Below are 72,089 nucleotides of genomic sequence, written 5' to 3'. Positions count from 1 at the left end.
CAGAGAGAGACCTGGAGAGGGACCTGGAGAGGGAGACCTGGAGAGAGAGACCTGGAGAGGGAGACCTGGAGAGGGACATGGAGAGGGAGACCTGGAGAGGGAGACCTGGAGAGGGACATGGAGAGGGACATGGAGAGGGAGACCTGGAGAGGGAGACATGGAGAGGGAGACCGGGAGAGGGAGACCTGGAAAAGGAGACCTGCAGAGAGAGACCTGGAGAGGGACCTGGAGAGGGAGACCTGGAAAAGGAGACCTGCAGAGAGAGACCTGGAGAGGGACCTGGAGAGGGAGACCTGGAGAGAGAGACCTGGAGAGGGAGACCTGGAGAGGGACATGGAGAGGGAGACCTGGAGAGGGAGACCTGGAGAGGGACATGGAGAGGGACATGGAGAGGGAGACCTGGAGAGGGAGACCTGGAGAGGGAGAACTGGAGAGAGAGACCTGGAGAGGGACCTGGAGAGGGAGACCTGGAGAGGGAGACCTGGAGATGGAGACCTGGAGAGGGAGACCGGAAGAGGGAGACCTGGAGAGGGAGACATGGAGAGGGACATGGAGAGGGAGACCTGGAGAGGGAGACCTGGAGAGGGAGAACTGGAGAGAGAGACCTGGAGAGGGACCTGGAGAGGGAGACCTGGAGAGAGAGACCTGGAGAGGGAGACCTGGAGAGGGACCTGGAGAGGGAGACCTGGAGAGGGAGACCTGGAGAGGGAGACCTGGAGAGGGAGACCGGAAGAAGGACCTGGAGAGGGACATGGAGAGGGAGACCTGGAGAGGGAGACCTGGAGAGGGAGACCGGGAGAGGGAGACCTGGAGAGAGAGACCTGGAGAGGGAGACCTGGAGAGGGAGACCTGGAGATGGAGACCTGGAGAGGGACATTGAGAGGGAGACCGGGAGAGGGAGACCTGGAAAGGGAGACCTGGAGAGAGAGACCTGGAGAGGGACCTGGAGAGAGAGACCTGGAGAGGGACCTGGAGAGGGACATGGAGAGGGAGACCTGGAGAAGGAGACCTGGAGAGGGAGACCTGGAGAGGGACCTGGAGAGGGAGACCTGGAGAGGGACCTGGAGAGGGAGACCTGGAGAGGGAGACCTGGAGAGGGAGACCTGGAGAGGGAGACCGGAAGAGGGACCTGGAGAGGGACCTTGAGAGGGACCTGGAGAGGGACATGGAGAGGGAGACCTGGAGAAGGAGACCTGGAGAGGGACCTGGAGAGGGAGACCTGGAAAGGGAGACCTGGAGAGAGAGACCTGGAGAGGGACCTGGAGAGAGAGACCTGGAGAGGGACCTGGAGAGGGAGACCGGGAGAGGGAGACCTGGAAAGGGAGACCTGGAGAGAGAGACCTGGAGAGGGACCTGGAGAGAGAGACCTGGAGAGGGACCTGGAGAGGGACCTGGAGAGGGACATGGAGAGGGAGACCTGGAGAAGGAGACCTGGAGAGGGACCTGGAGAGGGAGACCTGGAGAGGGACCTGGAGAGGGAGACCTGGAGAGGGAGACATGGAGAGAGAGACCTGGAGAGGGACCTGGAGAGAGAGACCTGGAGAGGGACCTGGAGAGGGACATGGAGAGGGAGACCTGGAGAAGGAGAACTGGAGAGGGAGACCTGGAGAGGGACCTGGAGAGGGAGACCTGGAGGGGGACCTGGAGAGGGAGACCTGGAGAGGGAGACCTGGAGAGGGAGACCTGGAGAGGGACATTGAGAGGGGGACCGGGAGAGGGAGACCTGGAAAGGGAGACCTGGAGAGAGAGACCTGGAGAGGGACCTGGAGAGAGAGACCTGGAGAGGGACCTGGAGAGGGACCTGGAGAGGGACATGGAGAGGGACATGGAGAGGGAGACCTGGAGAGGGAGACCTGGAGAGGGAGACCTGGAGAGGGAGACCTGGAGAGAGACCTGGGGAGGGACCTGGAGAGGGAGACCTGGAGAGGGACCTGGAGAGGGAGACCTGGAGAGGGAGACCTGGAGAGAGAGACCGGGAGAGGGACCTGGAGAGGGACATGGAGAGGGACATGGAGAGGGACATGGAGAGGGAGACCTGGAGAGGGACATGGAGAGGGAGACCTGGAGAGGGAGACCTGGAGAGGGAGAACTGGAGAGAGAGACCTGGAGAGGGAGACCTGGAGAGGGAGACCTGGAGAGGGAGACCGGGAGAGAGAGACCGGGAGAGGGACCTGGAGAGGGACATGGAGAGGGACATGGAGAGGGAGACCTGGAGAGGGAGACCTGGAGAGGGACCTGGAGAGGGACATGGAGAGGGAGACCTGGAGAGGGAGACCTGGAGAGAGAGACCGGGAGAGGGACCTGGAGAGGGAGACCTGGGGAGGGACATGGAGAGGGAGACCTGGAGAGGGAGACCTGGAGAGAGAGACCGGGAGAGGGACCTGGAGAGGGACATGGAGAGGGACATGGAGAGGGACATGGAGAGGGAGACCTGGAGAGGGACATGGAGAGGGAGACCTGGAGAGGGAGACCTGGAGAGGGAGAACTGGAGAGAGAGACCTGGAGAGGGAGACCTGGAGAGGGAGACCTGGAGAGGGAGACCGGGAGAGAGAGACCGGGAGAGGGACATGGAGAGGGACATGGAGAGGGAGACCTGGAGAGGGAGACCTGGAGAGGGACCTGGAGAGGGACATGGAGAGGGACATGGAGAGGGAGACCTGGAGAGGGAGACCTGGAGAGAGAGACCGGGAGAGGGACCTGGAGAGGGACATGGAGAGGGACATGGAGAGGGACATGGAGAGGGAGACCTGGGGAGGGACATGGAGAGGGAGACCTGGAGAGGGAGAACTGGAGAGAGAGACCTGGAGAGGGAGACCTGGAGAGGGAGACCTGGAGAGGGAGACCTGGAGAGGGAGACCTGGGGAGGGACCTGGAGAGGGAGACCTGGAGAGGGACATGGAGAGGGAGACCTGGAGAGGGAGAACTGGAGAGAGAGACCTGGAGAGGGAGACCTGGAGAGGGAGACCTGGAGAGGGAGACCTGGAGAGGGAGACCTGGGGAGGGACCTGGAGAGGGAGACCTGGAGAGGGACCTGGAGAGGGAGACCTGGAGAGGGAGACCTGGAGAGAGAGACCGGGAGAGGGACCTGGAGAGGGACATGGAGAGGGACATGGAGAGGGACATGGAGAGGGAGACCTGGAGAGGGACATGGAGAGGGAGACCTGGAGAGGGAGACCTGGAGAGGGAGAACTGGAGAGAGAGACCTGGAGAGGGAGACCTGGAGAGGGAGACCTGGAGAGGGAGACCGGGAGAGAGAGACCTGGAGAGGGACCTGGAGAGGGACATGGAGAGGGACATGGAGAGGGAGACCTGGAGAGGGAGACCTGGAGAGGGACCTGGAGAGGGACATGGAGAGGGAGACCTGGAGAGGGAGACCTGGAGAGAGAGACCGGGAGAGGGACCTGGAGAGGGACATGGAGAGGGACATGGAGAGGGACATGGAGAGGGAGACCTGGAGAGGGAGACCTGGAGAGGGAGACCTGGAGAGGGACCTGGAGAGGGAGACCTGGAGAGGGAGACCTGGAGAGGGACATGGAGAGGGAGACCTGGAGAGTGAGACCTGGAGAGGGAGACCTGTAGATGGAGACCGGGAGAGGGACCTGGAGAGGGAGACCTGGAGAGGGAGACCTGGAGAGAGAGAGACCTGGAGAGAGGGAGACCTGGAGAGGGAGACCGGGAGAGAGAGAGACCTGGAGAGAGGGACATGGAGAGGGAGACCTGGAGAGAGAGAGACCTGGAGAGAGAGACCTGGAGAGGGAGACCTGGAGAGGGAGAGACCTGGAGAGAGAGAGACCTGGAGAGAGAGACCTGGAGAGAGAGAGACCTGGAGAGGGAGACCTGGAGAGAGAGACCTGGAGAGGGAGAGACCTGGAGAGGGAGACCTGGAGAGAGAGAGACCAGGAGAGAGAGAGACCTGGAGAGAGAGAGACCTGGAGAGGGAGACCTGGAGAGAGAGAGACCTGGAGAGGGAGAGACCTGGAGAGGGAGAGACCTGGAGAGAGAGAGACCTGGAGAGAGAGAGACCTGGAGAGGGAGACCTGGAGAGAGAGAGACCTGGAGAGGGAGAGACCTGGAGAGGGAGAGACCTGGAGAGGGGGAGACCTGGAGAGAGAGAGACCTGGAGAGGGAGACCTGGAGAGAGAGAGACCTGGAGAGGGAGAGACCTGGAGAGGGAGAGACCTGGAGAGGGGGAGACCTGGAGAGAGAGAGACCTGGAGAGAGAGAGACCTGGAGAGGGAGACCTGGAGAGAGAGAGACCTGGAGATGGAGACCTGGAGAGAGAGAGACCTGGAGAGGGAGACCTGGAGAGAGAGAGACCTGGAGAGGGAGAGACCTGGAGAGAGAGAGACCTGGAGAGAGAGAGACCTGGAGAGGGAGACCTGGAGAGAGAGAGACCTGGAGAGGGAGAGACCTGGAGAGGGAGAGACCTGGAGAGGGGGAGACCTGGAGAGAGAGAGACCTGGAGAGAGAGAGACCTGGAGAGGGCATTGTTGCCTTAAAGAGCAAATCAACCTTCTGAAATGTGTATTTCCCCTCAAGGGACCTTTTAACAAACATAAGAGGAGCCCAATCTTAACTGTCGTTGCAGAAAGTTTTTTATTGGTGAAAGTAATCTATAATTCATTATTGTGAGTGGATCAAAGTGACATATTGCATCCCGGCGATGTTTCTTTAATTGCCTGTATTTGATTATCTTGGCCATGAATATTATCCCCTGAGGATAATCACAGACACGTGTTGCAACAAGCCTCAAAACTCCTAGATAACCTTGATTAATGATGGACATAAAGTAGTATCACATGCTTATTGACTCTGAAGCTGCTACATCAGGAGCACTTCACGATCTCTAATTAAACATCGTTTACAGCAATTAGCATTGATGGAGGGAATGTTGCAGAAAGGAGGGATAGAGCCGTGGTTTCAAGGACATCTGGTCATTTGGTTATAAAATATGTACTTCAATTGGAACTATGTGGATTGTTATACTTATATTAGCAAATGCAATGACAGGAGAGTATTGTACTGTGTGCACTTCACTGTATCCCATGCATTTAAAACATGTACTTCATTTTTTTTAATTTGTTGTTTTCTCTGTTTGTTGTCGTAGGTAGGTGGTGGAGGTAGGCTATATGCTTCAGACTGTCTGCAATATGAATGTCCTCATTTGTATACAGCCAGAAAGGAGTACAGGGCTCAAGCAACATGGGAAATGTAGGAAAGAACAGGAAACTACACAAATAATTACCCTCATTAATCAAAGATGATTAGTACTGTATAGGCTTCACTAGACTGCAGATCTGGGCTCTCCAACCTTGTTCCTGGAGAGATACCATCCTATAGGCTTTAACTCCAACCTTGTTCCTGGAGAGACCATCCTATAGGCTTTAACTTCAACCCTGTTCCTGGAGAGATACCATCATGTAGGCTTTAACTCCAACCTTGTTCCTGGAGAGATACCATCCTATAGGCTTTAACTCCAACCTTGTTCCTGGAGATACCATCCTATAGGCTTTAACTCCAACCCTGTTCCTGGAGAGATACCATCATGTAGGCTTTAACTCCAACCCTGTTCCTGGAGAGATACCATCATGTAGGCTTTAACTCCAACCCTGTTCCTGGAGAGATACCATCATGTAGGCTTTAACTCCAACCCTGTTCCTGGAGAGATACCATCATGTAGGCTTTAACTCCAACCCTGTTGGGACAGCCGAAGAACCCTTTTTTAATAAGAGTGTACATTAGTAAACAATAATTATTACCTAAACCCACATTTCACCACAATCTGTAGGGCAGTATTCTTTAAAATACATCTGTTAAAAAAAAGTACATTAATCTTGTGTTTCTTGTGGACAAGAGAAATCAATGAATGAGGAGAACCAGAAGCACAAGGTTGAATCTGTCCAGTTGGCAAAACCACATACGTTATAGTCAGCCAAAGGGTCAGAGAGATGGATGGATAGATGGATGGATGAGCAGAGAGGGATTGAGAGTATGTGAGGAGATCAGACAGTGAAGGAGAGGGATGTCCATTACTGGGCTGGTCTCTCTTCATTCACCACGGCTCTCTAAGGATGCATCGGTTAATCATTGGTCCTAATTATAAATGAGGCATCTCGCTCTCTATTTCTTCTCTCTCTCTCTATCCCCCTTCTCTCTCTCTATCCCCCCTTCTCTCTCTATCCCTCCTTCTCTCTCTATCCCTCTTCTCTCTCTCTATCCCCACTCTCTCTCTATCCCCCCTTCTCTCTCTCTATCCCCCCTTCTCTCTTTATCCCCCCTTCTCTCTCTCTATCCCCGCTCTCTCTCTCTCTCTTTCTCTAATAAATTGGGGGATTAAAGATACTGAAGAAGTATAGGTGGGAGTCCTCAGAGTAGATCAGCTCTACCGTCCATTGCACCTTACAGTAGCAAATGCTAGTTATTTCATTCTAAAAGTCCTTCATTAAATGGTTAACTATTTTCTATAGTCAGAGCAGGGTCTAATAATAATATTTTTAACACCAATTCATCTGTACGACATTGAGGAAATGCTTCCATTGGATTATCTGAACACAGGCAGATGATCAACTGGTGTTTTTGTACGTGAGTGTTAGCATGTACATCTTGATATTTTTTAACATGAATCTGTGTGAAGTCATACAGTGACTGACGTGATTAGAGTTCCACCCCCATACTGTGACTGACATGATTAGAGTTCTCCCCCCATACAGTGACTGACGTGATTAGAGTTCCACCCCCATACAGTGACTGACGTGATTAGAGTTCCACCCCCCTACAGTGACTGATGTGATTAGAGTTCCACCCCCATACAGTGACTGACGTGATTAGAGTTCCACCCCCATACAGTGACTGACGTGATTAGAGTTCCACCCCCATACAGTGACTGACGTGATTAGAGTTCCACCCCCATACAGTGACTGACGTGATTAGAGTTCCACCCCCATACAGTGACTGACGTGATTAGAGTTCCACCCCCATACTGTGACTGACGTGATTAGAGTTCCACCCCCATACAGTGACTGACGTGATTAGAGTTCCACCCCCATACAGTGACTGGCGTGATTAGAGTTCCACCCCCATACAGTGACTGACGTGATTAGAGATCCACCCCCATACAGTGACTGACGTGATTAGAGTTCCACCCCCATACAGTGACTGACGTGATTAGAGTTCCACCCCCATACAGTGACTGACGTGATTAGAGTTCCACCCCCATACAGTGACTGACGTGATTAGAGTTCCACCCCCATACAGTGACTGACGTGATTAGAGTTCTACCCCCATACAGTGACTGACGTGATTAGAGTTCCACCCCCCTACAGTGACTGACGTGATTAGAGTTCCACCCCCATACAGTGACTGACGTGATTAGAGTTCCACCCCCATACAGTGACTGGCGTGATTAGAGTTCCACCCCCATACTGTGACTGACGTGATTAGAGTTCCACCCCCATACTGTGACTGACGTGATTAGAGTTCCACCCCCATACAGTGACTGACGTGATTAGAGTTCCACCCCCCTACAGTGACTGACGTGATTAGAGTTCCACCCCCCTACAGTGACTGACGTGATTAGAGTTCCACCCCCATACAGTGACTGACGTGATTAGAGTTCCACCCCCATACAGTGACTGACGTGATTAGAGTTCCACCCCCATACAGTGACTGGCGTGATTAGAGTTCCACCCCCATACAGTGACTGACGTGATTAGAGTTCCACCCCCATACTGTGACTGACGTGATTAGAGTTCCACCCCCTACAGTGACTGACGTGATTAGAGTTCCACCCCCTACAGTGACTGACGTGATTAGAGTTCCACCCCCATACAGTGACTGACGTGATTAGAGTTCCACCCCCATACAGTGACTGACGTGATTAGAGTTCCACCCCCATACAGTGACTGACGTGATTAGAGTTCCACCCCCATACAGTGACTGACGTGATTAGAGTTCCACCCCCATACAGTGACTGACGTGATTAGAGTTCCACCCCATACAGTGACTGACGTGATTAGAGTTCCACCCCATACAGTGACTGACGTGATTAGAGTTCCACCCCCATACAGTGACTGACGTGATTAGAGTTCCACCCCCATACAGTGACTGACGTGATTAGAGTTCCACCCCCATACAGTGACTGACGTGATTAGAGTTCCACCCCCCTACGGGGCCTTCAGCCAGTATTCATACCTCTTGACTTATTTAAAAAAAAAAAAAAAAAAAAAAAAAAAAAAAAAAAAAAAAAAAAAATGGGTGAAATATATTTTTTTCTCTCAGCCATTTACACACGGTACCCTATAATGAGAAAGTGAAAACATATTTTGAGAAGTATTTGCAAATGAAATACAGAAATACATTCACACCCTGAGTGAATACATGTTAGAATCACCTTTGGCAGTGATTACAGCTGTGAGTCCTTAAGTCTCTTAAAATGTTGCACACCTGGATTGTATGATATTTGCATATGTATATTTGGCCTTGTATTTTAGGTTATTGTCCTGCTGAAGGGTGAATTTGTCTCCCAGTGTCTTGTGGAAAGCAGACTGAACCAGGTTTTCCTCTAGGATTTTGTCTGTCCTTAGCTCTATTCTTTGCAGATAACAAGCATACCCATAACATGATGCAGCCACCACTATGCTTGCAAATATGAGGAGTGGTACTCTGGGATGTGTTGTGTTGGATTTGCCCCAAACATAACGATTTTATTCAGGACATAAAGTCTATTTCTTTGCCACATTTTTTCCAGTTTCACTTTGGTGCCTTATTGCAGACAGGATGCATGTTTTGGAATATTTGTATTCTGTACAGGCTTTCTTATTTTCATTCTGTCAGTTAGGTTAGTATTGTGGAGTAACTACAATGTTGTTGATCCATCCTCAGTTTTCTCCTATCACAGCCATTAAACTCTATAACTGTTTTAAAGTCACCATTGGCCTCATGGCGAAATCCCTGAGCGTTTTCCTTCCTCTCTGGCAACTGAGTCAGGAAGGACGCTTGTATCTTTGTAGTGACTGGGTGTGTTGATACACCATCCAAAGTGTTGTTAATAACTTCACCGTGCTCAAAGGGATATTCAATGTCTGCCTTTTTAGTTTTTACCCATCTACCAATAGGTGCCCTTCTTTGCGAGGCTTTGGAAAACCTCCTTGGTCTTTGTGGTTAATTGCGTAATTGTATCTGTGAGGTGAGGTAGTCATTCAAAATCATGTTAAACACTATTATTGCACACAGAGGGTGTCTATGCAACTTTTATATAACTTGTTAAACACATTTTTAGTTAGGCTTGTCGTAACAAAGGGGTTGAATACTTATTGACTCAAGACATTTCAGCTTTTAATTTTTATTAGTCATTTTTTTTCAACAAAAAAACATGATTCCACTTTGACATTATGGGGTATTGTGTGTCGGCCAGTGACACAAAATCTCAATCAAATGTAGGCTGTAACACAACAAAATGTGGACAAAGTGTGAATACTGTCTGAAAGCACTGTATGTGAATAAATCACTGCTCGTGATGACTTTAATTAAATCATGGCAGTGACCAACGTCCAGTCCCTCTCTTTCAATTAATTCACATCACTTCTTCCAGATTCACGTCAGCTACTTTGTGAATTAGAAATATTACCCCCTTTATTAGAGAGAGAGACAGGGATGATCTATTGCTTATTAATAAAACACTTTGACACTGATAAATATATAACATGACCATGAAACCCAGAAATTAATCTCCATTTCAGAATCGTCCTGTGTTCATTAATCTATTTTACCTCGGAATTGGGAATATTCATGACTTGCTATATAATAGATAATACTGCATGTGACGACAATGCCATTGCTCTTAGTTCCTGATGAATGTTGCACATGATCATGGATATCACTCTGGATAGACGATAAACAGACTGCAGGGTTACTGGTCATTGACTTACATGGAAAAACGTGTTGCTTTTTGTCACCATGCCTCCTCGCCTCCTGTGTTTTACACGCTTAGACAAAACGCTTCCAAAAGGTGTCTGAGGCTGTCCCCATAGGATAACCTTTTTTTGGTTCCAGGTAGAACTCTTTTTGGTTCTAGGTAGAACCCTTTTTGGTGTTAGGTAGATGCCATTTTTGGTTCCAGGTAGAACTCTTTTTGGTTCCAGGTAGAACCCTTTTTGGATCTAGGTAGAACTCTTTTTGGTTCCAGGTAGAACCCTTTTTGGTTCCAGGTAGAACTCTTTTTGGTTCTAGGTAGAACCCTTTTTGGTTCCAGCTAGAACTCTTTTTGGTTCTAGTTGGAACTATTTTTGGCTTTAGGTAGAACTCTTTTTGGTTCCAGGTAGAACTCTTTTTGGTTCCAGGTAGAACTATTTTTGGCTTTAGGTAGAACTCTTTTTGGTTCCAGGTAGAACTATTTTTGGCTTTAGGTAGAACTCTTTTTGGTTCTTGGTAGAAACCTTTTTGGTTCCAGGTAGAACTCTTTTTGGTTCTCGTTAGAACTCTTTTTGGCTCTAGGTAGAACTCTTTTTGGTTCCAGGTAAAACTCTTTTTGGTTCTAGGTAGAACCCTTTTTGGTTCTATGTAGAACTCTTTTGGGTTCCATGTAGAACCCTCTGTGGAAAGGGCTACACATGAAACCCCAAATAGTTCTACCTAGAACCAAAAGGGTTCTAACTTTTTCTAAGAGTGTATACTGTATGTCTGCATATCACGCCTTGTCACATTGCAAAACTCAAAAGCTTGCTTCTGGTATTGAATAAAAAAATGTGTCATAGTGTGTGGGAAATGTGATGATGATGATTATTATTCGATGGAAGAACAGTGACGTGATTAGAGTTTCACCCCCTGACGTGATTAGAGTTGCACCCCCTGACGTGATTAGTGTTGCACCTCCTGACCTGATTAGAGTTGCACCCCCTGACGTGATTAGTGTTGCACCCCCTGACGTGATTAGTGTTGCACCCCCTGACGTGATTAGTGTTGCACCCCCTGACGTGATTAGAGTTGCACCCCCTGCTTCATTAGAAAGCCTGTTTTGAGGCCTCCCGGGTGGCGCAGTGGTTAAGGGCGCTGTACTGCAGCGCCAGCTGTGCCACCAGAGACCCTGGGTTCGCACCCAGGCTCTGTTGTAACCGGCCGCGACCGGGAGGTCCGTGGGGCGACGCACAATTGGCCTAGCGTCGTCCGGGTTAGGGAGGGCTTGGCCGGTAGCGATGTCCTTGTCTCATCGTGCACCAGCGACTCCTGTGGCGGGCCGGGCGCAGTGCACGCTAACCAAGGTTGCCAGGTGCACAGTGTTTCCTCCGACACATTGGTGCGGCTGGCTTCCGGGTTGGATGCGCACTGTGTTAAGAAGCAGTGCGGCTTGGTTGGGTTGTGTATGAGCGATGAGACAAGATAGTAGCTACTAAAACAATTGGACAACACGAAATTGGGGAGAAAAAGGGGTAAAAAAAATGTCAAAGAAAGAAAAACAAAAAGAAAGCCTGTTTGAAACCAAAGTTATTTTTGTCAAGGTTGGAGTGGTTATTTTCATCTCGACGACAGGGCCATTTGCTGCTCAGTCGCTGTTATTGAACTCCATCAGAATTCCAGACGAGATACTTTGACACATGCAATTAGTATTTTTTTTTTTTTGTCCCAAATGGAACCATGTTCCCTACATAGTGCACCACTTTTGACCAGGCCCAATAGGGGAATATGGTGCTATTTGGGACGCACCCTTAGAGTAAACTCTTCAGAGTGACATGTTACTGGAACAGGATGTGGCTGGATATAAAGGAAGTAACATATTTCCCCTGACAGCACATGATACACAGACGGGTACTTCAGAGCGGCCATATTGTCTGCACCAAAAAAACAAACAGATTAACTATCATAATTATGGTGCCCAGGTAATTTTTTTTCTTGACAAACTCCTTTGCCCCAGTTGTCAATACCTGCTGTGCTGCTGAATTGAGGTCCATGTGGCATTGACCCTATAACCTATTCGGAATGCGGCTTCACGCACGCACACACACATCCACGCACACACAACCGCTACCAGATAAATTCACTGCCAATGTTAACCTATGTACAGTATCTAGAGTAGAGCTACAGATGGAAAAGTAATGTTAATTAAGTACAATTTCTATGCAGGTTGTATGATACAATGATAATTGTGTCTGAGCTCCATCATTAGCTTGATATAAAAGCCTTTTATTTACATGCGAAACATAAGGGGATAGACATTGATGGGGAGTTGAAAGATCTCTGAATATGTGCTACTGTACTACCATGTAGTGCTCTCAACACTTTCATCCTCGCCGTAGAAAAACCTTTCATCAGACGTCTCGCTCAATATGACCGTCTCTCTTTAGCACTTCAATCTGAGGCTTTTAGTTTTGTCTTAATAGCGACACCCCTGAGAGTCTTCCCTGTTGACTGCTGACTCAAGGCTTAGTCTGGTTTCACTGCTTTATGGGTTGTAGATGGAGGGCTTACGCCACACGTGTCAAACTCATTCCACGGAGGGCTGAGTATCTGCGGGTTTATGCTACTCCCTTGTACTTGATTGATGAATTAAGGTCACTAATTCCCTCACCTGGTTGTCTAGGTCTTAATTGAAAGGAAAAAACAAAAAACCTGCAGACACTCAGCCCTCGGTGGAATGAGTTTGACACCCCTTGGTTTATGTGAAGGGAAGGGATATCTATGAAGCACACTTATAGTTCCCATCTCTACATTGATATGAATGGACTTTATCTGTTAGTTTTTCTAGAATCATCTCAGGGAGAGATATTTGATGGGCTTTAGTGTGGGAAGATGAGTCACCCACCTGAGTGAGACACCGTTAGCTAATCTCTGCTTCCATAATCAGACTCAACACTGACCTCATTTTGCCAGATTAAAATACCAATTTCCTCCCTCATATAGAATAAAAACATGCTCCAAGATATGGGCTTTCATTGCAGGTTTAGAAAGTGTTGTACAATTGAATGGATCTAATACCAGTTTTTTTTTGTCAAAGGTCAGAAAGTGGAACACACTGCAATGATTGAAAGATATCCTGCTGAGATTGAGGAAGTCCTAATATGGATGTCGTACTCACAACATATTGTTTTTAATTTATTTGCGGAGACATGAAAGTGAATGCTTGAACAGCAGTAACAATTGCCATGTGGAAAAGAGATGGTACCGCAAACAAATGTAGAAATTAGCTAGAATACAATTTGTTGTGGTCGACAGATTTAACTGTAAACACTACAGTAATCCGATACAGTGCATGTAATCAAGTGGTCCCTGCCATGACACAACAGATAGGATATGTAGTCATGGAAACACTGCCATTTTACATTGCTGCATGTTCGCAGAAACATATCTATTAGCTAGTTCCAACAGGAGACCATATAGCCTACCTTTAGATTTAATAGGAGACCATATAACTAGTTCTAATAGGAGACCATATAGCCTAACTGTAGCTTTAATAGGAGACCATTCAGCAAGTTCTAATAGGAGACCATTTAGCTAGTTCTAATAGGAGACCATTTAGCTAGTTCTAATAGGAGGCCATTTAGCTAGTTCTAATAGGAGGCCATTTAGCTAGTTCTAATAGGAGACCATTTAGCTAGTTCTAATAGGAGGCCATTTAGCTAGTTCTAATAGGAGGCCATTTAGCTAGTTCTAATAGGAGACCATATAGCCTAACTGTAGTTCTAATAGGAGACCATATAGCCTAACTGTAGATGTAATAGGAGACCATATAGCCTAACTGTAGTTTTAATAGGAGACCATTTAGCGAGTTCTAATAGGAGACCATATAGCCAAACTATAGTTTTAATAGGAGACCATATAGCCTAACTGTAGTTGTAATAGGAGACCATATAGCCTAACTGTAGTTCTAATAGGAGACCATATAGCCAAACTATAGTTTTAATAGGAGACCATATAGCCTAACTGTAGTTGTAATAGGAGACCATATAGCCTAACTGTAGTTGTAATAGGAGACCGTATAGCCTAACTGTAGTTTTAATAGGAGACCATATAGCCTACCTTTAGATTTAATAGGAGACCATATAGCCTAACTGTAGTTTTAATAGGAGACCATATAGCCAAACTATAGTTTTAATAGGAGACCATATAGCCTAACTGTAGTTGTAATAGGAGACCATATAGCCTAACTGTAGTTGTAATAGGAGACCGAATAGCCTAAATGTAGTTGTAATAGGAGACCATATAGCCAAACTATAGTTTTAATAGGAGACCATATAGCCTAACTGTAGTTGTAATAGGAGACCATATAGCCTAACTGTAGTTGTAATAGGAGACCGTATAGCCTAACTGTAGTTTTAATAGGAGACCGTATAGCCAAACTATAGTTTTAATAGGAGACCATATAGCCTAACTGTAGTTGTAATAGGAGACCATATAGCCTAACTGTAGTTGTAATAGGAGACCGTATAGCCTAACTGTAGTTTTAATAGGAGACCATATAGCCTACCTTTAGATTTAATAGGAGACCATATAGCCTAACTGTAGTTTTAATAGGAGACCATTCAGCAAGTTCTAATAGGAGACCATTTAGCTAGTTCTAATAGGAGACCATTTAGCTAGTTCTAATAGGAGGCCATTTAGCTAGTTCTAATAGGAGGCCATTTAGCTAGTTCTAATAGGAGACCATTCAGCTAGTTCTAATAGGAGACCATTCAGCAAGTTCTAATAGGAGACCATTTAGCTAGTTCTAATAGGAGGCCATTTCGCTGGTTCTAATAGGAGGCCATTTAGCTAGTTCTAATAGGAGACCATTTAGCTAGTTCTAATAGGAGACCATTTAGCTAGTTCTAATAGGAGGCCATTTAGCTAGTTCTAATAGGAGGCCATTTAGCTAGTTCTAATAAGAGACCATATAGCCTAACTGTAGTTCTAATAGGAGACCATATAGCCTAACTGTAGATGTAATAGGAGACCATATAGCCTAACTGTAGTTTTAATAGGAGACCATTTAGCGAGTTCTAATAGGAGACCATATAGCCTAACTGTAGTTCTAATAGGAGACCATATAGCCTAACTGTAGTTGTAATAGGAGACCATATAGCCTAACTGTAGTTGTAATAGGAGACCGTATAGCCTAAATGTAGTTGTAATAGGAGACCATATAGCCAAACTATAGTTTTAATAGGAGACCATATAGCCTAACTGTAGTTGTAATAGGAGACCATATAGCCTAACTGTAGTTGTAATAGGAGACCGTATAGCCTAACTGTAGTTGTAATAGGAGACCATATAGCCAAACTATAGTTTTAATAGGAGACCATATAGCCTAACTGTAGTTGTAATAGGAGACCATATAGCCTAACTGTAGTTGTAATAGGAGACCGTATAGCCTAACTGTAGTTGTAATAGGAGACCATATAGCCTAACTGTAGTTTTAATAGGAGACCGTATAGCCAAACTATAGTTTTAATAGGAGACCATATAGCCTAACTGTAGTTGTAATAGGAGACCATATAGCCTAACTGTAGTTGTAATAGGAGACCGTATAGCCTAACTGTAGTTTTAATAGGAGACCATATAGCCTACCTTTAGATTTAATAGGAGACCATATAGCCTAACTGTAGTTTTAATAGGAGACCATTCAGCAAGTTCTAATAGGAGACCATTTAGCTAGTTCTAATAGGAGACCATTTAGCTAGTTCTAATAGGAGGCCATTTAGCTAGTTCTAATAGGAGGCCATTTAGCTAGTTCTAATAGGAGACCATTCAGCTAGTTCTAATAGGAGACCATTCAGCAAGTTCTAATAGGAGACCATTTAGCTAGTTCTAATAGGAGGCCATTTCGCTGGTTCTAATAGGAGGCCATTTAGCTAGTTCTAATAGGAGACCATTTAGCTAGTTCTAATAGGAGACCATTTAGCTAGTTCTAATAGGAGGCCATTTAGCTAGTTCTAATAGGAGGCCATTTAGCTAGTTCTAATAAGAGACCATATAGCCTAACTGTAGTTCTAATAGGAGACCATATAGCCTAACTGTAGATGTAATAGGAGACCATATAGCCTAACTGTAGTTTTAATAGGAGACCATTTAGCGAGTTCTAATAGGAGACCATATAGCCTAACTGTAGTTCTAATAGGAGACCATATAGCCTAACTGTAGTTGTAATAGGAGACCATATAGCCTAACTGTAGTTGTAATAGGAGACCGTATAGCCTAAATGTAGTTGTAATAGGAGACCATATAGCCAAACTATAGTTTTAATAGGAGACCATATAGCCTAACTGTAGTTGTAATAGGAGACCATATAGCCTAACTGTAGTTGTAATAGGAGACCGTATAGCCTAACTGTAGTTGTAATAGGAGACCATATAGCCTAACTGTAGTTTTAATAGGAGACCGTATAGCCAAACTATAGTTTTAATAGGAGACCATATAGCCTACCTTTAGATTTAATAGGAGACCATATAGCCTAACTGTAGTTTTAATAGGAGACCATTCAGCAAGTTCTAATAGGAGACCATTTAGCTAGTTCTAATAGGAGACCATTTAGCTAGTTCTAATAGGAGGCCATTTAGCTAGTTCTAATAGGAGGCCATTTAGCTAGTTCTAATAGGAGACCATTCAGCTAGTTCTAATAGGAGACCATTCAGCAAGTTCTAATAGGAGACCATTTAGCTAGTTCTAATAGGAGGCCATTTCGCTGGTTCTAATAGGAGGCCATTTAGCTAGTTCTAATAGGAGACCATTTAGCTAGTTCTAATAGGAGACCATTTAGCTAGTTCTAATAGGAGGCCATTTAGCTAGTTCTAATAGGAGGCCATTTAGCTAGTTCTAATAAGAGACCATATAGCCTAACTGTAGTTCTAATAGGAGACCATATAGCCTAACTGTAGATGTAATAGGAGACCATATAGCCTAACTGTAGTTTTAATAGGAGACCATTTAGCGAGTTCTAATAGGAGACCATATAGCCTAACTGTAGTTCTAATAGGAGACCATATAGCCTAACTGTAGTTGTAATAGGAGACCATATAGCCTAACTGTAGTTGTAATAGGAGACCGTATAGCCTAACTGTAGTTGTAATAGGAGACCATATAGCCAAACTATAGTTTTAATAGGAGACCATATAGCCTAACTGTAGTTGTAATAGGAGACCATATAGCCTAACTGTAGTTGTAATAGGAGACCGTATAGCCTAACTGTAGTTGTAATAGGAGACCATATAGCCTAACTGTAGTTTTAATAGGAGACCGTATAGCCAAACTATAGTTTTAATAGGAGACCATATAGCCTAACTGTAGTTGTAATAGGAGACCATATAGCCTAACTGTAGTTGTAATAGGAGACCGTATAGCCTAACTGTAGTTTTAATAGGAGACCATATAGCCTACCTTTAGATTTAATAGGAGACCATATAGCCTAACTGTAGTTTTAATAGGAGACCATTCAGCAAGTTCTAATAGGAGACCATTTAGCTAGTTCTAATAGGAGACCATTTAGCTAGTTCTAATAGGAGGCCATTTAGCTAGTTCTAATAGGAGGCCATTTAGCTAGTTCTAATAGGAGACCATTCAGCTAGTTCTAATAGGAGACCATTCAGCAAGTTCTAATAGGAGACCATTTAGCTAGTTCTAATAGGAGGCCATTTCGCTGGTTCTAATAGGAGGCCATTTAGCTAGTTCTAATAGGAGACCATTTAGCTAGTTCTAATAGGAGACCATTTAGCTAGTTCTAATAGGAGGCCATTTAGCTAGTTCTAATAGGAGGCCATTTAGCTAGTTCTAATAAGAGACCATATAGCCTAACTGTAGTTCTAATAGGAGACCATATAGCCTAACTGTAGATGTAATAGGAGACCATATAGCCTAACTGTAGTTTTAATAGGAGACCATTTAGCGAGTTCTAATAGGAGACCATATAGCCTAACTGTAGTTCTAATAGGAGACCATATAGCCTAACTGTAGTTGTAATAGGAGACCATATAGCCTAACTGTAGTTGTAATAGGAGACCGTATAGCCTAAATGTAGTTGTAATAGGAGACCATATAGCCAAACTATAGTTTTAATAGGAGACCATATAGCCTAACTGTAGTTGTAATAGGAGACCATATAGCCTAACTGTAGTTGTAATAGGAGACCGTATAGCCTAACTGTAGTTGTAATAGGAGACCATATAGCCTAACTTTAGATTTAATAGGAGACCATATAGCCTAACTGTAGTTTTAATAGGAGACCATTCAGCAAGTTCTAATAGGAGACCATTTAGCTAGTTCTAATAGGAGACCATTTAGCTAGTTCTAATAGGAGGCCATTTAGCTAGTTCTAATAGGAGGCCATTTAGCTAGTTCTAATAGGAGACCATTCAGCTAGTTCTAAATTTAGACCATTCAGCAAGTTCTAATAGGAGACCATTTAGCAAGTTCTAATAGGAGGCCATTTCGCTGGTTCTAATAGGAGGCCATTTAGCTAGTTCTAATAGGAGACCATTTAGCTAGTTCTAATAGGAGACCATTTAGCTAGTTCTAATAGGAGGCCATTTAGCTAGTTCTAATAGGAGGCCATTTAGCTAGTTCTAATAAGAGACCATATAGCCTAACTGTAGTTCTAATAGGAGACCATATAGCCTAACTGTAGATGTAATAGGAGACCATATAGCCTAACTGTAGTTTTAATAGGAGACCATTTAGCGAGTTCTAATAGGAGACCATATAGCCTAACTGTAGTTCTAATAGGAGACCATATAGCCTAACTGTAGTTGTAATAGGAGACCATATAGCCTAACTGTAGTTGTAATAGGAGACCGTATAGCCTAAATGTAGTTGTAATAGGAGACCATATAGCCAAACTATAGTTTTAATAGGAGACCATATAGCCTAACTGTAGTTGTAATAGGAGACCATATAGCCTAACTGTAGTTGTAATAGGAGACCGTATAGCCTAACTGTAGTTGTAATAGGAGACCATATAGCCTAACTGTAGTTTTAATAGGAGACCGTATAGCCAAACTATAGTTTTAATAGGAGACCATATAGCCTACCTTTAGATTTAATAGGAGACCATATAGCCTAACTGTAGTTTTAATAGGAGACCATTCAGCAAGTTCTAATAGGAGACCATTTAGCTAGTTCTAATAGGAGACCATTTAGCTAGTTCTAATAGGAGGCCATTTAGCTAGTTCTAATAGGAGGCCATTTAGCTAGTTCTAATAGGAGACCATTCAGCTAGTTCTAATAGGAGACCATTCAGCAAGTTCTAATAGGAGACCATTTAGCTAGTTCTAATAGGAGGCCATTTCGCTGGTTCTAATAGGAGGCCATTTAGCTAGTTCTAATAGGAGACCATTTAGCTAGTTCTAATAGGAGACCATTTAGCTAGTTCTAATAGGAGGCCATTTAGCTAGTTCTAATAGGAGGCCATTTAGCTAGTTCTAATAAGAGACCATATAGCCTAACTGTAGTTCTAATAGGAGACCATATAGCCTAACTGTAGATGTAATAGGAGACCATATAGCCTAACTGTAGTTTTAATAGGAGACCATTTAGCGAGTTCTAATAGGAGACCATATAGCCTAACTGTAGTTCTAATAGGAGACCATATAGCCTAACTGTAGTTGTAATAGGAGACCATATAGCCTAACTGTAGTTGTAATAGGAGACCGTATAGCCTAAATGTAGTTGTAATAGGAGACCATATAGCCAAACTATAGTTTTAATAGGAGACCATATAGCCTAACTGTAGTTGTAATAGGAGACCATATAGCCTAACTGTAGTTGTAATAGGAGACCGTATAGCCTAACTGTAGTTGTAATAGGAGACCATATAGCCAAACTATAGTTTTAATAGGAGACCATATAGCCTAACTGTAGTTGTAATAGGAGACCATATAGCCTAACTGTAGTTGTAATAGGAGACCGTATAGCCTAACTGTAGTTGTAATAGGAGACCATATAGCCTAACTGTAGTTTTAATAGGAGACCGTATAGCCAAACTATAGTTTTAATAGGAGACCATATAGCCTAACTGTAGTTGTAATAGGAGACCATATAGCCTAACTGTAGTTGTAATAGGAGACCGTATAGCCTAACTGTAGTTTTAATAGGAGACCATATAGCCTACCTTTAGATTTAATAGGAGACCATATAGCCTAACTGTAGTTTTAATAGGAGACCATTCAGCAAGTTCTAATAGGAGACCATTTAGCTAGTTCTAATAGGAGACCATTTAGCTAGTTCTAATAGGAGGCCATTTAGCTAGTTCTAATAGGAGGCCATTTAGCTAGTTCTAATAGGAGACCATTCAGCTAGTTCTAATAGGAGACCATTCAGCAAGTTCTAATAGGAGACCATTTAGCTAGTTCTAATAGGAGGCCATTTCGCTGGTTCTAATAGGAGGCCATTTAGCTAGTTCTAATAGGAGACCATTTAGCTAGTTCTAATAGGAGACCATTTAGCTAGTTCTAATAGGAGGCCATTTAGCGAGTTCTAATAGGAGACCATTTAGCGAGTTCTAATAGGAGACCATATAGCCTAACTGTAGTTGTAATAGGAGACCATATAGCCTAACTATAGTTTTAATAGGAGACCATATAGCCTACCTTTAGATTTAATAGGAGACCATATAGCCTAACTGTAGTTTTAATAGGAGACCATATAGCCTACTTTTAGATTTAATAGGAGACCATATAGCCTAACTGTAGTTTTAATAGGAGACCATTCAGCAAGTTCTAATAGGAGACCATTTAGCTAGTTCTAATAGGAGACCATTTAGCGAGTTCTAATAGGAGACCATATTGCCTAACTGTAGTTTTAATAGGAGACCATTCAGCAAGTTCTAATAGGAGACCATTTAGCTAGTTCTAATAGGAGACCATGTAGCTAGTTCTAATAGGAGACCATGTAGCTAGTTCTAATAGGAGACCATTCAGCTAGTTCTAATAGGCCATTCAGCTAGTTCTAATAGGAGACCATTCAGCTAGTTCTAATAGGAGACCATTCAGCTAGTTCTAATAGGAGGCCATATAACTAGTTTTAATAGGAGACATATCAGCGAGTTCTATTAGGAGGCCATTCAGCTAGTTCTAATAGGAGGCCATTTAGCTAGTTCTAATAGGAGACCATATATCTAGTTCTAATTGGAAACCATTTAGCTAGTTTTATTTATTTATTTATTTCACCTTTATTTAACCAGGTAGGCAAGTTGAGAAGAAGTTCTCAGTTACAATTGCGACCTGGCCAAGATAAAGCAAAGCAGTTCGACACATACAACGACACAGAGTTACACATGGAGCAAAACAAACATACAGTCAATAATACAGTATAAACAAGTCTATATACGATGTGAGCAAATTAGGTGAGATAAGGGAGGTAAAGGCAAACAAAGGCCATGGTGGCAAAGTAAATACAATATAGCAAGTAAAACACTGGAATGGTAGATTTGCAATGGAAGAATGTGCAAAGTAGAAATAAAAATAATGGGGTGCAAAGGAGCAAAATAAATAAATTAAATACAGTAGGGAAAGAGGTAGTTGTTTGGGCTAAAATATAGGTGGGCTATGTACAGGTGTAGTAATCTGTGAGCTGCTCTGACAGTTGGTGCTTAAAGCTAGTGAGGGAGATAAGTGTTTCCAGTTTCAGTGCTTTTTGTAGTTCGTTCCAGTCATTGGCAGCAGAGAACTGGAAGGAGAGGCGGCCAAAGAAAGAATTGTTTTTGGGGGTGACTAGAGAGATATACCTGCTGGAGCGTGTGCTACAGGTGGGAGATGCTATGGTGACCAGCGAGCTGAGATAAGGGGGGACTTTACCTAGCAGGGTCTTGTAGATGACATGGAGCCAGTGGGTTTTGCGACGAGTATGAAGCGAGGGCCAGCCAACGAGAGCGTACAGGTCGCAATGGTGGGTAGTATATGGGGCTTTGGTGACAAAACGGATTGCACTGTGATAGACTGCATCCAATTTGTTGAGTAGGGTATTGGAGGCTATTTTGTAAATGACATCGCCAAAGTCGAGGATTGGTAGGATGGTCAGTTTTACAAGGGTATGTTTGGCAGCATGTGTGAAGGATGCTTTGTTGCGAAATAGGAAGCCAATTCTAGATTTAACTTTGGATTGGAAATATTTGATATGGGTCTGGAAGGAGAGTTTACAGTCTAACCAGACACCTAAGTATTTGTAGTTGTCCACGTATTCTAAATCAGAGCCGTCCAGAGTAGTGATGTTGGACAGGCGGGTAGGAGCAGGTAGCAATCGGTTGAAGAGCATGCATTTAGTTTTACTTGTATTTAAGAGCAATTGGAGGCCATGGAAGGAGAGTTGTATGGCATTGAAGCTTGCCTGGAGGGTTGTTAACACAGTGTCCAAAGAAGGGCCAGAAGTATACAGAATGGTGTCGTCTGCGTAGAGGTGGATCAGAGACTCACCAGCAGCAAGAGCGACCTCATTGATGTATACAGAGAAGAGAGTCGGTCCAAGAATTGAACCCTGTGGCACCCCCATAGAGACTGCCAGAGGTCCGGACAGCAGACCCTCCGATTTGACACACTGAACTTTATCAGAGAAGTAGTTGGTGAACCAGGCGAGGCAATCATTTGAGAAACCAAGGCTGTCGAGTCTGCCGATGAGGATGTGATGATTGACAGAGTCGAAAGCCTTGGCCAGATCAATGAACACGGCTGCACAGTAATGTTTCTTATCGATGGCGGTTAAGATATCGTTCAGTACCTTGAGCGTGGCTGAGGTGCACCCATGACCAGCTCTGAAACCAGATTGCACAGCAGAAAAGGTATGGTGAGATTCGAAATGGTCGGTAATCTATTTGTAGACTTGGCTTTCGAAGACCTTAGAAAGGCATGGTAGGATAGATATAGGTCTGTAGCAGTTTGGGTCAAGAGTGTCCCCCCCTTTGAAGAGGGGGATGACCGCAGCTGCTTTCCAATCTTTGGGGATCTCAGATGACACGAAAGAGAGGTTGAACAGGCTAGTAATAGGGGTGGCAACAATTTCGGCAGATAATTTTAGAAGGAAAGGGTCCAGATTGTTATAATAGGATACCATGTAACTAGTTCTAATAGGAGGCCATTCAGCTAGTTCTAATAGGAGACCATATAGCTAGTATCAATAGGAGGCCATATAACTAGTACCAATAGGAGACCATTCAGCTGGTTCTAATAGGAGGCCATTTAGCTGGTTCTAATAGGAGACCATTCAGCTAGTTCTAATAGGAGACCATTCAGCTAGTTCTAAAAGGAGACCATTCAGCTAGTTCTAAAAGGAGACCATTCAGCTAGTTCTAATAGGAGGCCATTTAGCTAGTTCTAATAGGAGACCGTTTAGCTAGTTCTAATAGGAGACCATATAACTAGTTCCAATAGGAGACTATTTAGCTAGTTCTAATAGGATACCATATAACTAGTTCTAATAGGAGACCATATAACTAGTTCCAATAGAAGACCATGTAACTAGTATCAATAGGAGACCATTCAGCTGGTACTAATCGGAGGCCATTCAGCTAGTTCTTATAGGAGGCAATTCAGCTAGTTCTAATAGGAGACAATATAACTAGTTCAAATAGGAGGCCATTTAGCTAGTTCTAATAGGAGACCATATAACTAGTTCTAATAGGAGACCATTCAGCTAGTTCTAATAGGAGACCATATAACTAGTTCTAATAGGAGACCATATAACTAGTTCTAATAGGAGGCCATTTAGCTAGTTCTAATAGGACACCATATAACTAGTTCTAATAGGAGACCATTCAGCTGGTTCTAATAGGAGGCAATTTAGCTGGTTCTAATAGGAGACCATTCAGCTAGTTCTAATAGGACACCATATAACTAGTTCTATTAGGAGACCATTTAGCTAGTTCTAATAGGAGACCATATAACTAGTTCTAATAGGAGACCATTCAGCTAGTTCTAATAGGAGACCATATAACTAGTTCTAATAGGAGACCATATAACTAGTTCCAATAGAAGACCATGTAACTAGTATCAATAGGAGACCATTCAGCTAGTACTAATCGGAGGCCATTCAGCTAGTTCTAATAGGAGGCAATTCAGCTAGTTCTAATAGGAGACAATATAACTAGTTCAAATAGGAGGCCATTTAGCTAGTTCTAATAGGAGACCATATAACTAGTTCTAATAGGAGACCATATAACTAGTTCTAATAGGAGGCCATTTAGCTAGTTCTAATAGGACACCATATAACTAGTTCTAATAGGAGACCATTCAGCTAGTTCTAATAGGAGGCCATTTAGCTAGTTCTAATAGGATACCATATAACTAGTTCCAATAGGAGACCATTCAGCTGGTTCTAATAGGAGGCAATTTAGCTGGTTCTAATAGGAGACCATTCAGCTAGTTCTAATAGGACACCATATAACTAGTTCTATTAGGAGACCATTTAGCTAGTTCTAATAGGAGACCATATAACTAGTTCTATTAGGAGACCATTTAGCTAGTTCTAATAGGAGACCATATAACTAGTTCTAATAGGAGACCATTCAGCTAGTTCTAATAGGACACCATATAACTAGTTCTATTAGGAGACCATTTAGCTAGTTCTAATAGGAGACCATATAACTAGTTCTAATAGGAGACCATTCAGCTAGTTCTAATAGGAGGCCATTTAGCTAGTTCTAATAGGATACCATATAACTAGTTCCAATAGGAGACCATTCAGCTGGTTCTAATAGGAGGCAATTTAGCTGGTTCTAATAGGAGACCATTCAGCTAGTTCTAATAGGACACCATATAACTAGTTCTATTAGGAGACCATTTAGCTAGTTCTAATAGGAGACCATATAACTCGTTCTATTAGGAGACCATTTAGCTAGTTCTAATAGGAGACCATATAACTAGTTCTAATAGGAGACCATTCAGCTAGTTCTAATAGGACACCATATAACTAGTTCTATTAGGAGACCATTTAGCTAGTTCTAATAGGAGACCATATAACTAGTTCTAATAGGAGACCATTCAGCTAGTTCTAATAGGATACCATATAACTAGTTCTAATAGGAGGCCATATAACTAGTTCCAATAGGAGACCATTTAGCTAGTTCTAATAGGAGGCCATACAACTAGTTCTAATAGGAGACCATTCAGCTAGTTCTAATAGGACACCATATAACTAGTTATATTAGGAGACCATTTAGCTAGTTCTAATAGGAGACCATATAACTAGTTCTAATAGGAGACCATTCAGCTAGTTCTAATAGGAGGCCATATAACTAGTTCTAATAGGAGACCATATAACTAGTTCCAATAGGAGACCATTTAGCTAGTTCTAATAGGAGACCATTCAGCTAGTTCCAATAGGAGACCATTTAGCTAGTTCTAATAGGATACCATATAACTAGTTCCAATAGGAGACCATTCAGGAGACCATTAGGAGGAGGAGACCAATAGGAGACCATTAGCTGGTTCTAATAGGAGACCATTCAGCTAGTTCTAATAGGAGTCCATTCAGCTAGTTCTAATAGGAGTCCATTCAGCTAGTTCTAATAGGAGACCATTCAGCTAGTTCTAATAGGAGGCCATTTAGCTAGTTCTAATAGGAGACCATATAACTAGTTCCAATTGGAAACCATTTAGCTAGTTATAAAAGGATACCATGTAACTAGTTCTAATAGGAGGCCATTCAGCTAGTTCTAATAGGAGACCATATAACTAGTTCTAATAGGAGACCATACAACTAGTTCTAATAGGAGACCGTTTAGCTAGTTCTAATAGGAGACCATATAACTAGTTCCAATAGGAGACTATTTAGCTAGTTCTAATAGGATACCATATAACTAGTTCCAATAGAAGACCATGTAACTAGTACCAATAGGAGACCATTCAGCTGGTTCTAATCGGAGGCCATTCAGCTAGTTCTAATAGGAGGCCATTCAGCTCGTTCTAATAGGAGACAATATAACTAGTTCAAATAGGAGGCCATTTAGCTAGTTCTAATAGGAGACCATTCAGCTAGTTCTAATAGGAGACCATTCAGCTAGTTCTAATAGGAGACCATTCAGCTAGTTCTAATAGGAGACCTTATATCTAGTTCCAATAGGAGACTATTTAGCTAGTTCTAATAGGAGGCCATTCAGCTCTTTCTAATAGGAGACCGTATATCTAGTTCCAATAGGAGACTATTTAGCTAGTTCTAATAGGAGGCCATTTAGCTAGTTCTAATAGGAGACCATATATCTAGTTCTAATAGGAGACCATATAACTAGTTCTAATAGGAGGCCATTCAGCTAGTTCTAATAGGAGACCATATAACTAGTTCTAATAGGAGGCCATTCAGCTAGTTCTAATAGGAGACCATATAACTTGTTCCAATAGGAGACCATATAACCAGTTCTAATAGGAGACCATTCAGCTAGTTCTAATAGTAGACCATTCAGCTTGTTCTAATTCGAGACCACTCAACTAGTTCTAATAGGAGACCATTCAGCTAGTTCTAATAGTAGACCATTCAGCTTGTTCTAATTCGAGACCACTCAGCTAGTTCTAATAGGAGACCATTCAGCTTGTTCTAATTCGAGACCACTCAGCTAGTTCTAATAGGAGACCATTCAGCTCGTTCTAATAGGAGACCATACAACTAGTTCCAATAGGAGACCTTATAACTAGTTCCAATAGGATATCATATAACCAGTTCTAATAGGAGACCATTCAGCTTGTTCTAATTCGAGACCACTCAGCTAGTTCTAATAGTAGACCATTCAGCTTGTTCTAATAGGAGACCATTCAGCTTGTTCTAATTCGAGACCACTCAGCTAGTTCTAATAGGAGACCATTTAGCTAGTTCTAATAGGAGACCATTTAGCTAGTTCTATAATTTTGTAGCACTTTTCTTTCAGCATCTTACTTGATCTTTATTTAACAAGGCAAGTCAGTTTATGGACACATTCTGAAATTCTATGATGGCCTAGGAACAGTGGGTTAACTGGCCTAGGAACAGTGGGTTAACTGGCCTTGGAACAGTGGGTTAACTGGCCTTGGAACAGTGGGTTAACTGGCCTAGGAACAGTGGGTTAACTGACCTAGGAACAGTGGGTTAACTGACCTAGGAACAGTGGGTTAACTGGCCTAGGAACAGTGGGTTAACTGGTCTCGGAACAGTGGGTTAACTGGCCTAGGTACAGTGGGTTAACTGGCCTAGGTACAGTGGGTTAACTGGCCTAGGAACAGTGGGTTAACTGGCCTAGGAACAGTGGGTTAACTGGCCTAGGAACAGTGGGTTAACTGGCCTAGGAACAGTGGGTTAACTGGCCTAGGAACAGTGGGTTAACTGGCCTAGGAACAGTGGGTTAACTGGCCTTGGAACAGTGGGTTAACTGGCCTTGGAACAGTGGGTTAACTGGCCTTGGAACAGTGGGTTAACTGGCCTTGGAACAGTGGGTTAACTGGCCTTGGAACAGTGGGTTAACTGGTCTCGGAACAGTGGGTTAACGGCCTTGTACAGGTGTAGAACGGAACGACATATTTTTTACCTTGTCAGTTAAGGGATTTGATCTTGCAACCTTTCGGTTACTAGTCCAACGCTCTAACCATTAGGATATCTGCTGCCCCTTGCAGTAATAAAGCTTTCTAACTTGTTATAACATTGTATGACCCCAGCTAAATGGCTGGTATTTTGTCAGGGTCATAACTGCAGGCTTTGTGTTAATTCAAATGAAACACATATAATCTTATAGGAGAACCTCTAGGAGGGAAACCAGGCTATTATAATAGGACTGGGGAAACTTCCAGACACAAAAATGACTCATTGTGTGTCTGAGTTTTTTCTTCTTCAAGTTATTTTGGTTTGAAGTGTAAATAATTAATTTCCCTATTTAAAGAACGTTGTGTTAGATTTATAATACCAAAAGGCCAGAGGAGGTGAGCATGTGGAAGTGACGCTCTCTTTACAAAGTTTAGAAGAATATTTTAACAAAGACTCACAAAAGGTCTTGAATTCACAATTAGCAATATGCTTGTTTAAGACGTCTGCCCAAGTCTGGCTCCCAGGTCTATTTGTGATGTCTTGCCAACACCTCCATTGTGTTCGGCATGACAGTGTGAAACAAGGAGTTGGCAAGACAACACAAACAGATCTGGGGCCCATGCTAGGTCTACACTGCTTGGTAATGGTTATTGGGCTCCCCATTAACCAACGCCAATGGCGACAGCTGTCTTCCTGGGGTCCGACACATAACGAAAAATACATTACAGACATTTAAAAACATAGATATTTTTTTACTTGGCAAGTCAGTTAAGAACAATCTCTTTTTTTCAATGACAGCCTTAGAGCAGTGGGTTAACTGCCTGTTCAGGGGCAGAACAACAGATTTGTTCATTGGCAGCTCGGGGATTTGAACTTGAAACCTTCCGGTTACTAGTTCAACACTCTAACCACTAGGCTACCCTGCCGCCCCAAACTCACACGCATACATACATTACTGCATATACATACAGTATGCCTTAACTAGTTTAATTAAGTCAGATAGAGGACAGGTGTTGTTTTATTTGTTTTTTAACTGTTTGCTTGAGTAATCTGAGATGGGATGGAGTTCCATGTGATCATGGCTCTGTGTAATACTGTGTATTGCCTTGAATTTGTTCTGGGTTTGGTGACTGTGAAGAGACTCCTGTCAGAGCTATTCTTCAGCAACTACTTAGGCATTTCTATTTATGTGGATTTTATGTTTAAAAAACATGTAGATGAGCTGGTTAAGAAGTTAAGATTTAAAGTTGCCTTTTTCTACAGAAATAGATTGTGGCAGTAAGAAGCATACTATTCAATCAATCTTTTTATCTGTTCTTGATTAGGGTGATATTATTTATCAAATTTCAGCTGCTACTAAATATATTATGTTTATTCTTCATTTATTCGGTCAGGCCAGGGTGTGACATGGGTTATTGTGGTGTTTTTTTTGTCTTGGGGTTTTGTGGGATGTCTAGCGTTAGTCTATGGCTGCCTGAGGCGGTTCTCAATCAGAGTCAGGTGATTATCGTTGTCTCTGATTGGGAACCATATTTAGGCAGCCATATTCTTTGTGTGTTTCGTGGGTGATTGTCCTTAGTGTCCTTGTTCCTGTCTCTATGTTAGTTTACACTAGTATAGGCTGTTTCGGTTTTCGTTACGTTCTTTTTGTTTTGTAGTATTTGTATTGATTCGTGTTTTACGTTTTTTCATTAAACATGGATCGCAATCTACACGCTGCATTTTGGTCCGACTCTCCTTCGTCTACAGAAAACCGTTACAGAATCACCCACCGCAAACGGACCAAGCAGCGTGTTAACAGGCAGGTGCAGCGAAAGGAGGAATGGACATGGGAAGACGTTTTGGATGGCAAAGGTTGTTACACTTGGGAGGAGATACTGGCTGGAAGAGATCGCCTCCCATGGGAACAGGTGGAGGCACTTAGGAGAGCAGAGGCATCCGGAGAGAGGAGCCGGCGATATGAGGGAACACGGTTGGCAAGGAAGCCCGAGAGTCAGCCCCAAAAATTTCTTGGGAGGGCTCACAGGGAGTAGGGCTACGCCAGGTAGGAGACCTGTGCAAACTCCCTGTGCTTACCGGGGGGCTAGAGAGACCGGGCAGGCACCGTGTTATGCAGTGGTGCGCACGGTGTCCCCAGTGCAGGTGCATAGCCCGGTGCGGTATATTCCAGCTCCTTGTATCGGCCGGGCTAGAGTGGGCATCGAGCCAGGTAAGGTTGGGCAGGCTCGGTGCTCAAGAGCTCCAGTGTGCCTGCACGGTCCGGTCTACCCAGTACCACCTCCACACCCCAGCCCTCCGGTGGCAGCTCCCCGCACCAGGCTTCCTGTGCGTGTCCTCGGCCCAGTACCACCAGTGCCAGCACCACGCATCAGACCTACTGTGCGCCTCGCCTGTTCAGCGCAGCCATAGCCTTCCCCTCCTGCGCTGCTGGAGTCTCCCGTCTGTTTAGCGCAGCCAGAGCCTTCCTCCTCTCCTGCGCTGCCGGAGCCTCCCGCCTGTTCAGCGCTATCGGAGCCTTTCTCCTCTCCAGCGCTGACGGAGTCTCCCGCCTGTTTAGCGCAGCAGGAGCTGTCAGTCTGCATGGAGCTGCCAGTCTGCATGGAGCAGCCAGAGCTGACAGTCTACATGGAGCAGCCAGAGCTGTCAGTCTACATGGAGCTGCCAGAGCTGTCCGTCTACATGGAGCAGCCAGAGCTGTCCGTCTACATGGAGCAGCCAGAGCTGTCCGTCTACATGGAGCAGCCAGAGCTGTCCGTCTTCATGGAGCAGCCAGAGCTGTCAGTCTGCATGGAGCAGCCGGAGATGCCAGTCTGCATGGAGCTGTCAGTCTGCAAGGAGCTGTCAGTCTGCAAGGAGCTGTCAGTCTGCATGGAGCTGCCAGTCTGCATGGAGCAGCCTGAGCTGTCAGTCTGCAAGAAGCCGCCAGAGCTGTCAGTCTACATGGAGCAGCCAGAGCCGTCAGTCTACATGGAGCAGCCAGAGCCGCCAGTCAGCATGGAGCAGCCAGATCTGCCAGTCAGCCAGACTCTTCCCGATCTGCCAGTCAGCCAGACTCTTCCAGATCTGCCAGTCAGCCAGACTCTTCCAGATCCGCCAGTCAGCCAGACTCTTCCAGATCCGCCAGTCAGCCAGACTCTTCCAGATCCGCCAGTCAGCCAGACTCTTCCAGATCCGCCAGTCAGCCAGACTCTGCCAGTCAGCCAGACTCTTCCGGATCTGCCAGTCAGCCAGACTCTTCCGGATCTGCCAGTCAGCCAGACTCTTCCGGATCTGCCAGCCAGCCAGACTCTTCCGGATCTGCCAGTCAGCCAGACTCTTCCGGATCTGCCAGTCAGCCAGACTCTTCCGGATCTGCCAGTCAGCCAGACTCTTCCGGATCTGCCAGTCAGCCAGACTCTTCCGGATCTGCCAGTCAGCCAGACTCTTCCGGATCTGCCAGTCAGCCAGACTCTTCCGGATCTGCCAGTCAGCCAGACTCTTCCGGATCTGCCAGTCAGCCAGACTCTTCCGGATCCGCCAGTCAGCCAGACTCTTCCGGATCCGCCAGTCAGCCAGACTCTTCCAGATCTGAAAGTCAAACAGATTCTTCCAGATCTGCCAGTCAACCAGACTCTTCCAGATCTGCCAGTCAGCCAGGATCTGCCAGAACCGTCAACCAGCCAGGATCTGCCGGATCCAACTACCTGGCTGAGCTTCCTCTCAGTGCTGGGCTTCCTCTCAGTCCCGGGCTTCCTCTCAGTCCCGAGCTTCCCCTCAGTCCCGAGCTTCCCCTCAGTCCCGAGCTTCCCCTCAGTCCCGAGCTTCCCCTCAGTCCCGGGCTGCCCCCCTGTCCCTGGCTGCCCCTCTGTCCCGGGCTGCCCCTCTGTCCCGGGCTGCCCCTCTGTCCAGTGGGGTTCTGGGTGAGGACTACTAGGCCATGGTCGGCGGCGAAGGTGGACTATCCTAGGACGCGAGGAGGGGGGACTAAGACATTTATTGAGTGTGTTCCACGTCCCGCGCCGGAGCCTGAGCCGCCACCATGGACAGACGCCCACCCGGACCCTCCCTATTGTTTTGATGTGCGTCCGGGAGTCCGCACCTTAGGGGGGTTCTGTCACGCCCTGGTCAAAATATATTATGTTTATTCTTCATTTATTCGGTCAGGCCAGGGTGTGACATGGGTTATTGTGATGTGTTTTTGTCTTGGGGTTTTGTGGGATGTCTAGCGTTAGTCTATTGCTGCCTGAGGCGGTTCTCAATCAGAGTCAGGTGATTATCGTTGTCTCTGATTGGGAACCATATTTAGGCAGCCATATTCTTTGTGTGTTTCGTGGGTGATTGTCCTTAGTGTCCTTGTTCCTGTCTCTATGTTAGTTTACACTAGTATAGGCTGTTTCGGTTTTTGTTACGTTCTTTTTGTTTTGTAGTATTTGTATTGATTCGTGTTTTACGTTTTTTCATTAAACATGGATCGCAATCTACACGCTGCATTTTGGTCCGACTCTCCTTCGCCTACAGAAAACCGTTACAATACCAAGCATTTATGTAAGGACATCTCTCTCAGCAGACAAAACACTACCAACATCTAGCAGCAAAGTAGATTGGTCACGAAAGTCAGAAAAGCAATAAAATGAATCGCTTACCTTTGACGATCTTCAGATGTTTGCACTCACGAGACTCCCAGTTACACAATAAATGTTCCTTTTGTTCAATAAAGATGATTTTTATATCCAAAATACCTCCATTTGGTTGCCGCGTTATGTTCAGAAATCCACAGGCTCGAGCGGTCACGACGGGTCAGACGAAAATTCCAAATAGTATCCGTAAAGTTCGTAGAAACATGTCAAACATTTTTTATAATCAATCCTCAGGTTGTTTTTACAATATATAATCAATACTATTTCAACCGGACCTTAGCTTTTTCAATAGAAGTGAGAGAGAAAATGTCTGCTCCACTTGGTTGCCGCATGCAAAACGCTGCTGGCACCCAGCCATCCATTGACGCGATGTGATCTTTCTCGCTAACTTTTCAGAATAAAAGCCTGAAACTATGTCTAAAGACTGTTCAGACCATGTGGAAGCCATAGGAAAAGGAATCTGGTTGATATCCCTTGAAATGGAGGGAAGGCATGCAATGGAACAGGGAGCTTTCAAAATACAAGGCACTTCCTTGTTGGATTTTCCTCAGGTTTTCACCTGCAATATCAGTTCTGTTATACTCACAGACAATATTTTGACAATTTTGGAAACTTTAGAGTGTTTTCTATCCTAAACTGACAATTATATGCATATTCTAGCTTCTGGGCCTGAGAAATTATTTAATTTGGGTACGTTTTTTCATCCAAACATCAAAATACTGCCCCCCTACACTCAACAGGATAATGTGTATATTTATGTTGAATTATACAGGGCATATTTTAAAAAGAGACCTAGATATCAATATGTAAATTGATTATACAGACAATTTGGAGTTTTCAACACGTTAATATTTCTTGAAAAAATAAGATTTGAAAATAAGAATCTCTCCTCTACTTTGATCCAAGAGAGACTGACATGCATAGTGTTTACATTCGCTCTCTGTGTACATGGAAGGTCAAGACGTGCTGCTCTGTTCTAGACCATCTGCAGCTTATCTAGGTCCTTATGTGCAGCACTTGACCATATCATCAGGAAATAGTGAAGATTTGATTAAACTAGAGCCTGCAGGACTTGTTTGGTGATTTAAAAAAAAATGCTGAGCATCTCTTTGCGACAGACAGACCTCTCCCCATCTTTACAACAGTTGAATCAACACGCCTTGACCATTACAATTTACAGTCTAAGGTGACACCAAGAAGTTTAGTCTTCTCAATTTGCTCAACAGCCACAGATGTGTATCAGTAGATCCCTGTGTGATACAGAAATTATCCACTTGTCAAATAACAAGAACACATGTCTTGTCACATAGTAACATGTGAACATGAGGCACAGACAACATTAGAGGGGGGTGGGGGGTGATAGGCTACATCCCCAAGGGACGTGTGTGTGGGGTCAATGGTCACATGTATACAACACCTAGCCGTCACTATCTATCACGTCATTAGTGCTGGAACCCTGTAGACGTGTCACCTCCATCACCCGGCGCAGCGTGCAGGCCTGATGCTAGCAGACAGAGAGAGGATGGGATTGACACTTGAACAGAAAGTCAGCAAGACAGCGCATCCCTCTGCTTGAGCTCTGTGATGCCCGAGCCACATCCATCACAATAATGATCTCTTTAGGTTACTGTCACCGCTGAAGCACCTGGGTGTAAATATCCTTATTGTCTTTGACCGTCACTAGACTGACAGACAACTTCATACAGGACTTAAAACCAGGACTTATTAATTAGGAAGCATGATAGGATTTCTATCTGTTAGTTGATTGGAATTGAGACGTGTAAAGTACATTATATCAAAATGATCAAGATGGATCATCTCTGAACCAAGGGGACAATACACATTCATGGTGTCCCTATTAGGACAGGCTCAATCTCAGCAGGACTTTTTTCAATCTTTTGTTTTCTATCTCAAAATAAAATGAACAGTGTGGTTTCAATCATTCGTGTATTTATCAATGAGCAAAGGGGTCAGATACATGAGTGATTGAAACTTTCTATTTGGAGAGCTATCCATTTTCTTCTTTACATGGATTACTGGTGAAGATCCAGCAGCCAACACATTTTTGACAGTTGTTTAGGCATATTATTTCATACAATCACATATAGTAGCCTATACATTATTCATCCATATATGATTTGGGTACAACCAAGAAAGTTGCAGCTCAATGATTTCCCCAAACTGTTCAGCTGGGCCTGGCACTCCGTCCTCATCAAGCTGCCAACGAAGCCCACGCTCTCCAAGAGTGAGAACAGAGAGGGTCACAACAGAGTGAAGGTCAACTCTGATCTCTCTCTGCAAAAGATTCAGTATGCATCCCAAACTGTACCCTATTCCCTATTTAGTGCACTACTTTAGACCAGAACCCTATTCCCTATTTAGTGCACTACTTTAGACCAGAACCCTATTCCCTATTTAGTGCACTACTGACTGAGGCCCATAGAGGCAACGGTCACAACTACTGCACTATATGGAGTAGGGAGCCATTTGAGATGTACCCTGCGCCTTCATTTCTATTTCATTTCTCTTTCTTTCATTTTTCCTATTTTCCACTGTTGTGAATATGAAACACAGCCCCGGTATGTGAAAAACTGTTGACCTGTCTGTTGACAAGGACACAGACGTTCAGCTGTCCTGAAACACTGAGGACATGTCAGCCGTCACACAGCTAGCTAGCGCTGTAAGATCCATCATCGCCGCCTAAATCACCACCAGACAATAACAAACAGCCTTTCATTGTGGCAACGGGGAGGTAGAGAAAAGGAAAAGGGAGGGGAAGTTAGAATGCGTTTGGGGGCTGGCGGTGGGGTGGGGCAGTGGTTTGAGAATGATTAAAGCCACCCCCCCCCCCACACTCCATGCTCTATTCCTTTTCCTTATCTGTGGCGGTGCAGGCATGTGGGCCGCCTGTGGTGAGGGTCCCGCGAGGCCCAGCTCCCACGCTGGTTTCCGACTGACCCTGCAGGGGTGATAAACTGTTGTTACAACACACCGTTTTGCTACAGAAGTGAACTACAGAAGGTTCTGCCAGTGAACACGTGCATGGCAAGCCACTGAAGGTTAATTAGGAAGCTTGTCATTGTTGGTGGGTGAGAGAATGTTGCTTGATTCACTCATCTGGGAGGGGCCGTTTCAAAGGCCAAGCTCGGTTTGCAGAGCCGGTGTCAACTGGCACAGCCAAGGTTAAAGCTTAGGAAGAAATCCAGACTTGGGTTCAAACAGTATTTGAAATCTTTCAAATACTTTGAGCTTTTGCTCAAGTCTGCCTGGAGTGATAGATGGGCAGGGTACACAGTTTTAAGACTATTATATTGGTTCATTAAGCCATGCAAGCTCAATCAAGTACAGATAAATACAATATTTCAAATAGTATTTGAACCCAGGTCTGAAGACAGCGTGAAAAGGATGACTTCGTCATAGACGCAGACAATCAAAGGATTCCCAGAATTCTGTCAAAAACTATTGAATTCGAACTGGGAAATCATATGGAAGATCATGTTCATGGAATAAAATGTTACAACAACAACGACAACAAAATGTTTGCAGTTTTTAAGGCAAGCCTTCAGTCATTATTGGGAATCCTAAATGGATGTGATGTGTTGTGTTCATTTGTGACAGAGTTATGAGCTGTATACTGTAGTTATTATAATGTCCAGGACTATTGCAGTGCATAACAATCAACTTCTCTATCCGACAAGAGTTGATAGGCATCCCATATGGTAAGTGCAATCATTAACTAACATAGTTACTATTTATTTTCCCCAGGTGGGTAGCAGGCAATCTCCTGATTGCCGACCACTTGTGGACTCGTAAAGTCAAATATGTTAATAAGGACATTGTTAACAAACGTTTTCTCTCTGCTTGTCTGCAAGATACAAAGGGAGAGAGAGCAAAAGAGAGAATGAGAGAGAGATGTTTCTCAGCCAGTCAAGGTGAAAAGAGATGAGGGCTATTGGAACTTGTCTCCGTAACCTTTGCTCCTCCAAATGGTGTGTTCACCAAAACCTGTGGGAACACCCATTCTAGCCAATTCACGGTGTGGCTTATCTGTTTCTCCTAAATATCTTTTCACAGCTATTTGGAACAGCAGACAATTTGATTACTGAAAGGTAAACATGCTTTTCTCTGATGCAGGGCTACATGCAACATTAGCATTCTGCAGGACCAAGTAAACATTCCCTCCCTCTCTCATTTCCCCTTCTCTCTCCCTATCCCTCTCTCTCTCCATCTCCCTCTCTCTACCCTCTCCCTCTCTTTCTCTCCCTGTCTCGCTCCCTCTCTCTCCCTCTCTCTCTCCCTATCCCTCTCTCTCTCCCTCGCTCTACCCTCTCCCTCTCTCCCTCTCCCTGTCTCTCTCCCTCTCTCTCCCTCTCTCTCCATCTCCCTCTCTCTACCCTCTCCCTCTCTCTACCCTCTCCCTGTCTCGCTCCCTCTCTCTCCCTCTCCCTATCCCTCTCGCTCTAATCCCCCAGCAAGCAGGGAGACAACTCAGCGTGTGGTGCCAACTCTGCCTCCTTGCCAAACCTAATGGACTCATTACAGCCCAGAAACTGAAATGAGGTCAGACAAGCTCATCACTCATTGATACTCAGTGATTCACCCTCACCCTAGTTATATATTTATATGCCTATCAGGAAAGAGTACATGAGAAATGGGCAAAGAGACATTTGCACCCACATTATTGTCACTATGTGTCTGTATTTCTTCTTTTTTTTGTGACACAGGAAGTGCTGTATCATATCCCTTCAGTCGGTTCTGTCACTAATATTTTCCAGAATGGCACATTAAATCCATCAGGATGCTGATTGGGTGCTAATAATGAACCAGAACAAAGGAGTCGTAGGAATGCTGATTAATGTTGATCTTTACCTTTTTGCACGATCCCAATCAGGAAACACAATGCATTCTCCTCCCTTTGAGGGTCTGGAAGTAAGGAATTATAGTGTTTATCAGAAACCAGGGGTTAAAAGGTATCGTGGATGATGTGCTTTGTGCCCCAGGAGGTTAAATGAGCCTTAGCTGGCTAATCATCTTTGTGGCCTTAATACGTTCTTAGCGGAGCGGCTAAAGGGTTAAATAGTTGATTAGAAACACTTTTCAGACCTTCCTAATCTTTCTGTGGAATCCACTCCTATAGGCTTTCTGAAGTGCCACTCAAAATCCTGTCAGGTTACGGTAAGTGAATTTAGAATCAAACGAAAGATGGGGATATGACACCAAAAAGACGGCCATGCCTTAAACACAATATACCATTCATGATCACTTTTGTGATGTCAAAATATCAATTTGGGAGCAGTGCCAGGACAGGGACAGGATCCGGCCATAGTTGGTTGTGACAACAGCAATTGGAATGTGTGGTACAGTGGCTCTGTCCTGGTCTCCTCAGCCTAGTGCCTCTTTATTGGTCTCCACAGCCTAGTGCCTCTTTATTGGTCTCCACAGCCTAGTGCCTCTTTATTGGTCTCCTCAGCCTAGTGCCTCTTTATTGGTCTCCACAGCCTAATGTCTCTTTATTGGTCTCCTCAGCCTAGTGCCTCTTTATTGGTCTCCTCAGCCTAGTGCCTCTTTATTGGTCTCCACAGCCTAGTGTCTCTTTATTGGTCTCCTCAGCCTAGTGCCTCTTTATTGGTCTCCTCAGCCTAATGTCTCTTTATTGGTCTCCTCAGCCTAATGTCTCTTTATTGGTCTCCTCAGCCTAGTGCCTCTTTATTGGTCTCCTCAGCCTAGTGCCTCTTTATTGGTCTCCTGAGCCTAGTGCCTCTTTATTGGTCTCCTCAGCCTAGTGCCTCTTTATTGGTCTCCACAGCCTAGTGTCTCTTTATTGGTCTCCTCAGCCTAGTGCCTCTTTATTGGTCTCCTCAGCCTAGTGCCTCTTTATTGGTCTCCTCAGCCTAGTGCCTCTTTATTGGTCTCCACAGCCTAGTGCCTCTTTATTGGTCTCCACAGCCTAGTGTCTCTTTATTGGTCTCCTGAGCCTAGTGCCTCTTTATTGGTCTTCTCAGCCTAGTGTCTCTTTATTGGTCTCCTCAGCCTAGTGTCTCTTTATTGGTCTCCTCAGCCTAGTGTCTCTTTATTGGTCTCCTCAGCCTAGTGCGTCTTTATTGGTCTCCTCAGCCTAGTGCCTCTTTATTGGTCTTCTCAGCCTAGTGTCTCTTTATTGGTCTCCTCAGCCTAGTGTCTCTTTATTGGTCTCCTGAGCCTAGTGCCTCTTTATTGGTCTCCTCAGCCTAGTGTCTCTTTATTGGTCTCCTGAGCCTAGTGCCTCTTTATTGGTCTCCTCAGCCTAGTGTCTCTTTATTGGTCTCCTCAGCCTAGTGCCTCTTTATTGGTCTCCTCAGCCTAGTGCCTCTTTATTGGTCTCCTCAGCCTAGTGCCTCTTTATTGGTCTCCTCAGCCTAGTGTCTCTTTATTGGTCTCCTCAGCCTAGTGTCTCTTTATTGGTCTCCTCAGCCTAGTGTCTCTTTATTGGTCTCCTCGGCCTAGTGCCTCTTTATTGTTCTCCTCAGCCTAGTGTCTCTTTATTGGTCTCCTCGGCCTAGTGCCTCTTTATTGGTCTCCTCAGCCTAGTGCCTCTTTATTGGTCTCCTCAGCCTAATGTCTCTTTATTGGTCTCCACAGCCTAATGTCTCTTTATTGGTCTCCTCAGCCTAATGTCTCTTTATTGGTGTCCTCAGCCTAATGTCTCTTTATTGGTGTCCACAGCCTATTGTCTCTTTATTGGTCTCCTCAGCCTAGTATCTCTTTATTGGTGTCCACAGCCTAGTGTCTCTTTATTGGTCTCCTCAGCCTATTATCTCTTTATTGGTGTCCACAGCCTATTATCTCTTTATTGGTCTCCTCAGCCTATTATCTCTTTATTGGTCTCCTCAGCCTAGTGTCTCTTTATTGGTCTTCTCAGCCTAGTGTCTCTTTATTGGTCTCCTCAGCCTAGTGCCTCTTTATTGGTCTCCTCAGCCTAGTGCCTCTTTATTGGTGTCCACAGCCTAGTGTCTCTTTATTGGTCTCCTCAGCCTATTGTCTCTTTATTGGTCTCCTCAGCCTAGTATCTCTTTATTGGTGTCCACAGCCTAGTGTCTCTTTATTGGTCTCCTCAGCCTATTATCTCTTTATTGGTGTCCACAGCCTAGTGTCTCTTTATTGGTCTTCTCAGCCTAGTGTCTCTTTATTGGTCTCCTCAGCCTAGTGTCTCTTTATTGGTCTCCTCAGCCTAGTATCTCTTTATTGGTGTCCACAGCCTAGTGTCTCTTTATTGGTCTCCTCAGCCTAGTATCTCTTTATTGGTGTCCACAGCCTAGTGTCTCTTTATTGGTCTTCTCAGCCTAGTGCCTCTTTATTGGTCTCCTCAGCCTAGTGCCTCTTTATTGGTCTACTCAGCCTAGTGCCTCTTTATTCGTCTCCTCAGCCTAGTGTCTCTTTATTGGTCTCCTCAGCCTAGTGTCTCTTTATTGGTCTCCTCAGCCTAATGTCTCTTTATTGGTCTCCTCAGCCTAATGTCTCTTTATTGGTCTCCTCAGCCTAATGTCTCTTTATTGGTCTCCTCAGCCTAGTGTCTCTTTATTGGTCTCCTCAGCCTAGTGCCTCTTTATTGGTCTCCTCAGCCTAGTGTCTCTTTATTGGTCTCCTCAGCCTAGTGCCTTTTATTGGTCTCCTCAGCCTAGTGTCTCTTTATTGGTCTCCTCAGCCTAGTGTCTCTTTATTGGTCTCCTCAGCCTAGTGCCTCTTTATTGGTCTCCTCAGCCTAGTGTCTCTTTATCGGTCTCCTCAGCCTAGTGTCTCTTTATTGGTCTCCTCAGCCTAGTGTCTCTTTATTGGTCTCCTCAGCCTAGTGTCTCTTTATTGGTCTCCTCAGCCTAGGGTCTCTTTATTGGTCTCCTCAGCCTAGTGCCTCTTTATTGTTCTCCTCAGCCTAGTGTCTCTTTATTGGTCTCCTCAGCCTAGTGTCTCTTTATTGGTCTCCTCAGCCTAGGGTCTCTTTATTGGTCTCCTCAGTCTAGTGTCTCTTTATTGGTCTCCTCAGCCTATTATCTCTTTATTCGTCTCCTCAGTCTAGTGTCTCTTTATTGGTCTCCTCAGCCTATTATCTCTTTATTGGTCTCCTCAGCCTAGTGTCTCTTTATTGGTGTCCACAGCCTAGTGTCTCTTTATTGGTCTTCTCAGCCTAGTGTCTCTTTATTGGTCTCCTCAGCCTAGTGTCTCTTTATTGGTCTCCTCAGCCTAGTGTCTCTTTATTGGTCTCCTCAGCCTAGTATCTCTTTATTGGTGTCCACAGCCTAGTGTCTCTTTATTGGTGTCCACAGCCTAGTGTCTCTTTATTGGTCTCCTCAGCCTAGTGCCTCTTTATTGGTCTCCTCAGCCTATTGTCTCTTTATTGGTCTCCTCAGCCTAGTATCTCTTTATTGGTGTCCACAGCCTAGTGTCTCTTTATTGGTCTCCTCAGCCTATTATCTCTTTATTGGTGTCCACAGCCTAGTGTCTCTTTATTGGTCTTCTCAGCCTAGTGTCTCTTTATTGGTCTCCTCAGCCTAGTGTCTCTTTATTGGTCTCCTCAGCCTAGTATCTCTTTATTGGTGTCCACAGCCTAGTGTCTCTTTATTGGTCTCCTCAGCCTAGTATCTCTTTATTGGTGTCCACAGCCTAGTGTCTCTTTATTGGTCTCCTCAGCCTAGTATCTCTTTATTGGTGTCCACAGCCTAGTGTCTCTTTATTGGTCTTCTCAGCCTAGTGTCTCTTTATTGGTCTCCTCAGCCTAGTGCCTCTTTATTGGTCTACTCAGCCTAGTGCCTCTTTATTGGTCTCCACAGCCTAGTGCCTCTTTATTGGTCTCCTCAGCCTAGTGTCTCTTTATTGGTCTCCTCAGCCTAATGTCTCTTTATTGGTCTCCTCAGCCTAATGTCTCTTTATTGGTCTCCTCAGCCTAGTGCCTCTTTATTGGTCTCCTCAGCCTAGTGCCTCTTTATTGGTCTCCTCAGCCTAGTGCCTCTTTATTGGTCTCCTCAGCCTAGTGCCTCTTTATTGGTCTCCACAGCCTAGTGCCTCTTTATTGGTCTCCACAGCCTAGTGTCTCTTTATTGGTCTCCTCAGCCTAGTGCCTCTTTATTGGTCTCCTCAGCCTAGTGTCTCTTTATTGGTCTCCTCAGCCTAGTGTCTCTTTATTGGTGTCCACAGCCTAGTGTCTCTTTATTGGTGTCCACAGCCTAGTGTCTCTTTATTGGTCTCCTCAGCCTAGTGCCTATTTATTGGTCTCCTCAGCCTAGTGCCTCTTTATTGGTCTCCTCAGCCTAGTGTCTCTTTATTGGTCTCCTCAGCCTAGTGCCTCTTTATTGGTCTCCACAGCCAAGTGCCTCTTTATTGGTCTCCTCAGCCTAGTGTCTCTTTATTGGTCTACTCAGCCTAGTGTCTCTTTATTGGTCTCCTCAGCCTAGTGCCTCTTTATTGGTCTCCTCAGCCTAGTGTCTCTTTATTGGTCTCCTCAGCCTAGTGCCTCTTTATTGGTCTCCACAGCCTAGTGCCTCTTTATTGGTCTCCTCATCCTAGTGTCTCTTTATTGGTCTCCTCAGCCTAGTGTCTCTTTATTGGTCTCCTCAGCCTAGTGTCTCTTTATTGGTCTCCTCAGCCTAGTGCCTCTTTATTGGTCTCCTCAGCCTAGTGCCTTTTATTGGTCTCCTCAGCCTAGTGCCTCTTTATTGGTCTCCTCAGCCTAGTGCCTCTTTATTGGTCTCCTCAGCCTAGTGCCTCTTTATTGGTCTCCTCAGCCTAGTGCCTCTTTATTGGTCTCCACAGCCTAGTCCCTCTTTATTGGTCTCCTCAGCCTAGTGCCTCTTTATTGGTCTCCTCAGCCTAGTGTCTCTTTATTGGTCTCCACAGCCAAGTGCCTCTTTATTGGTCTCCTCAGCCTAGTGTCTCTTTATTGGTCTCCTCAGCCTAGTGTCTCTTTATTGGTCTCCTCAGCCTAGTGCCTCTTTATTGGTTTCCTCAGCCTAGGGATTGACCTCATATGAGATTATCCTCTTCCTGGTCACCTGGATCTCTACACTGACCCACCGTACTTAGACACTCCCAGCTGCCTCTCAGGAGCCATCCAGGTGGCTGCAAGGTGACCTCATGCTCCTCCATGGTCATGTCTCTGAGAGGTGCTGTTTGCTCAGTGTGTTCGAGCACCCACTCACTGAGTCGCCAGCTGTCTGGGGGGGGGGGGCAGACACATACACATTCTGGTGAGGTCAGGTTGAGCTTGGCTTATTGTAGGGATTTGGCTTTTATTGATGGACTAAGACAGTGATCACAAGCCTTTGGAAGATCGGACCACTGGCTGAGGAGACATTTTACAGCTCTTTAATAAGTGGGAAAGGGGAAGTGAAAGGGGGATACCTCATCAGTTGTACAACTGAATGCATTCAACTGAAATGTGTCTTCTGCATTTAACCCGACCCCTCTAAATCAGAGAGGGGATGGGGGCTTCCTAGCCTAGACAAATGAGCTTGATACTGGCCAGCACTTTAGAGGCTTTGACATGAAAGCTGGTTAGTGGAATTCATAGTGGACTGGTGGAGTGAGATGTCAGCCTCTGTTTCAAGGTGCATTACTACAGTAGGTGTAGGGTGGTTGCTCCTAGATGCTGATCTGGGGTTAGTTTAGCAGTTTCCCCACTATTGGTTAAGGATACACACCCAGGGATGTATTGGAGATGTTGAAATGCTGTGATGGAAGTAACCCCTCGAAACCCCCAAGGAATATGAATCTGACCATAAACCAATAAAATTGCTTAAAAGGAAGAGGACAAGAGTCACAGACGTGCATATGGCAATTTCATATAGTCCACATGCCTTGACACAAACCAGAGGTTATAAGTAAGTCCTATTTCTCATGTTGACTATTCACATCAAGTTGTGTTACCCTTGCGAATCTTAGCTCATCCATTGGAATCATTATACTATCTATTTTACTGAAGCTTCATACACATCGGCCCACGGTGAGAGAACAGACAGCACGGTTTCATACTCTATCTTGTGAGATGTGCTGGCCTTACCTATAGAATTCATAATGTCAGTGAGTACTGACTCACTATAAATCCCCTTTACATTAAACATCTTCTGGTCAGAGTCAAAAGTTACAGCTTATTCACCAGCCAGACCTGCTGAGTGAATCACCATGGTGATACAACAGCGGAAGGAACTATTTTTTTTCTCTCTCTCTCAGCTAATCGAGAAGCACCATGTAGAGAATTCGGCCACCAGCTGATATGAGGCTCTTTTGTAGTGTCATTTCTATTTTCTTTCCCCCCCGTTATTTTAATTAAAAGTCGGGGAAGAGTACAAGGCTTAGCCTTCTGACAACCAAAGCAGGTCTGATAATCCTAATGGTAATTACTGCACAATACTCTCTCAGTGTGACCTTTGAGTCATACCTGTCAATACTGGGGGGGTTAGGGGCTTGCTCCCATTGTCTATGGTGGGAAACAGCTGTAAGATGAACACACACACAAAAAACGGCAAAAAGTGGCAATTTAAATTACCATTGGTGCTGTAGGACTATGGACTCTAAAAAGTTAAACTCTGGATTATGCTGGCATTGCCAGAATTATATTCTGGGAGTCTTCTGAGCTACTACTACTATTGCTTTGGAAATGTAATTATAATTGGCTTATTTACAAAGGTCTAGCTGTTTTCATACCATCTCAAGTTAAAGAGCTCATTCAGTCTCTAGGTTTGGGTGAGGAATTCACCTCATTGTCATTTGCCATTGTGGATCAATATACCACTGTTAGTGTCACTCATAACAGTGGTTGTGTCCCAAATGGCACCCGATTCCCTTTATAGTGCACTACTTTTGACCAGGGCTCATAGAGTGCCATTTGGGATGCAGAAGGTGTCTTCACATATCTGTTCCCCCCACTGTCACTCTCTTGAGCTGTCAGGGACAGCAATTACGTCATGTTCAGTGTAAACAAGTCTTAAATGTAAATTCACCACCCCATCTCCGTCTTTCTAATTCATGATTCAGATAATTAAATGTGTGTGTGTGTGTGTGTGTGTGATTGTGTGCGTGCGTGTGATTGTGTGATTGTGTGATTGTGTGTGTGATTGTGTGATTGTGTGTGTGTGTGCGTGATTGTGTGTGTGTGTGCATGATTGTGTGTGTGTGTGCATGATTGTGTGTGTGTGTGTGTGTGTGTGTGCATGATTGTGTGTGTGTGTGTGTGTGTGCGTGCGTGATTGTGTGTGTGTGTGATTGTGTGTGTGTGTGATTGTGTGTGTGTGATTGTGTGTGTGTGATTGTGTGTGTGTGTGTGTGATTGTGTGTGTGTGTGTGTGATTGTGTGATTGTGTGATTGTTTGTGTGATTGTGTGTGTGTGTGATTGTGTGTGTGTGTGTGTGTGTGTGTGTGATTGTGTGTGTGTGTGATTGTGTGTGTGTGATTGTGTGTGTGTGTGTGAGATTGTGTGTGTGTGTGTGAGTGTGTGTGTGTGTGTGTGTGTGTGTGTGTGATTGTGTGTGTGTGTGTGATTGTGTGTGTGTGTGATTGTGTGTGTGTGTGTGATTGTGTGTGTGTGTGTGATTGTGTGTGTGTGTGATTGTGTGTGTGTGTGTGATTGTGTGTGTGTGTGTGATTGTGTGTGTGTGTGTGATTGTGTGTGTGTGTGTGTGTGATTGTGTGTGTGTGTGTGTGTGTGTGTGTGTGTGTGTGTGTGTGTGTGTGTGTGTGATTGTGTGTGTGTGATTGTGTGTGTGTGATTGTGTGTGTGTGATTGTGTGATTGTGTGTGTGTGTGTGATTGTGTGTGTGATTGTGTGTGTGTGTGTGATTGTGTGTGTGTGTGTGTGTGTGTGTGTGTGTGTGTGTGTGTGTGTGTGTGTGTGTGTGTGTGTGATTGTGTGTGTGTGTTGTGTGTGTGTGATTGTGTGTGTGTGTGTGTGTGTGTTGTGTGTGTGTGTGTGTGTGATTGTGTGTGTGTGTGTGTGTGTGTGTGTGTGTGTGTGTGTGTGTGTGTGTGTGTGTGTGTGTGTGTGTGTGATTGTGTGTGTGTGTGTGTGTGTTTGTGTGTGTGTGTGTGTGTGTGTGATTGTGTGACTGTGTGTGTGTGTGTGTGATTGTGTGTGTGTGTGTGTGTGATTGTGTGACTGTGTGTGTGTGTGTGTGTGATTGTGTGATTGTGTGTGTGTGATTGTGTGTGTGTGTGTGTGTGATTGTGTGTGTGTGTGTGTGATGTGTGTGTGTGTGTGATTGTGTGATTGTGTGTGTGATTGTGTGTGTGTGTGTGATTGTGTGTGTGATTGTGTGTGTGTGTGTGATTGTGTGTGTGTGTGTGTGTGATTGTGTGATTGTGTGTGTGATTGTGTGTGTGTGTGTGATTGTGTGTGTGATTGTGTGTGTGTGTGTGATTGTGTGTGTGTGTGTGTGTGTGTGTGTGTGTGTGTGTGTGTGTGTGTGTGATTGTGTGTGTGTGTGTGATTGTGTGTGTGTGTGTGTGTGTGTGATTGTGTGTGTGTGATTGTGTGTGTGTGATTGTGTGATTGTGTGTGTGTGATTGTGTGTGTGATTGTGTGATTGTGTGTGTGTGTGATTGTGTGTGTGATTGTGTGTGTGTGTGTGATTGTGTGTGTGTGTGTGTGTGTGTGTGATTGTGTGTGTGTGTGTGTGTGTGTGATTGTGTGTGTGTGTGTGTGTGTGTGTGATTGTGTGTGTGTGATTGTGTGTGTGTGATTGTGTGTGTGTGTGTGTGTGATTGTGTGTGTGATTGTGTGTGTGTGTGTGTGATTGTGTGTGTGTGTGTGTGTGTGTGTGATTGTGTGTGTGTGTGTGTGTGTGTGTGTGATTGTGTGTGTGTGTGTGTGTGTGTGATTGTGTGACTGTGTGTGTGTGTGTGTGATTGTGTGTGTGTGTGTGTGTGATTGTGTGACTGTGTGTGTGTGTGTGTGATTGTGTGATTGTGTGTGTGTGATTGTGTGTGTGTGTGTGTGTGTGTGATTGTGTGTGTGTGTGTGTGATTGTGTGTGTGTGTGTGTGATTGTGTGATTGTGTGTGTGATTGTGTGTGTGTGTGTGATTGTGTGTGTGATTGTGTGTGTGTGTGTGATTGTGTGTGTGTGTGTGTGTGTGTGTGTGTGTGTGTGTGTGTGATTGTGTGTGTGTGTGTGTGTGATTGTGTGTGTGTGTGTGTGTGTGTGATTGTGTGTGTGTGTGTGTGTGTGTGTGTGTGTGTGTGTGTGTGTGTGATTGTGTGATTGTGTGATTGTGTGTGTGTGTGTGTGTGATTGTGTGTGTGTGATTGTGTGTGTGTGATTGTGTGATTGTGTGTGTGTGTGATTGTGTGTGTGATTGTGTGTGTGTGATTGTGCAAAATTATAGCACACCCAACAACCTCATTTCCATATTATTACTAACCCCAGTATCTCTACTTGCACATCATCATCTGCACACCTATCACCCCAGTATTAATACGAAATTGTAATTATTTTGCATTTATTGCCTACCCCCCTACTCTTCTACATTTGCACACACTGTACATAGATTTTTCTATTTTTCTTTTCTATTGTGTTATTGACTGTACGTTTGTTCATGTGTAACTCTGTGTTGTTGTTTTTGTCACACTGATTTGCTTCATCTTGGCCAGGTTTCAGTTGTAAATGAGAACTTTTTCTCAACTGGCCTACTTGGTTAAATAAATGTGAAATAAATAAAAAATGAAAAAATAAACAAGATAGAGTTTTTGTCACAACCCGGCTCATGGGAAGTGACAAAGAGCTCTTATAGGACCAGGGCACAAATAATAATAATCAATAATTTTGCTCTTTATTTAACCATCTTACATATAAAACCATATAAAAAATTGTGAATATCTTGTTATATCTATGTTTGAAGGGATGCACATAACTCTGCTATATTGTGTTGGAGAGAGTCTCAGTCTTAAATCATTTTCCACACATAGTCTGTGCCTGAATCTTGTTTCCATGCTAGTGATGGCCGAGAATCCACTCTCACATAGGTACGTGGTTGTAAAGGCCATCAGTGTCTTAACAGCGCGATTTGCCAAGGCAGGATACTCTGAACGCAGCCCAATCCAGAAATCCGGCGCTGGCTTCTGATTCACTTACATTTTCACAGAACCGCTTGTTGCAATTTCTATGAGTCTCTCTTGTTCAGATATCGGTAAGTGGACTGGAGGCAGGGAATGAAAAGGATAACGAACCCAACTCACTCAGGTGATATTTGATATTGTCAGTAAGCTTGAGTTCATTTGCACACAAAAAAGCATACAATGATGGAAAGACCTGTGTGTTGTCCTTGTTAATGCAGATAGAGAAGAGCTCCAACTTCTTAATCAAAGCCTCAATTTTGTCCCGCACATTGAATATAGTTGCGGAGAGTCCCTGTTTTCCTAGATTCAGATCATTCAGGCGAGACAAAACATCACCCAGATTGACCAGTCGTGTGAGATACTCATCATCATGCAAGTGATCAGACAAGTGAAAATGATGGTCAGTAAAGAAAACTTTAAGCTTGTCTCTCAATAAAAAATAAACTTGTCAATAATTTTCCCCTTGATAACCAGCACACTTCTGTATGTTGTAAAAGTGTTACATGGTCGCTGCCCATATCATTACATAGTGCAGAAAATACACAAGAGTTCAGGGGCCCTGTTTAACAAAGTTAACCATTTTCACTGTAGTGTCCAAAAAGTATTTCAAGCTGTCAGGCATTCCCTTGGCAGCAAGAGCCTCTCGGTGGATGCTGCAATGTACCCAAGTGATGTTGGGAGCATCTGCTCGCACGCGCGTTACCCCTCCACGATGTCTCCCAGTCATGGCCTTTGGCGCCATCAGTACAGATACCAACATGAGCAGCAGCTACATTTGGCTCCATACGGACCGTTAGTGGAATTCCCGCGAGAGAGTAACGGTTAATGTGATTGGATGTTAGTTATTTGACTAGGCTACCGGTTTTTGATATTGTGTTGTTATTTCTCTGAACACTATATATTTTCAGTTTGTTTTTGTCAGTGAAACAAGGCTACTGGGGCGGCAGGGAAGCCTAGTGGTTAGAGCATTGGACTAGTAACCGAAAGGTTGCAAGTTTGAATCCCCGAGCTGACAAGGTACAAATCTGTCGTTCTGCCCCTGAACAGGCAGTTAACCCACTGTTCCTAGGCCGTCATTGAAAATAAGAATTTGTTCTTAACTGACTTGCCTAGTAAAATAAAGGTAAAATAAAAAATAAAATACTCAGGTGTGGGGAAAAAACTCACTCAAATATATATCCTGAAGGTTGGTTGGCAGTTGATAGAATGTAGCCAGTGTTGTGTTCAAGTTACATTGTATAATCACTGTTACACCATCTACTTTGTGTTTACTGTAACCCTGTTTACTCAGGTGAATACGTTGTTCACCCATGTCTCGTAATGTACGTTGAAACGTTTTAATTATGGTTGTCATTATTTTTGTCACAATGTTTTATTCTCTGCGGCCACAGAATAACTCTGAGAGATTCATCTGTGGCATCGCTTTCACACTACCAAATGCTTTGAAAACGTTTCTATAGGGTTAAAGATCTGTGTGTATATTTAGAGGGTACAACAACATTCAACATGATACTAGTTACCTAAGCTGTGGTTAACAGCTTACATCGGCCAGGGCTGTGTTCATTAGCGCACACCATAGCAACCGTCGTGTCACTTCCTGACCATAGAACGCCTGTATTTTCTATGGTAGAGTAGGTCAGGGCGTGACTAGAGGTTTTAGTCTAGTTTATTATTTCTATGTGGGGTTCTAGGTTTATTTTCTATGTTAGGGTTTGTGTATGATTCCCAATTAGAGGCGGCTGGTAATCATTGTCTGTAATTGGGGATCATACTTAAGTTGCATTTTTCCACTTGTGGGTTATGGGATATTGTTTATGCTTGGAGTTAGTGCACTTAGCACCTCAGTAGTCACGGTTTGTTTGTTTATTTTTTATTGTTTTGTTTTGTTAAGTTTCACTAATAATAAAGTATGTGCAACTCATATCGCTCTGTATCTTGGACTGACCATTATTCTAACGAACGTGACACGTCGTTTTTTGCAACGGAAAATGTTTCGCAACGAAAAGGTCCCTCCCCATTTTGTCTCGTTTGCTTCTGTTTGGTTTCTAGTAAATACACCCCATGAATGACCTTTCCAAACCTACTTATCCAAATACCAAACACAGGCCAAATCAACAACGCCAGCATACGACAGTGTTATTTCTCATCAACACGATTCTGTTCACACATTCTGGGTGAGAAAGTCAGTTGTCGGCATCATTCAGTCAACTGTGGTCATTAACTGAGGCATCTGTTGACACATCTATATGTGAAGCTCAAGACTCTCTGTGACCTGTGAACATGCGCTCGTGTGTGTGTGTGAGTGTGCGTATGTGTATTTGTGTGTGTGTTTGTGCATGTGTGTGGGCCTCATCAAAACATTCTTTTATTAGATGTAATTGGTCAGAGAAACACCACAACTGTGTTCTAATGAAGATCCAAACTATTGCCGTTCTCTTTGTTTCCACAGCAATGCTTTATCTGTATAACACTGTATGGTATTCGTTACAGCAGGGCCCCACAACTGCGGCCTGGGGGCTGAATTTGGCACGGGGGTGGTTTTATTTGGCCCCCCTAGTATTCTGAGCCACAAAAATGTAATATACAGTAGCAGTAAAAAGTTTGGACACACCTACTCATTCAAGGGTATCTCTTTATTTGTACTATTTTCTACATTGTAGAATAATAGTGAAGACATCATAACTATGAAATAACACATATGTAATCATGCTGTAACCAAAAAAAGTGTTAAACAAATCAAAATATATTTACTATTTGAGCTTCTTCAAAGTAGTCACCCTTTGCCTTGATGGTGGGTAATGTACATCTTTTTTTCTTTAGAAGTTTCATTAATGGACATAAAAGACTGTAAAAATACCAGGAAAGCAGCTCCAGGTGATTTTCATTTTGGATATCGGTTCCCAAGTATTCCCATGCATAATAGACAGACGTGATCATATACAAATGTAAGAAAGGTTTGAAGATATGTTTTAGTCAAATATTATATCCATTAGAGATTCTTGCAGGCAATTTGCAGTCTACAAAATATTGGTAATTATGTTCCGGCCCCCTGACCATTGGCTCAACAACAAAGAATAGGCCCGTGGCTGAATCTAGTTGATGATCAAATCAAAATGTATTTGTCACATGAGTCTAATCCATAGACATTACTGTGAAATAATAACTTACAAGCCCTTAACCAACAATATCGTTCAAGATATAGAGTTTAAATATTTACTAGATAGACTAAAGTATAAAATAACATGAAAAATAACAATAAAAAAACAATACCAATGCCAAATACAGAGTCAATGTGCATGTATACAGGTCAGGCCAGGTCATTTGTACATGTAGGTAGGGGTAAAGTGACTATGCATAGATAATAAACAGCGAGTAGCAGCAGTGTAAAATCAAAGGGGGGGGGGGAGTCAATGTAAATAGTTCGAATTGTTCAGCAGTCTTATGGCTTGGGGGTAGAAGCTGTTAAGGAGCCTCTTGGACCTAGACTTGGCGCTCTTGTACCTCTTGCCAAGCGATAGCAGAAATAAACAGTCTATGGTGACTGGAGTCTTTGACAATTTTTTGTGCCTTCCTCTGACCTACCACTGTTGTGTCATCAGCAAACCTAACGATGTTGAAGGCGTGCTTGGCCATGCAGTTATTGGTGAACAGTTAATACAGGGAGTACAGGAGGGGACTAAGCACGCATCTCTGAGGGGCCCCTGTGTTGAGGATCAGCGTGACAGATGTGTTGTTGCCTACCCTCACCACCTGGGGGCGGCCCGTCAGGAAGTATAGGATCCAGTTGCAGAGGGAGGTGTTTAGTCCCAGGGTCCTTAGGGATGAGCTTTAAGGGCACTATGGTGTTTAACGCTGAGCTGTAGTCAATGAATGGCATTCTCACATAGGTGTTCCTTTTGTCCAGGTGGGAAAGGGCAGTGTGGAGTGCAATAGAGATTGCATCATCTGTGGATCTGTTAGGGCGGTATGCAAATTGGAGTAGGTCTAGGATTTATGGGAAGATGGTGTTGATGTGAGCCATGACCAGCCTTTCAAAGCACTTCATGGCTACCAACATGAGTGCTACAGGGTGGTAGTCATTTAGGCAGGTTACCTTCTCTTTCTTGGGCAAGGGACTGTGGTGGTCTGCTTGAAACATACAGGTATTACAGACTCTGTCAAGGAGAGGTTGAAAATGTCAGTGAAGACACATGCCAGTTAGTCTGTGCATGATATGAGTACATGTCCTGGTAATTCGTCTGGCCCTGTGGCCTTGTAAATTTTGACCTGTTAAAAGGTCTTGCTCACATCGGCTACGGAGAGTGTGGTCACACAGTCGTCCGGGAACAGCTGATGCTTTCATGCATGTTTCAGTGTTACTTGCCTCGAAGCGAGCATAGAAGTAATTTAGCTTATCTAGTTGGCTGGTGTCACTGGGCATCTCTCGGTTGTTTTTCTCATTGTAGTCTAATGGTTTGCAAGCCCTACCACATCTGATGAGCATTGGAGCTGGTGTAGTACGATTCGATCTTAGTCCTGTATTGATGCTTTGCCTGTTTGATGGTTCGTCGGAGGGCATAGCGGATTTTTTTTAAGCTTCAGGGTTAGAGTACCACTCCTTGAAAGTGGCAGCTCTACCCTTTAGCTCAGTGTGGATGTTGTCTGTAATCCACGGCTTCTGGTTGGGGTATGTAGGTACAGTCACTGTGGGGATGACGTCATCGATGCACTTATTGATGAAACCAGTGACTGATGTGGTGTACTCCTCAATGCCATTGGAAGAATCCAAGAAACATATTCCAGTCTGTGCTAGCAAAACAGTCCTGTTGCTTAGCATCTGCTTCACCTGATCACTTTGTCAAAAGGAAGGTGAGGGAGAGCTTTGTACGCGTCTCTGTGTGTGGACTAAAGGTGGTCTAGAGTTTCTTCCTCTCTGGTTGCACATTTAACATGATGGTGGAAATTTGGCAAAACTAATTTAAGTTTCCCTGCATTAAAGTCCTCGGCCACTAGGAGCGCTGCCTCTGGATGAGCATTTTACTGTTGCTTATGGCTGAATACAGCTCATTTAATGCGGTCTTAGTGCCAGCATCAGTCTGTGGTGGTATGTAGACAGCTACGGAAAATAAAGATGAAAACTCTCTAGGTAGATAGTGTGGTCTGCAGCTAATATTGAGATTCTCAGAAGGCAGCCCGACTTTCGCCCCCTTTTTCTTCATTTTCTCTCCACACAAATGACAGGGATTTGGGCCTGTTCCCAGGAAAGCAGTATATCCTGCACATCAGACTCGTCAGACTCGTTAAAGGAAAAAGCTTCTACCAGTTCGTGGTGAGTAATCGCTGTTCAGATTTTCAGAAGATATTTACGGTCATAAGAGACGGTAGCAGCAGCATTATGTACAAAGTTACAAACAACGCAAAAAAATGAACAAATGAACACAGTTGGTTAGGAGCACGTAAAACGTCAGCCATCCTCTCCAGCGCCATTATCATCCCTGGGCTTTTTAGAATAATTCAAGATAGGGTCAATGATATGAATCACCTTTTTGATGTTAAAGGAGCAATCTGCAGTTAAAACAATAACAAAGCATTTACTCAGTCACTTTTGAGGGATGGGGCTCTAGAAATGTAACTACTCTCAAATTAATAGACAAAGCTATGGTTCTAAGGACTGACCAATCCATGGCATCAAATAAAGTCCAAAAATTGATGTACGAGTCCCAGATTGCCCCTTAAAACGGAAATTACTTTAATGCATTAGAAATGTCCGGCTTGAAAGTGCCACTGTTCACTTGGAACCCTTGGTATTTAGCAAGGCCCCAAACAGGATGGTAAAGTTTATCATTAATACGGGACTAATTAGACATAATCATAGTCTTGCATTTGAACTATCAGGTGGTGATGGTAAATCAGGTGATTAAACATAGATTAGACTATTTTCGTTACTTATTCAACACAGCTCCTCAGTGCATCACCATGGTGTACGGTGTCCATATTAGGACAGCCTCAAGTCCTGCTGAAATTGAGGCTGTCCTAATATGAATACCATTCTCAGGGGGTCGGTGGTATCTTAATTGGGGAGGACGGGTTTATGGTAATTTCTTTTATTTATTTTTTATTTCACCTTTATTTAACCAGGTAGGCCAGTTGAGAACAAGTTCTCATTTACAACTGCGACAGAAACAACAGAGAGTTACACATGGAATAAACAAACGTAGAGTAATGACTGGAGTGGAATTAGTGGAACTGAATCAAATACATCAAACACATGGTTTCCATGGTTTCCAAATGGAATGTGCCATTCCATTTGCACCGTTTCAGCCATTATTATGAGCCATCCTTCCTTCAGCAGCCTCCACTGACAGCGTAATGGTGGAAACGTCAATGACTAGGTTATACATAAACATGTACTGTACATAAACATATTTAATCTGCATTGCACTCCTGCACTGGGTAGTCATTATACACCTACAGTATGAAGTGAGGTAAAGTGAAAACAAGATTTGCCATGTTTGAGCTTGGCATGGCACATTCCACTGCAGAGCATCACACCTGACAATGAGTTGGCAAAACAGCACAAACAGCTCTGTGATCAGCTAATTACCCACAACTATAGTCCCGTGGACAATAGAGACTGAGCAGATCGATAAAGCCAACACAATGGTTCATGTAAAGTGAGTCAACTCCTTACTAAGCCCAAGCACATGCTACTTACTAAGCCCAAGCACATGCAACTTACTAAGCCTACTAGAATCCTTGACTACATTACAAAAGCCTTGACTACACTACATACAATATCCTTCATCGAAATCACCATACCTTGTATAAATCAACATGCCTGGTCTAAATCAACATGCCTGTTATAAATCACCATACCTGTTATAAATCACCATACCTGGCATAAATCACAATACTTGGTATAAATCACCATACCTGGTATGAATAAACATGCCTGGTATAAATCACCATACCTGGCATAAATTAACATACCTGGTATAAATCAACATGCCTGGTATAAATCACCAAACCTGGTATAAATCACCATACTTGGGATAAATCACCACAGCTGGTAAAAATCACCACAGCTGGTAAAAATCACCATACCTGGTATAAATCAACATACCTGGTATAAATCAACATACCTGGCATAAATCAACATACCTGGCATAAATCACCATACCTGGTATAAATCACCATACCTGGTATAAATCAACATACCTGGCATAAATCACCATACCTGGCATAAATCACCATACCTGGCATAAATCACCATACCTGGCATAAATCACCATACCTGGCATAAATCACCATACCTGGCATAAATCACCACACCTGGCAAAAATCACCACACCTGGCAAAATTCACCACACCTGGCAAAAATCACCACACCTGGAATAAATCACCACACCTGGAATAAATCACCATACCTGGAATAAATCACCATACCTGGCATAAATCACCATACCTGGCATAAATCACCATACCTGGTAGAAATCACCATACCTGGTATAAATCACCATACCTGGTATGAATAAACATGCCTGTTATAAATCACCATACCTGGCATAAATCACAATACTTGGAATAAATCACCATACCTGGCATAAATTAACATACCTGGTATGGTATAAATCACCATACCTGGTATGAATAAACATGCCTGGTATAAATCACCATACCTGGCATAAATTAACATACCTGGTATGGCATAAATCAACATGCCTGGCATAAATCACCATACCTGGTATAAATCACCATACCTGGTATAAATCACCATACCTGGTATAAATCACCATACCTGGCATAAATCAACATACCTGGCATAAATCAACATACCTGGTATAAATCACCATACCTGGTATAAATCAACATACCTGGCATAAATCAACATACCTGGCATAAATCAACATACCTGGCATAAATCAACATACCTGGCATAAATCACAATACCTGGTATAAATCACCATACCTGGTATAAATCACATTACCTGGTATGGTATAAATCACCATACTTGCTATAAATCACCATACCTGGTATAAATTACCATACCTGGCAAAAATCACCATACCTGCTATAAATCACCATACCTGGTATAAATCACCGTACCTGGTATAAATCACCGTACCTGGCATAAATCACCATACCTGGCATAAATTACTGTGGTGTACTCTGTTGGGCTTGCGTTACTGTGTGGTGTACTCTGCTGGGCCTGAGGGGCTGTGTGGTGTACTCTGTTGGGCCTGAGGGGCTGTGTGGTGTACTCTGTTGGGCCTGAGGGGCTGTGTGGTGTACTCTGTTGGGCCTGAGGGGCTGTGTGGTGTACTCTGTTGGGCTGAGGGGCTGTGTGGTGTACTCTGCTGGGCCTGAGGTGCTGTGTGGTGTACTCTGTTGGGCCTGAGGGGCTGTGTGGTGTACTCTGTTGGGCCTGAGGGGCTGTGTGGTGTACTCTTTTTGGCATGAGGGGCTGTGTGGTGTACTCTGTTGGGCTGAGGGGCTGTGTGGTGTACTCTGTTGGGCTGAGGGGCTGTGTGGTGTACTCTGTTGGGCTGAGGGGCTGTGTGGTGTACTCTGTTGGCCTGAGGGGCTGTGTGGTGTACTCTGTTGGGCTGAGGGGCTGTGTGGTGTACTCTGTTGGGCTGAGGGGCTGTGTGGTGTACTCTGTTGGCCTGAGGGGCTGTGTGGTGTACTCTGTTGGGCTGAGGGGCTGTGTGGTGTACTCTGTTGGGCTGAGGGGCTGTGTGGTGTACTCTGTTGGGCTGAGGGGCTGTGTGGTGTACTCTGTTGGGCTGAGGGGCTGTGTGGTGTACTCTGTTGGCCTGAGGGGCTGTGTGGTGTACTCTGTTGGGCTGAGGGGCTGTGTGGTGTACTCTGCTGGGCCTGAGGGGCTGTGTGGTGTACTCTGTTGGGCTGAGGGGCTGTGTGGTGTACTCTGCTGGGCCTGAGGGGCTGTGGCACTGCATGCGGCTGCTTTAGGGCTGCAGAGTTTACAGGCCCCGTACCGCTGCTTCGGTACTATAGCGGAGGGTGCGGTGGAGTCCAGGTGGCCGAGATACCAGGTCAAGGTGATGAATAGTCCCCTGATTGGACCAGGAAGTACATCTGGGTGGAAGAGAATGGGAAGCAGATAACAGAGGGCAGGATACAGGCATTTCATTTCTCATCTTCAGCAACACTGTCTATTGACTTATCTACAATGGACGACCAGGTAAATACATTGCCCATGTTCAATCAAAAGGGGTACGATGATGTAGTACTCTGTTTAATTAATAAGACATGAGGGGGTGTGGTATTTGACCAATATACCACGGCTAAGGGCTGTTCTTAGGCACGACGCAACACAAACCCCTGAGGGGCCTTACTGCTGTTATAAACTGGTTACCAACGTAGTTAGAGCAGTAAAAATACACGTTTTACATACCCATGGTATACTGTCTGATATACCACGGCTGTCAGCCAAACAGCATTCAGGGCTTGAACCCGTTCATAATTACTGTCCTATACTGACTGTTTCTCTCATATGTGGTATGATGTCTGCATCACATGGGTGGAAAATTGTGATGTAATCAAATGAGGCATACTTACAGTGCCTTCAGAAAGCATTCTCACCCCTTGACGTTTTCTAAATGTTGCTGTGTTTTACCACATTTTGTGTCACTGGCCTACACGCAATACCCCATACTGTCAACGTGGAGTTGTGTTTTTTTCAAATGAAGAAAAAATGAATAGCTGAAATGTCTTGAGTCAATAAGTATTATAGCCCGTTGTTTTGACTATGACAAACCTACAGAAACATGTGCTTAACAAGTCACATAAGTTGCATAGACTCACTCTTTGTGCAATAATCGTGTTTAACTCGATTTTTGAATGACTATCTCATCTATGTACAACACACATACACTTATCTGTAAGGTCCCTCAGTCGAGAACTGAACTGAATTTCAAACACAGATTCAACCTTGGATTTGCCCTTCAACCTTTAGGGCAAATCCAACACAACACTTCACTGTATCATGACACAAGGCGAGACCCAGATGCAGACACATGAGGCAGATGGTTGGAGTCTTACAATGTTTATTAATCCAAAAGGAACTAGGCAAGGGAATTGTTGTGGAGAGGCAAAAGGTCAAAAACAGATCAGAGTCCAGGAGGTACAGAGTGGCAGACAGGCTATCGCCCATCTTCCCCATTATCCCCTGTGTATTTATACCTGTGTTCTGTGTTTGTTTGCTGCCAGTTTGTTTTGTTTCGTCAAGCCAACCAGCGGTTTACCCTCTGCTCCTGTCTGTCGATTATTCCTGTTTCCTAGTTTTCCCGGTGTTGACCATTATGCCTGCCCTGACCATGAGCCTGCCTGCCGTTCTGTACCTTTGCCCCTCCTATCTGGATTACTGACCCCTGCCTGCCCTTGACCTGCCTTTTGCCTGCTCCTGTTTGATTTAATAAACTGTTGTTACTTCGACGTTGTCTGCATCTGGGTCTTACCTGAAACGTGATAGTACGAACTGGCCATGACTGACCCAGACTCGGACCAGCTATGCAACGCCATCTCTTTCCAAGGAGTAACCATTGGGAGGCATGAGGAAATTCTTCATGGCCTTATAGTGGGGGTCCAGAACCTTGGCGGAACGCCATGAACAGGACAGGCGTTGGACATCTTGCTGGAGCAATTCTGCGGGGTTGGCTGGGAGGCAGCCTACTACGACAGTAAACTCACAGCCCCTCAGTAACTCGGCTGTTAGCAGCACCACCTCACCGGTCACTCCACCATTCCGGGAGCCCTGCTTACCTCCAAAGGAACGCTTCAATGGTGAGCCGGGCATCTGTCAGCCGTTTCTAGCTCATTGTGCCCTCATCTTCGAATTTCAGCAACCCTCCTTTCCCTCAATCTCTCTAAGATTGTGTACCTTATCACCCTGATGTCCGGGAGGGCGCTCGCCTGGGCTACAGCTGTATGGGAGCAACAGCTGGCCATATGCGTCAGTCTGGAGGAGTTTGTGGGAGAGGTCAAGAAGATTTTTGATGCCCCATTCGCTGGGACAGAGGCTGCTCGGGAGCTACTTCAGCTTCGGCAGGACTCCCGCAATGTGGCAAACTCTGCAGTGGATTTCTGCACTTTGGCAGCTGAGACTGCCTGGAAGCAGGAAGCGCTATTCGGCGTGTTCCTACACGGAGTCTCGGAGGAGGTCAAGGATGAGCTTGCATCCCGGGAATTATCGATGGATTTTGTTTTCCTCATCGCCTTGACCATCAGGATCGAAGGGCGATTACGGGAACGACAGAGGGAGAGGAGATTCGATTTCGCTCGCCCATCCAATGATTCCACCTCACCTCCGAGACATCCCGGAAGTCCCCGATGGTCACGATGAGAAACTGAGGCTACCCGACGTTTCCCCGAGAGTCGCCGAAGTCGGCCGAGTCACCGTTTCCAGTGCCTGGTTGACTGTGTGTGTAGATGGGTGAGAAAAATACACATGTAATTCATTTTTTAATTCAGGCTGTAACACAACAAAATGTAGAATAAGTCAAGGGGTATAAATACTTTCTGAAGGCACTGTCTAACGGTGTGCGCTGTAACTGTGTGAAGAGCACGTTTTCTCTCATTAAGGATTTGAATAACCAAAAAGCTATTTATGTTCTTCAAATATAAATATTTGATTGTAGTTTTCTGGTTAGCTGCTCAATTCGAGATGTTGACCGTAGTGTTCAGAGGAACTGTCTAAAAGCGTCTTTTGATGTTTTGTGTTCTGGGAGCTCAAAAAGCTAATTGAATCTAATAGTGTAGTGCAGCCTCACACCGATCATTCAACTGCTCACACTCATACAATTGTAAAGTAAGAGAATTATGAATTGGGTTCTTTACATTTTGCTTACAGTACTGTGTGTGTGTGTGTGTCTGTGTGTGTGCCTGTGTACATGTTTTGAATGGCGGGCTCAGCACTTGTTGAGAATAAACATATGATCTGTTGCATTGTCTAATGGTGGACTACCGCTGGTGCCTAATACATTGTTGAGTAGTCTAAAGGCCTTTTCACACTGCATTGTTCCCCAGGCTAGACTGGCCCTGGGCTAGCTCATCCTGTGTTTACACAATTTGTTAACCATGTGCTAAGCTTTAGCCCTGGGCTAACGATTCACACTTGTATTCCATCTGAATTCTAATGGACAAACACAACACGCGACCAACATTCTACCTCTGACGTGTCCAATGTATAAAGCAATAAAACATGTATAGACGCATGATTGCCTCCTGCTTCTAGACGAGCATTTCATTTCCAACAGTGATGGTTTGCAGAAACCTTGCTGTCTTCCCAAAGATTTATTATAACTAACCCAAGACTGACCAGAGCCTGTCTGTCCAATGGACAGAATAAGCAAGGAGGTTGGCAGAGTCAAGGACAAGCCAGCGAGAACCTATTGGCACGTTCTAGCATTTATTTGCATATTTCCGTTAAGGAACGCCTTCAATGTGAAGTGCGAAGGGCTCAATAACTCAATTTGCCCTTGCACTCCTTCTAAACAACGGCATTTTTTAAAACTTTGGTAAGGGTAATGTCTACAAAATGTAGTTCACTTGGTTTGTTACATATTCTAGTTTTGGAAACATAAAACTGTATTGAGATCAAATGTTTAATTGGGGAGATTATTAGTAGAATATCAGCCTTCTCCCACTGCTGGCCACTGGGCTTCCTCTCGTCACCATATTTGGTAAAGAGTTGAAACGCCAACCGGATGCTTCACATTTATACATCCTGTGAAATGATTGGCTCGTTGTTCTATCTGTGATTTGTCTGTCTGCCAATGTTCCACTTTTGAAATGCGATCTCGCCCATGTACAGAGAATTCTGTGCACAGACGAGACATCAATACACATTTTCTGATCCAAGCAAAATCATGCAACAATATTATCATCATGGATAGCTACAGTGGGCTCCGAAAATACTGGCACCCCTGACTGGCAATGCACTAATGATACTTCAAAAATATGAACAATATAATTATAGAGATAAACTCTGAATACCAACATGTGAGAAATACTGTACTTTATTGCTGTTTCAATGGAACCCACAAAAACATTTATTGATTTAATTAAAAATCAATGTCCTCCAAATCAGGATTTCACAATTAATGGCACCCTAAAAGATGATTGTAAATAACATCTACCAAAATTAAACCAGGAATTAAATTCCTCTTATTGAAGTTTATCTTAGTCTTAAGGAACTATATTGAGCCATTACATCACTTCCTGTTTCACTGGGGTATAAAAATGAGATAACACACATGCAATATCCCTTTGTCATCCAACACCATGAAGAACAAAAAGAACTGGCTGTTCAAGAGACAGATGGTCGTAGACCTTCATAAATCTGGTAATGGCTACAAGAAGATCCACAAACGAATATACCACTGAGCACTGTCAGGGCAATTATTAAAAAATGCTTAAGATATGGAACAGTTGAAAACCTCATGGGTAGAGGACCAAATGCATGTTGCCCTCCAGGAAAGGGAGGAGGATGGTGAGAGAAGCCACAATCTCCAAGAATCACTTTTTTTTTCAATTTCCAAGAATCAAAGATTTGGAGGCCTTGGTGGCATCTTGGGGTCACCAGGTTTCAAAAAGCACCATCAGGTTTCTAGAAGAAAGCCTTTTCTGACCCCAAGACAGACGCAAGCGCTTGCCAAATATAAATTATGACTGGAAGAAGTCGCTCTGGTCAGATGAGACCAAAATGTTACGTTTTGGTCAGATACAGCATCTGCATGTTTGGTGTCGAAACAGAGATGCATACAAGGAGAGGCAGCTCATACCTACAGTGAAATATGGTGGTGGGTCAGTGATGTTTTGGGGCTGTTTTAATTCCAGAGGTCCAGGGGAACTGGTTAAGATTGATGGCATAATGAATTCCATCAAGTATCAGGCAATTTTGGCTGACATTCTGGTTGCCTCTGTCAGAAGGCTGGGACTTGGTCGAATATGGACTTTCCAACAAGACAATGACCCAAAACATACCTCAAGATCCACACAGAAATGGTTCTGTGACAACAAAATCAATGTACTGCCATGGCCATCTCAGTCGCCCGACCTCAATCCAATGGAAAACCTGTGGGCTGAGTGGAAGAGGGCAGTTGATAAGCGCAAACCCAAGAATGTGAAGGATCTTGAAAGGATCTGCTTGAGGAATGGTCCAAAATCCTTCATTAACCTTGTTGAACATTACAGGAAAAGACTTCATGCTGTTATCCTTTCCAGAGGTGGTTGCACTAAGTACTAAATGAGGAGTGCTAATAATTATGAAACTTTGATTTTGGTAAAATGTATTTTGTATGAAATAATTGTATGCTTTTGGTTGTTTCCATTGAAACATTAATAAAGTACAGTATTTCTCACATGTTGGTATTTTGAGTTTCTCTATAATTATATTGTTAATATTATTTAAGTATTGTTTGTGCACTGCCATTCAGGGGTGGCAGTAATTTTGAGCCCACTGTATATCCAAATAAATCAATAGAAAAGCTATGAAAATAGATGAAAATGTAGTGTTTGCTGCCCTTCCAGGTGCAGAGTTTGTCTTCAGTTGGCTAGCTAAATGAGAAGAGGTTGGACAACCTCTCAGGTTTAGTCCTCAGATGGAAGGATGAATACATTGGTATACATTTATTCTAATAGCGTGCAGGATGTATCACAGGCATCACAAGCATATGTAAATGAAGTGAAAGTCCAGCTTTTGTGATTGGACAGTGAAAATTCTAGAAGTTGTTCTTGACCCTGTTTCACACGGGCTATTTTGCCACTGAGTTTTTGGGGCTAGCCCCAAAAAGTATGTGCTAACCCTGCTCCAGAGCAGTGCCAGCTAGCCCTGAGCTAAGGTTGGTGCTAGCCCACTTTAGAATGTGCAAGTGTGAACACTCGGGCTATAATCTCCCTTAGCCCAGGGCTAAGTAGGCTCTTAGCCCTGGGCTAAGGTGCAGCGTGAACATGCCATAAATGCGATCTGCGGTGTGTGCATGTTGGCATTCGATGGAGGAAAATGTGATGCTGCTTCTCATCTTCGGGTCACCTCGGCATTCCAAGACTCTAGGACCAAATGACACCCTATTCTATACAGTGCACAACTGTTGACCAGAGCCCTATGGAGCTTCCTGCCTTTCAGTAGCATTGCCTTTCAGTAGCATGGGTAAAATCACTGCCATATTTAAACCTACAGTGTAGGTGTTGTGATAATTGTGTTGTCTGCTCTATAACCTGTTAGTTCATATCCCTTGCCATCGTGATATACAGTGTATTCGGAAGTATTCAGACCCTGTGACTATTTCCACATTTTGTTATGTTACTTTCTAAAATGTATTCAATAGTTTTTTCCCCTCATCAATTGTCACACAATACCCCAAAACGACAAAAATATATATCTAAAAATATATATATAAATATAAATATATAAATAAATATATAAATAATATATAAATAATGAAGTTATATAAATATAAATATATAAATAATATATAAATAATGAAGTTATATATATATAAATATATATATATATATATAAATATATAAATATATATATATAACTTCATTATTTGTGGCAAACCTCTTCAAGGTCAGGAGCGTTTGTCACAAACTAAGTGGTAAACTGTCACCAAATCACCCAAGAATGAGAGTTCTTTCTAACAGGACAGTACCTGTGTGTTTGTTTCTCCGTCCTGGTCCACCCAGGCCGTAGGCGAGGTCAAGGATAGCAGGGTTCGGTACACGAATCGGGTTCTCGGTAGTTCCTGGTCCAAACGCCAACAGGTAAGTCCAAAACAGTCCAACTCATACACGGTAAATCCAGCCAATCTCCATTGTCTCGTTCTCTATTGTTCATAGATCCTTCCAGCACTCTCTTCTTCTCTTCCTGGTTTTTCTTGACCCTTTATCTGTGGGTTGGCTCCACCTTCTGAGGGTTCCCCTTGCTTCTGGGACTTGTAGTTTTGGTGGTCGGCCATTTTGTGATCTGTAGTTCTGACAGGGGTGGCCATTTTAGTGATCGGGCAGAGCCCGTTTATTAGTTCTGCTCTCACATATCTGCCATTTACCACTCGACCCCCTTCTTTGCCACAATATTAAAAAAAACTGAAATATCACATTTACTTAAATATTCAGACCGTTTACTCACTACTTTGTTAAAGCACTTTTGGCAGCGATTACAGCCTCGAGTCTTCTTGGGTATGAGGCTACACACTTGGCAAACCTGTATTTGAGGAGTTTCTTCAATTCTTCTCTGCAGATCTTAAGCTCTGTAAGGTTGGATGGGGAGCGTCGCTGCACAGCTATTTTCAGGGTTCTCCAGAGATGTTCGATCATGGTCTGGGCCACTCACGGACATTCAGAGCCTTGTCCCGAAGCCACTCTCGTTATTTTGGCTGTGCGGTTAGGGTTGATGCCCTGTTGGAAGGTGAACCTTCTCCGTGGTCTGAGGTCCTGAGCGCTCTGGAGCAGGTTTTCATCAAGGATCTCTCTGGACTTGCCTTTCCAAATCTTGTCCAATCAATTGAATTTACCACAGGTGGACTCCAATCAAGTTTTAGAAACATTTCAAGGATGATCAATGGAAACAGTATAAATGTGAGCTCAATTTTGAGACTAATAGCAAAAGGGTCTGTATACGTATGTAAATAATTTTTTTTTTTATATAAATTTGCAAAAATGTCAAAAAACCTGTTTCCACTTTGTCATTATGGGGTACTGTGTGTAGATAAGGGTAAAAAAAATATTTTATACATTTTCGAATAAGGCTGTAACGTAACAAAATGTTGAAAATGTCAAGGGGTCTGAATACTTTCCGAATGCACTGTATAGGCCTAAGCCCAAGACAATAAAAACACACAGTGGCAGAATACATTCAACCACACCTTTGTTTCATCACAAAACCTTAGAGCAACGTATGTCCGGTGAAGTCCACAAAACAAACAGTTACATGGTCAAGCAAGTTAATGTTTCCGACATTTTTGGACTACTAAGCAACTATTGATTTAGAACCAGGAAGTTACTACAAGTCACAAAGAAAACAGGAGCTGCCCCTACTATTCCAGCACCATTTCAACTTCATCCTATCACCTATGCTTTTTTGTGTGTGTGTGTGTGTGTGTGTGTGTGTGTGTGTGTGTGTGTGTGTGTGTGTGTGTGTGTGTGTGTGTGTGTGTGTGTGTGTGTGTGTGTGTGTGTGTGTGTGTGTGTGTGTGTGTGTGTGTGTGTGTGTGTGTGTGTGCAAGTCGATTCACCCAGAAACATGCCAGGACCATACACAGTTGAGCTCACTTAGTTTAGCTCAACTCTGATTAGCTATTATTTTGACGGGAAGCCTGGCTTCCCTTGGTACCCTTGAATACACACCACAGTTGCCTTTATGACCTACCGAAATAGAATGGTCAGTCTGGCCTCTCTGTTCCATCCATTGTCAGCTGACTCGCTCTAAACCTCCCCGAAATCCCTACTTTATTCCAGCCACTGTGGAGGAAAAGGGAGAGGAGGAGGAAGAGAAAAATGTGGATGGTTGGAAGTCAGCCTTGACACTGTGGGACTCTCAAACAGATGCTGAAGGCCTCCAGTGATGTGTTAACGATTCACCACAGCCTGGCGCGGTTTGTTCAAAGAAACACACTAATCAATGTTGCTTTTTATAAACCGACGTGGTACGGACAGCACAATCTAACAGATAAGTCCTGTCTCTAGCCTCATTGCCAAACTTCACATCCCCCAAAAAGCAACAAGAATAAAATGTACATTTTACTGTGATGATAAGGATTTAAGTGAACATTTATCAACATCTAATGACAACTGTCAACCTACATGTCTTTATTTACATCGTCAATACATTTGCAATATATATTTTGGGATACTCAAAGTTTTTATGTAGCTGTTCACTACATTTATAAATCAAAATGGCATTGTACAAAGTAATTTATAACTCAAAAAGGTTCAAAGTTCAAAGTTCCTTAAACAGTTTAAGAGCAATAGACCAACAATGGACTATTCAGAACAAGGTTTGGAAAGAGAGAGATTGCTGTTTACAGGTGGCTCCTCATCGCATTAGTTCCTGCAGAGCAGTATAATCCACCAGAAGGGACAAACTTCAAAGGCAAAGAGAGATATTGCAGGAGCTCGGGGCTGATGTACCGTAAAGCAAGTTGAAGGAGCATGGGGTTCGGAAAAGTCTATTCTACTCTCCCCAAAGTTTCATCAACACATTTTCACACTGTCAGACTTTCTCTACACACACACACGCACACGCACACACACGTGCACACACACGCACACACACACGCACACGCACACGCACACACACACACACACGCACGCACACGCACGCACACGCACACGCACACACGCACACACATGTGCACACACACGCACACACACACGCACACGCACATGCACACACACACACACACATGCACGCACACGCACACACATGCACACACACGCACACACATGTGCACACACACGCACACACACACGCACACGCACATGCACACACACACACACATGCACGCACACGCACACACACGCACACGCACACACGCACACGCACACACACAGAGAGAACATGCAGTACAATATATTCTCCTTAATAATGTAATGATGAGCAAATCAACTGTTAACTGTAATTTGACTTAGGCCTATTAGGGTTTGGGTGGTTGCCCACCGCAACCTCTTCTTCAAACCACTAATTCTTTGTTAAATTAACTCATCTTCAAAATGTAGTGTATTACAGCCTCACATGCCTTATCCCAGTCCTGCATGTATTGGGTGTCAGTGAATGGGGACACTGGAATACTGAGTATCAATGGTTCCATAAGAGGTGACCATGCCTTATCCCAGTCCTGCATGTATTGGGTGTCAGTGAATGGGGACAGTGGAATACTGAGTATCAATGGTTCCATAAGAGCGGTGACAGTACACAAGACTTCTTCACCCTACCACCCTCCAGAGAGAGCTGTGGTGACAGCATTCACTGGGGGTGCTTTGCTGGTGACACTGTTGGTGATGTATTTAGAATTCAAGGCATACTTAACCACCATGGCTACCACAGCATTCTGCATCGATACGCCTTTCCATCTGGTTTGACTTAGTGGGACTATCATTTGTTTTCAACAGGACAATGATTCAAAACACACCTTTAGGCTGTATAAGGGCTATTTGACCAAGAAGGGGAGTGATGGAGTGCTGCATCAGATGACCTGGCCTCCACAATCCCCTGACCTCAACCCAATTTGAGATGTTTTGGTATGAGTTGGACTGCAGAGTGAAGGAAAAGCAGCTAACAAGTGCTCAGCATATTTGGGTACTCCTTCAAGACAGTTGGAAAAGCATTCTAGGTGAAGCTGGTTGAGAGAATGTCAAGTGTTCAAAGCTGTCATCAAGGCTAAGGGTGGCTATTTGAAGGTTCTCAAATGTAAAATATATTTTGATTTGTGTGGAACCCAAGAGCAGACTCATGCAAGGAGACGGGGATGACGTAACCAAGGTATTTATGGTAACATAGGGGGAAGGTGGAGTGCAGGTCAGGGGGAGCTCGGACGGGTTGCTGGAGACCAGGGGGGTTGAGAGGGTAAGCAGGTCCGGGGAGGAATCCAAGGGAGTAGTGAAGTGGGGAATCCAGGACAGATCAGCAGGATGATGAGACGTGGGACAGGAGACAGTGACCGGAGTAAGAGCAGGCAGAACTGTAGCGGAGAGGAAAACAGTGTTTGGCAGGGAAACAAGCAGAGCAGGGTAACAGGATTGGAGTAAGTAACAAATAGCTGGAAGCATAACTGACTGAGCAGAGATTACGATCTGGCAGGGCGGAAGTGGCAGGACTGAGTATTTACAGATACTCATTTATAGATACTCTTGATTATGGAACAGGTTGCAGCTGGTGGGGATCTGCTCAGACTCCAGCACACCTGTCTCCACCCAAACACACACACACACACACACACACACACACACACACACACACACACACACACACACACACACACACACACACACACACACACACACACACACACACACACACACACACACACACACACACACACAGAGAGAGAGGGGGAGGCGGCAGGTCAAAGAGACCAATATAGGGTGTTGCAGAAGCAGATGTGACAATTTGTTTATAACTTTTTTAGGTTACTACATGATTGCATATGTGTTATTTCATAGTTTTGACGTCTTCACTATTATTATAAAATGTATAAAATAGTACAAATGAAGGAAAACCCTTGAATGAGTAGGTGTGTCCAAACTTTAACTGGTACTGTACATGGGTATTTCTACAGAAGCGGTGCAAATTCAGGGTTAAAAAAATGTGTATCTTATTATTCCAAACCTTTCAGCATTTCAGTTAGAAATACTAGTCAAACACTTTGTTTATATTTAAATGTGAAATATGTACATGCATTGCTTACCACCCAACTCTCAATCGAATGTATTTATAAAGCCATTTTCACCTCAGCCGATGTCACAAAGTGCTATACAGAAACCCAGCCTAAATCCCCCCTTTGCTGCTTTAACAGCCTCTGTGAAGGCTTTCCACTAAATGTTGAAACATTGGGACTTGCTTCCATTCAGCCACAAGAGCATTAGCGAGGTCGAGCACTGATGTTGGATGATTAGGCCTGGCTCGCAGTTGGCGTTCCAATTCATCCAAAAGGTGTTGAATGGAGTTGAGGTTAGGGCTCCGTGCAGGCTAGTCAAGTTCTTCCACACCGTTCCCGATAAAGCATTTCTATATGGACCTCGCTTTGTGCATGGGGGCATTGTCATGCTGAAATTGGAAAGGGCCTTCCCCAAACTGTTGCAACAAACTTGGAAGCACAGAATCGTCTAGAACGTCATTCTATGCTCTAGCTTGGAACCTAAAACCATCACAAACTTTTGTATCACTGCCTGGTACTGCAACGCCAGCAACCGCAAGGCTCTCCAAAGGGTGGTGCACTCTGCCGAACACATTACCGGGGGCAAACTACCCGCCCTCCAGGACACCTACAGCACCCGATGCTAAAAAGATCATCAAGGATATCAACCACCCAAGCCACTGCCTGTTCACCCTGCTATCATCCAGAAGGCAAGGTCAGTACAGGTGCATCAAAGCTGGGACCGAGAGAGGCTGCTGCCTATAGACATAGACTAGAAATCTCTGGCCACTTTAAATAAAGGAACGCTAGTCACTTTGATAGTGTTTACATATCTTGCATTACTCATCTCATATGTATATATTGTATGCTATATGATTCCACCTTATCTTAGTCCATGCCACTCTGACATCGCTCGTCCTTATATGTATATATTGTTAATTCCATTCCTTACTTAGATTTCTGTGTATTGGGTATATGTTGTTAGATATTACTTGTTAGATGTCACTGCACTGTCGGAGCTAGAAGCTCAAGCATTTCGTTACACCCGCAATAAAATCTGCTAAACACGTGTATGTGACCAAATTAAATTGGATTTGATTTAGCATTAAGATTTCCCTTCAGTGGAACTAAGGGTCCAAGTCCGAACCATGCAAAAGAGCCCCAGACCATTATTCTTCCTCCACCAAACTTTGCAGTTGGCACCATGCATTCGGGCAGGTAGCGTTCTCCTGGCATCAGCCAAACAGATTAGTCCGTCAGACTGCCAGATGGTGAAGCACGATTCATCACTCCAGAGAATCGTTTCAGCTGCTCCAGAGTCCAATCGCAGCGAGCTTTACATCACTCCAGCCAACACCTGGCATTGCGCATGGTGAACTTACAGTAGGCTTCTGAGTGGCTGCTCGGCCATGGAAAGCCTTTTCATTGAGCTCCAGACAAACAGTTCTTGTGCTGAAGTTATTGGCTGTTTGGAACTCGGTAATGAGTGTTGAAACGGAGGACAGACGATTTTCACGCCACGATGCGCTTCAGTGGTCCTGTTCTGTGAGCTTGGTGTGGCCTATCACTTCTTGGCTGAGCCGTTGTTGCTCCTAGACGTTTCCACTCCACAATAACAGCACGTACAGTTGAACTAGGCAGCTCTAGCAGGGCAGAAATTTGATTAACTGACTTGTTGGAAAGGTGGCATCAAGTGACGGTACCACGTTGAAAGTTGCTGAGCTCTTCAGTAATGGCCATTCTACTGCCAAGGTTTGTCTACAGAGACTGCATGGTTGTGTGCTTGATTTTATACATCTGTCAGCAACGAGTGTGGCTGAAATAGACAAATCCACTAATATGAAGAGGCGTCCACATACCTTTGTATATATAGTGTACCATGACATGGACATCAAAGGTAGATAAACTATTAAAAGGAATTCCTCAGTGAGGAGAAGATAATCTAGGGCATTTACACTCTTTGGAAGCGTGTGCCCAAAACCATAATGTTTTGGAATTAATGATAAACAACATATCAGGTTTCAGGTAAGACCCAAGTGCAGACTGTGTTGAAGTAACAATGTTTATTGTAACCACCGGGGCAGGCAAACGACAGGTCAAGGCAGGCAGGGGTCAATAACCCAGAGTAGTGGGACCAAGGTACAGGACGGCAAGCAGGCCCAGGGTCAGGCAGAGGTCGGTTATCCAGAGAAGTAGGACCAAGGTACAGGACGGCAGGCATGTCCATGTAAGGCAGAGGTCGGTTATCCAGAGTAGGGGCAAAGGCACAGGACGGCAGGCATGTCCATGTAAGGCAGAGGTCGGTTATCCAGAGAAGTAGGACCAAGGTACAGGACGGCAGGCATGTCCATGTAAGGCAGAGGTCGGTTATCCAGAGTAGGGGCAAAGGCACAGGACGGCAGGCATGTCCATGTAAGGCAGAGGTCGGTTATCCAGAGTAGGGGCAAAGGCACAGGACGGCAGGCATGTCCATGTAAGGCAGAGGTTGGTTATCCACAGTAGGGGCAAAGGCACAGGACGGCAGGCATGTCCATGTAAGGCAGAGATCGGTAATCCAGAGTAGGGGCAAAGGCACAGGACGGCAGGCATGTCCATGTAAGGCAGAGGTCAGGTATCCAGAGTAGGGGTGAAGGCACAGGACGGCAGGTATGTCCATATGAGGCAGAGGTCGGTTATCCAGAGTAGGGGCGAAGGCACAGGACGGCAGGCATGTCCATGTAAGGCAGAGGTTGGTTATCCAGAGTAGCGGCGAAGGCACAGGATGGCAGGCATGTCCATGTAAGGCAGAGGTCGGTTATCCAGAGTAGGGGCGAAGGCACAGGATGGCAGGCATGTCCATGTAAGGCAGAGGTTGGTTATCCAGAGTAGGGGTGAAGGCACAGGACGGCAGGCATGTCCATGTAAGGCAGAGGTCGGTTATCCAGAGTAGGGGCAAAGGCACAGGACGGCAGGCATGTCCATGTAAGGCAGAGGTTGGTTATCCAGAGTAGGGGCGAAGGCACAGGACGGCAGGCAGGCCCAGGGTCAGGCAGAGGTCGGTTATCCAGAGTAGTAGGACCAAGGTACAGGACGGCAGGCATGTCCATGTAAGGCAGAGGTCGGTTATCCATAGTAGGGGCAAAGGCACAGGACGGCAGGCATGTCCATGTAAGGCAGAGGTTGGTTATCCACAGTAGGGGCGAAGGCACAGGACGGCAGGCATGTCCATGTAAGGCAGAGGTCGGTTATCCAGAGTAGGGGCAAAGGCACAGGACGGCAGGCATGTCCATATGAGGCAGAGGTCGGTTATCCAGAGTAGGGGCGAAGGCACAGGACGGCAGGCATGTCCATGTAAGGCAGAGGTCGGTTATCCAGAGTAGGGGCAAAGGCACGGGACGGCAGGCATGTCCATGTAAGGCAGAGGTCGGTTATCAACAGTAGGGGCAAAGGCACAGGACGGCAGGCATGTCCATATGAGGCAGAGGTCGGTTATCCAGAGTAGGGGCGAAGGCACAGGACGGCAGGCATGTCCATGTAAGGCAGAGGTTGGTTATCCAGAGTAGGGACGAAGGCACAGGACGGCAGGCATGTCCATGTAAGGCAGAGGTCAGTTATCCAGAGTAGGGGCGAAGGCACAGGACGGCAGGCAGGCCCAGGGTCAGGCAGAGGTCGGTTATCCAGAGTAGTAGGACCAAGGTACAGGACGGCAGGCATGTCCATGTAAGGCAGAGGTCGGTTATCCATAGTAGGGGCAAAGGCACAGGACGGCAGGCATGTCCATGTAAGGCAGAGGTCGGTTATCCACAGTAGGGGCGAAGGCACAGGACGGCAGGCATGTCCATGTAAGGCAGAGGTCGGTTATCCAGAGTAGGGGCAAAGGCACAGGACGGCAGGCATGTCCATATGAGGCAGAGGTCGGTTATCCAGAGTAGGGGCAAAGGCACAGGACGGCAGGCATGTCCATGTAAGGCAGAGGTCGGTTATCAACAGTAGGGGCAAAGGCACAGGACGGCAGGCATGTCCATATGAGACAGAGGTCGGTTATCCAGAGTAGGGGCGAAGGCACAGGACGGCAGGCATGTCCATGTAAGGCAGAGGTTGGTTATCCAGAGTAGGGGCGAAGGCACAGGACGGCAGGCATGTCCATATGAGGCAGAGGTTGGTTATCCAGAGTAGGGGCGAAGGCACAGGACGGCAGGCATGTCCATATGAGGCAGAGATCAGGTATCCAGAGTAGGGGCGAAGGCACAGGACGGCAGGCATGTCCATGTAAGGCAGAGGTTGGTTATCCAGAGTAGGGGCGAAGGCACAGGACGGCAGGCATGTCCATATGAGGCAGAGGTTGGTTATCCAGAGTAGGGGCGAAGGCACAGGACGGCAGGCATGTCCATATGAGGCAGAGATCAGGTAGCCAGAGTAGGGGCGAAGGCACAGGACGGCAGGCATGTCCATGTAAGGCAGAGGTTGGTTATCCAGAGTAGGGGCGAAGGCACAGGACGGCAGGCAGGCTCAGGGTCCGAACATGCAAGTGTCAAAACCAGGAGGACAAGGAAAAAGAGAGACTGGGGAAGAAGCAGGCGCTGAGACAAAACTCTGTTTGACTTGAACAAACAAGACGAACTGGCACAGACAGAC

This window comes from Oncorhynchus masou, chromosome 1, assembly GCF_036934945.1.
Source record: "Oncorhynchus masou masou isolate Uvic2021 chromosome 1, UVic_Omas_1.1, whole genome shotgun sequence".
NCBI lineage: Eukaryota > Metazoa > Chordata > Actinopteri > Salmoniformes > Salmonidae > Oncorhynchus > Oncorhynchus masou.
The sequence above is the reverse complement of the archived record's forward strand: the minus strand, read 5'-3'. Positions refer to the sequence as shown.